Source organism: Phascolarctos cinereus, unplaced genomic scaffold (genome assembly GCF_003287225.1).
Source record: "Phascolarctos cinereus isolate Bilbo 61053 unplaced genomic scaffold, phaCin_HiC Scaffold_1;HRSCAF=81, whole genome shotgun sequence".
In the NCBI taxonomy this organism is placed as follows: domain Eukaryota; kingdom Metazoa; phylum Chordata; class Mammalia; order Diprotodontia; family Phascolarctidae; genus Phascolarctos; species Phascolarctos cinereus.
Genome location: NW_027555514.1, coordinates 243521335 through 243593423, shown reverse-complemented (window position 1 = coordinate 243593423; position 72089 = coordinate 243521335). Strand labels below are relative to the sequence as shown.

At 40.7% G+C, this 72089-nt stretch overlaps 1 protein-coding gene across 1 annotated transcript; it reads left to right on the top strand.

Annotated features, from left to right (window-relative positions):
- Positions 1 to 15355: 15355 nt before the first annotated feature.
- On the top strand, positions 15356 to 65860 carry E2F7 (E2F transcription factor 7). The gene is made up of 13 exons (XM_020993510.2): positions 15356 to 15531; positions 16078 to 16170; positions 24147 to 24422; positions 33072 to 33240; positions 41409 to 41699; positions 43992 to 44150; positions 47071 to 47208; positions 50775 to 50960; positions 51352 to 51424; positions 53142 to 53637; positions 55364 to 55598; positions 59413 to 59810; positions 62461 to 65860. The coding sequence occupies exons 1-13, from the start codon at positions 15436 to 15438 to the stop codon at positions 62629 to 62631; spliced, it is 2781 nt and encodes a 926-aa protein (XP_020849169.1). The 5' UTR covers positions 15356 to 15435; the 3' UTR covers positions 62632 to 65860.
- Positions 65861 to 72089: the final 6229 nt, after the last annotated feature.

Below are 72089 nucleotides of genomic sequence, written 5' to 3'. Positions count from 1 at the left end.
CAGAATCAGGAGAAAATAGTATAAAAATGAAACAGTCAAAAGAAAATAGTCAAAAAAAAGTCATAAAGACTTAAAGAGGAAAGTCGTCCAGGAGGGGATGGTGGGGTGGTGATTCCTGCCCCCTTCCCCAACCTTGCTTCTTTAAACAGTGACAAAGATTTTAGAAAAATCCGAAGAATGAAGATTGGGGAAAGATCAGTAGATTTTGCAGTTAAGCGATCATTAGTAATGGGAGGGGGGCATTTTTTTAGGGCATTTTCAGTAGAATGTGAGGTTGGAAGCCAAAATGCAGAGGATCTAGAAGAGTAACAAGAGGAAGTAGAGGTCCTTCATGTAGTCATTTTTACAATGAGTTTAAATAAAAAGGGGAACAGAATATATGATGATAGCTAAAGGCAATGCTAAAAACCAAATCAGGGTTTTTTAAAATTGTTTGTAGGCAGCAGAGAATGAAGCAGTCAATACGGAGAGATTAAAGACTAAAGAGAAAGTGAGGATTTTAGTGGTGGGACAATCTGGCAGAAAATATTGGAGGGTGTAAGAATAAGGGTGCATGTAGACAGAGGGCTTGGTCCAGGCAAAGAGAAGAGCCACCTCTTCATCAGAGACAGGAGTGAAGGAAGAGTTAGGTAGAGGAAGATATCTTAGTGATATGAGATGGAGAGAAGAGGAAGTTCTTGGTGAATGGCCTCAATTTTTTCCATAAAATATGAGGGGACATCCTCAGCTGAGAGGGTAGGAAGAAGGGTGTCATGGGGGGCCTGAGGAGAGTCAAAAAAACGTTTAGAATAGAACAAAAATATACTTAGATTCCATCAGCTTCCCTAAGAAGTGAATTAAATTAGGGTTGTAATCAGGGCAAATATTAAGGTGAGTCCTCTTTCTCATCTGGTCTATTAAAAAAGAAGAAGAAGAAGAAGAAGAAGCACACATATACAGAGAGAGAGGGTTGGGTACAGAAATACATTTCACTCAACAGAGAAATAAGATGGAAAGGGGAAAGGGGGAAGGGAGAAGTACAGGGAGGGTATATTAAGGTAACAATTAGTTCTAAGTAAGACAAGCCCTAAAGATATACAAAAATATTTATAGCTCTTTTTGAAATGGCAAAGAATGAGAATCTGAGGGAGTGTGCATAAATTGGGGAATAGATTACTACATTATAGTATATAAATATGATGAAACACTATTATGCTGAATTTGTTTTTAATTTTTAAAGTATTTTATTTTTCCCCAGTTACATGTAAAAACAATTTTTAACATTCATTTTAAAAACTTTGAGTTCCAAAATCTCTCTCTTCCTCCCTTCCCTCCCCTCCCCATTGAGAAGGCAAGAAATTCGAAATAGGCTATATATGTGTGGTCTTGCAAAACATTTCCATGCTAATCACATTGTGAAATTAAACATAGACAAAAAAAAACTCAAGAAAAATAAAGAAAGTAAAAAAAGTATACTTAAATCTGTATTCAGACTCTATCAGTTCTTTCTTTGGGGATGGATAGCATTTTTCGTCATGGATCCTTCAGAGTCATCTTGGAGCATTGTATTGCTAAAAATAGCTAAGTCATTCACAACTGATCATCTTACAATAAATACTGTTACTTTGTACACAGTACATTTCACTTTGCATCAGCTCATGTAAGTCTTGCTAGGTTTTTCTGAGAGCATCCTGCACACCATTTCTTATATATGCAGAGCTTTCATCAGAATAACCAATTAAGATTCCAGAGAGGAATGATGAAACATTCCTCCTAATAGAGATGTGAAGGACTCAGAATACTGAATCAAAGGAATATATATATATATATATATATATATATATATATATATATATAGGGCATGACCAATATGGAAAGTTGTTTTGATTGACTATACATCTTTGTAATGGGTTTTATTTTTCCTGTGTTCTCAGTTGGAGTGGAGGTCGAGATAAGAAGGCAGATTTTGTCTGATTTAATAGAAATAAAATGAAGGGGGAAAAAAAGATGAGTCCCTCTTTCCCACAGAATCCTTCTAAGATTGATGTTAACACCTTGCATCTTAAACTTCCTATGACCATGGAACAAATAACACCCATCTCCTCGGGCCAATACTGTCTGAATAATTTACTGCAATAGTTGGAGTGGCAAGATTCAAATCTCTTGCTTCCCCAAGTCACCACTTTACTCTCTAAGAAACATGTTACTACGGAACTCTGCGTGAGCTTCTTCTGTCTCTAGATTTAATACCCAGCTCATCAAACTGACACCTTCTCTGGCAAGAATGACAGATCCTGGACTCATATTGCCTAGATGATCAAAATCCTTCCTTCTCTACAAAGGAGGTTGGGGTTCAGGAAACATTAACCGTGAGCCCCATTCTTGAACCAAACAGGCATATACATATCAGCCTCTGCCATGTCTTCTGCAAGAAATCTACCAGCATCCAGATGCTACCAACTCACAAGCTGGGAAAGATCACTTTCAGGATGATTCTGATAAAACCACATACAAACACATGCAATTCCCATGTACTTCTGTAACAAGGCAGCCAATCCTAGTGCCTGGGTTTTCCTTTCCCTGAGACCAGGTCTGCCCTGCTGTGTGTTGGTCTGTCTTCTAAATAGAGAAAATTAAAAAAGCTAACCCAAGAGAGAAAGTTGGCCTGTCAGTTTGTTTTTATAGACTACAGAGAGAGGCATTTCCTCCAAAAATAGTCCATCCTCCTAAGTCCCAGGCACTTAATGGTCTTGGAAGCAACCCCAGTCACTGAAAAACCAACCAGGAGTTTTCTTTGTCCTCTAAGCAAGTCACCAATGAGCATACTCTGATTCTTCACGGAAAGGCACCTTTCAGATGTCCTCAAATAAAGGGTTTTTTAATTGATTAGAGAACTCATCAAACTAATCACCTTCTGATCAGCCCTGCTTATATAATCTTAGTTGCCTGGGTCACTGACAGATTAAATGTCTTGACCTTGGTTTTACAGCCAAGAGGTGTCAGAGACAGACACTGAACCCATGCTCTCTTAACTCCAAGACCAGTGTGAGTGCTCGATCTCTCTCTCTCTCTCTTTCTCTCTCTCTCTCTCTCTCTCTCTCTCTCTCTCTCTCTCTCTCTCTCTCTCTCTCTCTCTCTCTCTCTCTCTCTCCCTTCACTGTGCCATTTCTGAGCTAAGTTCTCTTTATAACTTGCTCTAATTTCCACCCTACCATCAATACTTTTTAGAGCCTTATTCTCCTACAGTTTCTTTTAAAGACAAATACAATGGGGGTGGGGCACTAAAATAATCATTAACATTCTAATAAATTAGAGCAGACTATAAGAAGTCTTTATTTCCCTGGGACCTGTGACTATAATTAATTGGATAATATTTGCAAGCCTGAGAAGAGCTGGCAGTTAATAAATTTGGTCAGGAGAGTTGGTATATTTGGAAACCCTACATAGAGAAAAATTTCAGTTTAGTCTAATTTTAATGTGGGGTTTAAGACTAAGACCCTATGCTTAACCAAAATGAAATGAAAGGTTCATTATGTGAAGTGGTGCCTTCAAGTATTTATATGTCTTTAATGGGGGAGGTGCCCACCTCCTCTATTTGTCCTGTGGTGGGTCTGTTCTGTTTATAACTGCGAAAATGATATTATTCCTAAAGCAAATGTCAGACCAGGTTACCCCCTGCACAAAAATCTTCAATGCCTCCCTATGGCCTCTAGGCAAAAAAAAAAAAAAAGTAAACTCTTCAGCTACTTATTTAAGCCCTCCACAATCTGGCTTCCACTTACCTTTCCAGAATTATTTTACTTGCCGCCCGGTCAGGCACTCTACATCCCAGACAAAGTGGTCTAGTGATATTCCCCAAATCTGTCATTTTCCCCCACCTACATATTCTTATACACATAGGCTATCCTCTTGCTTTCAATGCACTTTCCCTCCCTATAATTCTCCCTCTCTTCTCCCCTTTCCATCTTATTTCTCTGTTGAATGAAATGTATATCTGTACTCAACTCTCTGTGTATGTGTGCTTCCTCCTTTTTCACTAGATAAGAGAAAGAGGACTCAATATTTGCCCTGATTGCATCCCCAACTTAGTTCACTTAAGTATATTTTTATTCTATTCTAAACTATTTTTTGGACTCAACTCCAACTCTTGAAATCATTAGCTCCCTTCAAGGACCAGCCCAAAGGCCACCTTCTAATACAAAGCCATTGCGTGACTCCATCAGAGATTCTGAACCCCTGCAGTTCCTGTTGTCCAAACCTGACCTCCACTGACTGCTCCCTTATTCTTATCTCCTTCAACCCTACTCCCCTAACCTCCCACTCTAAACCCACCCAACTCTTCCACTGTCCTCTCTGCTTAGAATTCATCTTAAACCATTTCCTTTCCCACCCACCCCTCACCTTCTTAAACTCACTGAAACCTGGATCCTTCCTGATGACACAGCTTCCCTGACCACCCTTTCCATCATTAGCTACACTTTCACTCATATCTCATGACTCACTGGTCATGGAAGGGGAGCTGAAATACTCTTTACCCCCCTTTACCATTTCTAGGCTCTATTTATACCACCATTACTCAGTAACTTTTCCTCCTCTGAGGGTCATTCAGTCCATATTTATCACCCAATCAAGATTCTAGTAGCTGTATCTGCAGACCTCTAGCACAATCACCTTCCTTCCTCAATGAGCTCATTCTTTCCTCCTCAACTCCTGCACTCTTGCTAGGGGACTTCAACACACATATTAATCTGTCCCCCCCCCCAAATACTCTAACTTTCCAATTTCTCAACCTATTCATTTCTCATGACTGACTCCTCCACTCCCCAGAGCTACAGAGGTGGTCACACCCTTGATCTAGCCTTCACCCAAAAGTGTTCCATACTTGTTCATGAATGCTGAAATTCCTTTATCTGACCATAATCTGTTGTCATTCCCCTCTCCTTCTGCCCTGCAATTCTGAATCCTGTTCTTTGGCCTTTCTACGACCTCCAATCCTTCAACCCCTCAGTTCTTTCCCAGGCCATTGCCCTTGTACTGGCTACACTCTTCTGCTTTCCCCACCTTAACCTCTTGATGAACCAGTTCAACTCAACACTTTCCTGTGTTCTAGAGTCCCTTGCTGCTTTATCCTGCTGGAGATCTTGCCCCTACCAAACCCCAGCCTCAGATGATTCTCACTATTCACCGTCTTTGATCCTACTCACATACTGCCAAACAAAGCTGGAGAAATGTCACAAAACCATGCTGACTGAGGCCACCATAAATTGATGTTACTTAATCTGAACTGGGCCTTCACTGCAGCAAGGCAGCATTTTATATCTCCCTAATCAATTCACTAGCCCATTCAAATGTTTTCATTCCTCCTCAAATCTCCCCCAACTCCCCTTATCTCTACCCTCCCAGGTAAGGACTTTGCCTTGTATTTTTTTTATTAATTAATTAATTTTTAGTTTTCAACATTCATTTCCACAAGATTTTGAGTTCCAAATTTTCTCCCCATCTTGCCCCTCCTCCCACCCCAAGATGGTGTGCATTTTGAATACCCCTTCCCCTAATCTACCCTCCCTTCTATCACCCCCCCACCCCTTCTGTTATCATCTTCCCCTCCTATTTTCCTGTAGGGCAGGATAGATTTCTATACTCTATTGCCTGTATATCTTATTTCCCAGTTGCATGTAAAAGCAATTTTTAACATTTGTTTTTAAAGCTTCGAGTTCCAAATTCTCTCCCTTCTTCCCTCCCTACCCACCCTCATTCAAAGAGAGATCCCTCTTCCACACTTCTCTTAAGACAGGCCCTTTGACTGGGGTGGCACTTGAGGACCTAGAGGGCCCATGTGGCCTTGAGGCTGCAAGTTCCTCACCCCTGACCTTTCTCATTGTCATTTTAGTGAGAATTATTTTTGGCAATAGGTATTCTTTATCCACTTGATTTTCCTGTACGGATAGTTGGACCAAACTCTTTTTTGAGTGATTATAGGCCTCATTTTGGGAGGCTGTACCATATCCTGGGACTTGATGTGATTAGAACATTGTCATTCACAAACAGGATCATCTGGAGAACTTTACTATCTGTGAAGGATCTTCTTCAACTTGTATTCTGAGATGACTCTCCAACATAGGGTTGAACATTTTTGGCAGCACGTCTCCTTGTTTTGCTGTTGTTCGGTCATGTCCAAGTCTTTGTGATCCCATGGACCATAGCACACCAGGCCTTTTTATCCTCCACCACCTCCTGAAGTCTGTCCAAGCTCTTATTATTGCTTCCATGCCACTCATCCTCTGCCATCCCCTTCTCCTTTTGCCTTCAATCTTTCACAACATCAGAGTCTTTTCCAATGAGTCCTGTCTTCTAATTATGGACTTTGATATTAATAATCAGAAGGTCATCAAACAAGATCATCTATTGTTATGGCTTATAATTTTGACATATGTGTGAGAGACACCTTTGGCATAATAGCTTAATAGCAACTAGGTGGCTCAGTGGATAGAACCCAGAGCCCGGAATCAGGAAGACCTGAGTTAAAAATCTAGCCTCCAACCCTTACTAGCTGTGTGATCCTGAGCAAGTCATTTAACCTCCTTTCCTCAGCTGAAAAATGAGTGTAATAATAGCATTCACCTCCCAGAGTTGTGAGGATTGAATGAGATAACATTTGTAAAGTGCTTAACACAATCCCTGGCATATGGTAAGTGCCAAATAGATGTTTGTTTACTTCCTTCCTTTATACCCTGTAAGGTTTATAAAACAATTTATATGTGAAGGGAAATAATATGAAAGAAGTCTGGAAAGATAGGTTCAGGTCAGTCTGTGAAGGCTTTGCATGTCAAACTAACATGTTATCCTAGAGGCAACAGGGAGCCACTGAAGATTCTTGAGCTAGGAAATGACATGGTCAGGCCTATGCTTTAGGAAGAGTGTTTTGGTAGCATACATTCTCTCATTTCTGAGAGATTAAGTGCTTGTTATTACCATTTCACAGATGAGGAAACAGGCTCAAAGGGGTTAAATGACTTGTCTAGTGTTGCGTAGCTAATGTTTTTCTGAGGCAGGATTTGAACCTACTTCTTTGTTGCTTCAAATTGAGCATTCTACCTAAGATACCATGTTGTCTGTCAAGGGAGACTGAGTTGCACAGTCACAAAGATGGAGCAGTGTCACTACAGTAGGGAAGAAAGAGTATTTAGGAAAAAGAATAAAAAATGGTGAAAACTGTTAAGAGGACAAGAAGGTTGAGAACTGAGAAAATAATGTTAGATTTAGAAGTTGTGAGTTCAATGGTAACCTGATGAGAGCTATTTTAATCATGTGATGAAGTCTGAAGCCAGATTACAGATGCAGGCAGCTTTTTCCAATATGTATCTTTATCTATATTTTTGTCCATATCCATCAATATCTCTATCTCCAATGCATTTAAGAAACAGCAAATATGAACTTTTCAATACACAAAAAAGGAACAAGAAGAATATTGTATATGAAGCTTTGAACTCCTGTTACATAGTTTTTAAAAAGTATATTTGAAGTTTAACACAGTAGTAACAAAACTGCCCCCTTCTTATCTGTTTGCCCTTTTGAACTTTCTTCTGCTTTGTTTTGTGCATTAAGAGACAGTTTCATTGACTTTCTTTCTTCCTTCCTTCCTTCCTTCCTTCTCCTCTCTCTCTCTTCCTCTCTCCCTTCCTTCTTTCCTTCTTTCTTCCTTTCTTTCCTTTTTTTTGCATCATTATCACTACCTAGCTATTTCCTTTGCCTCCCTTCCCTGCCCCCAAATAAAAGACTTCTCTTGTAACAAATACGAATACATAAGCAGAACCATTTTCCACATTGCCCATGTCTAAAAATGTATGTCTCGCTTCACATCTCTTCTTCATCACCTCTCTGCCAAGAGTGGGGAGGCAGGCTGCCTCTTCACAAGGCAAGCCGCCTTGGACCAGATGACTTCTGAGACCCTTTCTGAAGTCGTGGTTGGCCACTGGATTCATTGGTCAGAGTTCTGAAATCTTTCAAAGTTGTTTTCCTTTACGTGATTATGATCATTGTAGGCAGTAGTTATAATGATGGCTGGAGCACTAGACTTAGAGTCATCAAGACCTGAGTTCAAATCCAACCTCAGAAACTTACCAGCTCTGTGAGCTTCGGCAAGTCACTAAACTTCTGTATCTCAGGTTGTTGTTGTCTTTTTAATCTGTAGAACAGAGCTAATAATATCATCTTCCCCACAGAGCTGTTGAGAGGCTCAAATGAGATAACATATGTAAAGTGCTTTTCAAGCCTTTTGTTGTTGTTCAGTCCTGTCCAACTCTTCATGACCTCATTTGGGGTTTTCTGGGCAAGGATACAAGAGTGGTTTGCCATTTCCTTCTTTAGCTCATTTTACAGGTGAAGAAACTGAGGCAAACAGCATTAAATGACTTGCCCAAGATCACATAGCCAGTAAGTGTCTGAGGCCAGATTTCAACTCAGGTCTTTGCTGACTCCAAGCCCAGTGCTTTATCTACTGTGCCGCCTAGTTACCCTTTAAAATACTCTATAAAAGCTACCTATTATCATTATCACTATGTAAATTGTTCTCCTGGTTCTCACTTTACTCTGCATCAGTTCACGTATGTCTTTTCAGCTTTCTTTGAATCTATCACTGTCATCATTTCTAAAGGTACAATAATATTTCCTTACATTTCTGTACTATAATTTGCATAGCAATTCCCCAAATCAGTAGCAGCACTTTTAGTTTCCAGTTCTTTGCTATGACGAAAAGTGATGCATTAAACATTTCTAGGTATATGGGTCATTCTTCTCTGTCTTTGACCTCTTTGGAGGAATATAGCTAGTAACAGCATCTAGCTGGCTCAATGGATATTCCCAGTTTAATGACCTTTTGGATCTAGTTTGTAGGAAGCCTTATTTTTTTTTAAGGAAACTGGCTATGAAAGATGATTATACTGTGCTTGAGAAGGCATCATGTCCAAGTAATGATTTTTTTAAGGATAGAAGAAGCTTGCATATATCTGTAAGAACTGGTGGAAGAGCCAGCAGATAAGGAGGGAGGGAAGGAGGAAGAGAGAGATTGAGAGAGAGAGAGAGAGAGAGAGAGAGAGAGAGAGAGAGAGAGAGAGAGAGAGACAGACAGAGAGAAGGAGGGGCAGCTAGGTAGCACAGTGGGTAGAGCACCAGCCCCAGAGTCAGGAGTATCTGAGTCCAAATCCAGCCTCAGACACATAACACTCACTAGCTGTGTGACTCTGGGCAAGTCACTTAACCCCAATTGCCTCATATAAAAAAAATGGAAGAGAGGGAAGGCAATGGAAGGCCTCATTTTTTTTAAAGTAAGTTGGTACATGAGACTCTCTGCTGAGAAGGAAGTTGGGGGGGGTAGTTATAGGAGGCTGGAGGAAAGATCAGAAAGTTTGGAATATCTGTTGTGAGCATTGTTAATAGTGAATCAATTAGTCCTAGAGAAGATAAATGGTATTGTCAGGATATATAGCTAGTAAGTGTTGAAGCTAGGATTTATACCCAGTTTAAACTCCATTGTTATCTTAACTACTCTCAGTGCCTAATAGTTTGGACATTTGTGGGGGGGGAACTGAGAAAGATGTGCCCTATATTTAATTTAATTCAACCAACATAGTTAACTAAGTGCCAACTACGTACTCAAGGCTTTATGCTAGTACTGTAGAGACAAAAACACAATCCTTGCCCTCAAGAAGTTTAGATTCTACTGTGAGATACAACATCTACATCTACAAATGGCTAAGCCATTTACTAGAGGGCAGCTAGGTGGCGCATGAATAGAGAATTGAGCCTGGAGTTAGAAAGACCTGAGTTCAAATGTGAGCTCAGACACTTACTAGCTGTGTGACTTATGGCAAGCCACTTAACTCTGCCTCAGTTTTCTCATCTGTAAAATGAGCTAGAGAAGGAAATGGCAAACCATTCTAGTATCTTTACCAAGAAAACCCCAAAGGGGGTCACAAAGAGTCAGACATGAATGAAATGACTGAACAATAAGAACAAAGACTTGGAAATTGGGAGGATGCTCATGAATCAGAGAATGTCTGAACAACAACAACAAAAGCCATTAACTATCTGTGAAATCTTACTAAAGCCACCAAATATCTCTGGGTCTCAGTTCCCTCATGTGGAAAATAAGGAGATTGGAGTAAATGACCTCTGAGGGCCCCTTCAGCTTTAGAGCTGTGATCCTACTATTCTTTGACCTCTAAGCTTCCTTGCTGCTTTAAATTCATGAGCACATGAAGTAAATACAACATAATAAAGAAGTGAGAGCAACTTAAGTCAACTAGCAGTTAATTGCCTACTACATGCCAAGCACATGTGCTTGGGGGGGGTACAAAGAAAGGCAAAAGTCAGTCCTACTCTTAAGGAGACAGTCTAATGGGGAGAGACAACATACAAATACCTGAACACAAACAAGGCATAGGCAGGATAAAATGGGGGTATGGGTAATCACAAAAGGAAGGCACTATGATTAAGATGGAATGTGAAAGGATTCTTAAGAAGATGGACTTTAGCTGAGACTTGAAGGAATCCAGGGAAAATGGAACTGAAGAGAGAGAATGTTTTAGACATGAGGGGACAGCCAATGAAAATAGCTGGAGTCAGGAGATAAGAGCGTCTTGTGTAGGAATAGCAAGGGGGTTGTGTCACCAGAGAGCAAACTGTGTAGAGGGGAGTGATCTGGTTTAAGAGAAGTGTGGAAGAGGGAGCTGTATTTGAAAAACCTGAAATATGAGGCCAAGTATGACTACACATGTATAACCTGTATCGAGTTGCTTGCCATCTGAATGAAGGGGGTGGGGGAGGAAGGAAGGGAGAGAATTTGGAACCTAAAGCTTTAAAAAACAAATGTTAAAAATTGCTTTTATATGCAACTGGGAAATAAGACATACAGGCAATGGAGTATAGAAATCTATCTTGCCCTACAGGAAAATAGGAGGGGAAGATGATAAGAGAAGGAGTGGGGGGGGGTGATAGAAGGGAAGGCAGATTAGGGGAAGGGGTATTCGGAATGCATGCCTGCCGTCTTGGGGTGGGAGGAGGGGCGGGATGGGGAGAAAATTTGGAACTCAAAATCTTATGGAAATGAACGTTGGAAACTAAAAATTAATTAATTAGTTAGTTAGTTTTTAAAAAGATGAAGCAAAGTCCATACCTGGGAACCTAGAGATAAGGGGAGCTGGGGGAGATTTAAGGAGGAATGAAAACATTTGAATGGAATAGTGAATTGATTAGAGAGATATAAAATGTTGCCTTGCTGCAGTGAGGGCCCAGATCAGATTAAGTAACATCAATTTATGGTGGCCTCAGTCAGCATGGTTTTGTGACTTTTCTCCAGCTTTGTTTGGCAGCATGTAAGTAGGATCAAAGACAGTGAACAATAAGAATCATCTGAGGCTGGAGTTTGGTGGCGGCAAGATCTCCAATATACTCCTGTATAGAGGAACCCAGTTCTCCCCAGGAATACCCCAACAAGGCTCTAGAAGGGTTCTAACAAGGTCTAAAACTTTTAAATTAGCAAAGATCTGGAAAGAGAATAGGAGCCCTTCAAATAGGAAATGGTTGACTAAATTATGGTATATGGATGTAATGAAATACAGAGTCAGAAAAACCTGGAGAAACTTGTATGAACTAACATGAAGTATAATGAGTACAGTCAGGAAAGCAATTTATATGATGACTACAGCATTGCAAAGGAAAACAATTTTGAAAGATTTAAGAACTCTGATCAATGCTATGAGCAATCATGACTTCGCAAGAGGGATGGTGAATCATGTTTCCCATCCACAGACAGAGAAGGATGGATTTTATAGGTACAGAATGAGACATTCATGTTCAGACACTGCCAATGGCCTCAAAGCACCAGAAGCATCTTCCGTGTATATACTTCTGCCGATGACGTGCTAGAGCCAGCTCATACCAAATTCAGGAGAACCAATTACTGAATTTTTAGTGTGAGCATCTATACATCAGAAATTGGCAAATATTAAATCAGGGTTTGATTTATTGTTTTGTTGATTTCTAGATTTAAGAAACTGGTAGGAAAAATATTAATAACATAGATAAAAATCATGTGTGTTACGGTTACTTTTTTTAGAGAGCTAGTTGTTAAGCATGTACCAGCATTCCTCTATTCCATACATACATATCCCATCAAATGTGTATCCCAGCTGCGTGTTTGCTACCCTGGCCACATGTTTTCTCTATTAGTCTTCCTTCTTATGTATGTTCCCTACGTATGTCCATTCTAGAGTTCCCACTTGATAGCATGTATATATTTATGGGATAATATGCCACAACCATACAGGAAAAAATATTTTAATTCCAATTTTCTTATTATGTGATTTCATTAAGTGCTTTTGTTTTGAACCAATTGAGGCAGCTAGTTGGCGCAGTGGAAAGAGTACCAGACTTGGAGTCCGGAGTATCTGAGTTCAAATCCTACTTCACTTACTAGCTAGGTGGCCCTAGGCAAGTCATTTAATCTCTTTGCCTCAGTTGTACCTGATGGCCTCCAAAGTCCCTTTCAGTTCTAAATCTATGATCCTATGATCCAATTAGGCAATGCAGCATAGTGGATAGAGAAATGACCCTGAGGCCAAGAGACTTCTTTCTCTAGAAGGTCCAATCACCAAGCTCTCAAACCTAAGAACTCAAAAACTTGAAGTTACCTGTGAGGCAACTCTTTTCTCTGTATATGCTCCCACTTGGAGGTCTCATCAGCTTCTATGGATTTAACTACCACCTCTATGCAGACACCTTTCATATTTATATATTCAGCCCCAGGCCATCACCAAGAGACTCAGACCTTTCCTGCTAGATATGCCATATGCATGTCCAATACAGAACTTGTTTTCTTTACCCCCCCTCCCCAAAACCCATCCCTCTTCTGAACTTGTCTTTTTCTATTATGGGCAGCAGCAGCTTTCCAGTCACCCAGTTTCATCACCTCTCATTTTCAAGTCTACTCTCCCTCACCATCCCCACATATTATATCACCATATTATCTATTCTACTTCCACAATATTCCTTGCATCAGTCCCCTTCCCTTAATTCACACCAAATCATCCTACAAGGCCCTCATCACCTCTCCCATGATAATAGCTTCCTAACAGCTCCCTCTGCCTTGAGTTTCTCCTCTGTCCAATGCATTCCTCAAAATAATATTCCTAAAACACCAGTTTGACGACATCACTCCACTACTCAAGAATTTCTAACGCTTCCCTATTAATTACCTTTAGGATCAAATGGAAACTCCTGTATTAGGTCCTTCACAATCTGGCTTGGCTACTTTTCCAGACATATCATTCCCTTTCTACTTTCTTGCTGTTCTTCACATAGGGACATTCCATATCCCTGACTCAGTCAGTGCTGTCCAGCCCCTACCCCACCATGCATAGAATGAACACTCTCCACACCTATGCATCTTAGCATCTCTAGCTCCTTTTGAAGCTCAATAAAAGTGATATATCCTTCCTTCCTATACAAAGATGTCCCTGATCACTAGAATGGAATTTATTTTAAATTTTATTTTCATTTTAAATTTATTTTTAAATTTTAAATTTAAATAAATATCTCAGATATTTATATTTAAATTTTATTAATCATTTAATAAATACCAAGTACCATGCTGAGGGCTGGAGATACAAATAAAACAGCAGGAGAGGTACTGCTCTGAAGTTAATTTTCTGATTAGTGGAGAAAACATATACAGGAGGGTTCACACTTGCGGAGCAATCCTGAACCAGATTAAAATGTGATTGAGAAATGTATAACAAAATAAATAAAAATATAATACAATATAGATAATGTTAATTTGTATTTTTCTAAGCCAATATGCTGCCCATAGGGATCAGTTTCTGCTTAAATTTGAGACTACTGGGCCAAGGACTCCAATGGAGCAGTACAGAGGGATGGGGAAAGGTAAGGAGGTTAAGCATACAGATAGAAGATGTCCTGCCATTGGCACAAATTGGGAAAGAGGATAGAGAATGGATGACGAAAGTCCTCTGTGAGAGAGGCCTGCCTCTATTGGCACCTTAGCACTATTGGCATTTGGCTCCAAGGTTGATTTGGGGTTAGGGAGGTGGAAGGGAAGATTCCCCCATTCACCTTTTGTCTACTTTATGCATCTTTTGTACGTCCCTATCTGTGTATATGTGGTTTCCAAACAGAATGTAAGCTCTTTGAGGGAATGGATTTTCTCTCCAACATACACAGTGCCTGCTACATAGTATAGCCTTAATTAGTACTTAATTGACTGTTTACTTTTCAAATAGGTTACAGGTTTTGTATCCTTTTTAAGCTTTCTTTTCCTTTGGATTTCATTAACCTAACAGTATCTACGGAGGATCATATGCCTCACCAATGGAAATACAGTACCAAGTCAAGAACCCTCTTCTATGCATCCAGGCTCTGTCCCCCAAACTCTCTCATGACACAGATCAGTCGTTTGCCCCAAGGTGTCCCGGCTTCTCAGTAAGTGTCAGCAAAAAAAAAGAAAATGACTCCCAGTGTTCACGTTTTGAAAGGCACATGAGGATTTGGGGACAGAAGAGTTTCTAACAGAGATAATATACCATGGATGTCTATTTTTCTGAATTGTAGCCCACCATTTAAGTTCCATGAAAACTTGTTACACAGGTACAGGGGGCTGGGGGGGCGGCGTTAATAAGCGCCGAAATTAGAGCCAAGCCATTTCCCGCGGTTGAGTGCGGTGCAGCATGAATCCCACCCCCTCCCACCCCTCAACTTCCCCGTGGGTCTCCTTTATCCCCTAACTGCCTAGCCATCTGCTACCAGCCCAAGGTGGCAACCTGAGACTCGTGCCTCCTCGAGCCGGGCTCGGACCGTGCCCAAACAAGCCCGGGCGCCTCGGCTTTCCAAGCAGGTGGTTGTTTGCAGGGAGGAGACCCGCCTTTAGCATCCCGGGCACTAGTGGATCGTTTTTCGCGGCTCCATCTGCTCCGCTGCCCGTTAATTGGCTGGCCCGGGAGCCGCCTTTTATGCATGACAAAAGAAGAGCTTGCCCTCCGCTCCCCCTCCCCTCCTCGCCCCCTCCCCACGCCCCTGGGGCGCTTCTCGAGGCGGTCCCGCCCGGCCGGGCAGAAATTGACTCGGCGCGCGGCCCCGCCCCCTCCCGCCGCCTGACGTCTCGCAGGTACCCGGAAGGGGGAGGGGAGCGAATGGGCAACAATTGGGCGGGACCGGAGCCGGGACGCGCCGAGCCGAGCGCCAACACTCCGGACGCTCGGGATTGGCGGGCTCTCCCGCGGGGCTCCCCCTCCGGCCGCAGCCCATTGGCTGGAGCCTCGCATTCCGTCTCAAGGCGCCAGAACCCGGCGCTTTAGCGGGGCCAGGGCAGCTCGGAGCTACAGTCGGGATCGGCGGGTCTGGGCTTGGTGCGGGCGCGGGGGCTTGGCTCGCCCTCCTGTGCCCATGGTCAAGGTCGATGCGCCGCCGCTGAGCAGCCCCACTCCCCGCGCCCCGGCGTCTCCGCCGAGGCAGGAGGGAGCCTCCTTCGGAAGGAGGGCGGTAAGCGGGGCGCCGGGGCTTGGCGGGGATCGGGGGGCGCGAGGCAGCCCGCACCCCCCGTGGCGGGGAAGAGACCGTGGCCGGGGGCTGAGGCGCCCCGACTGAGCCCCGTCCCGCGCTCCCCGCGGTTTGGGGTGGGGGCTCCCCTTAGAGACCTCATCTTTGGGGGGCTACCCTCCAGAAGCCCCGAAAGGCACCGGGCTCGTAGCCGAAGGCACCCGCTGTGCCCGAAAAGTTCTGTGCCCCTCAGCAGTACTTTGCGCCAAAATTAACTGACCGGGAAGACCCCGGGGCTCTCTGACAGATTTGCCCCCCTCCCCCTGCCCCGGCTCTACTGCTGCTTTTTCCTTCTTGTATTCGAGTTGCTCTGGGTTCGTTTCCCTCGCGCGTTTTCTGAGATATTTGAGCGCTCTTTAGACGTTTGCACGGGCGAACCTGAGATGGAAGAGGAGGGAAGGTAGTCAGCTGGGAGGAATGCTTGCAAAAGAACGTGATTATTTTCCCAAATTCTAAAATTTCTTTTTCTTGCGTAATTGCAACTTACAGATGGAGGTCAACTGTTTAACACTACAAGACCTGATCAGCCCCAGGCAGCCCCGGCTAGAATTTGTGATTGAAGATGGGGAAAATGCACAAAAGGTAAGTGTGCAGAAATATTTTAAGTTTAATAACCAGTGCCTTTAATACCACTGTGGTCAGCAAATCCAGGCTGGGCCACTTAACTCTCTCCCTTTGTGACTTTGGACAAGTCACTAAACTTTTCTAACACCTGAGTTTCCATGTCTGTAAAAATGAGAGGTTGTACTGGATGGACCTGTAAGATCCCCTTCTAGCTCCTTCTGTAATCATATGGTGTGACTTGCGTTTCAAGTAAATCCAGCTTGGCTTTAGTGTTTTTCTTACAATCATACCTCACTTGAAGGTCGGTGTTAGTAAATTCCTGGCAAATGAGGAAACTCACATGCTTTTGATATCCAGTATTGCTATGAATACAATATCAGTAGTCTCTGAAAAGTTGCAATTATAGTCATTTTTAAAAGCAAAACCTACCAACCACCATAGATATACTTTTCTCCACCATCATTGAATATTTAGGACCACGTACCAGCTAAACTAGGCTGATTTGAGCAGCAAATACAGGTCACTGGATTTCTAATTAGGGAACTAAAGTATGGTCCAGTCCAGCCACTTCCTTTTGTAGATAGGGAAGCAGAGGCCCCGTGAGGTTAAGTGTCATGCCCAAGGTCACACAGGTAATAATCATCAGAGGTAAGATTTGAACTTAGATAACTGTATTGTATCATACTGGAATGCTGTTTCAGTTACTACCAGCTAAGTTATGTCTCATTGGTGTTTGGATATTTGAAATGTAAGCTGTTCTTATAACAACCAATAAACACACCTCAAACAGACATTTTCCATTCTACCCATACTTATACCGGTACTGTCAACAGAAGAATATATGTTAGTGGACTGTAGCAGGCAACTTGAATTCTTACAGTGGTGATGATAGATTTGCATTGAGCCAGCTATATCCTATACCAAGAGGTGAGGTGGTGGATTAAGTATAGGCAGGAAGACCCAGGTTCAAATATCACTTCAGGCACTAGCTGTGTTGCCCTTAATAAGTAACTTAATTTTTCAGAGCTTCGATTTCCTCCGCTGTAAAAATAGGGATAATATTAACCTCACAAGGCTGTTGTGAGGATTAACTGAGATGTATAAAGTGCTTTGCAAACTTTAAATCAATATATAAATATGAGCTATTACTGCTTTTTCTTATGCAGTGACCAGCTGGGCTTAACGATGCTCTATGTATCCATGAAGCAAGATAAAGGTAATTGGCCCTTGTGGTAATAGCATCCGAGACCTTGATCTCAATAGCACTGTCCTCTGGCTAGTAACTGCACTAATAGCTAGCATTTATAAAGCTTTGTAAGTTCTACAGAACACTTTACAAATAGCATCTTATTGGATCTTTGCAACCACCCTAGGAGGTGAGTGCTTTTATTACCCTCATTTTACAGATAAGGAAACTGAGGCAGGCTTAAATGACTTGCCCAGGGTCATACAGCTAGTAAGTAACTGAGGTTGGATTCTTACTCCTCAGGTCTTTTTGACACCAGGTCCAGTGCTCTATCCACTGTCTCTGAACAACCAGAGATGCTACAAGCCATGAATTACACCTGGTTACTTGATGAATTGCTGTGCGTTTTAGGCAAAAGCAAGCAAACAGTCCTAGTTCATAGGATTTTTATAGTAAGAATTAGCTTAGAAGTCATCTAACCCTACCTGTTTTTGGTGCTAAATCAAATTTTAAAAACTGAATTTTAAGCTAGGCTTAGCCATTTCTTTAATTGTGGTTAAGTCACTTAGCTTCTCATGGCTTATTTGACCTTATTTAGATTTGGCATGAAAGTGACTTAATAGGTTTTTAAGAAGCACTTTCTCCTCCAGTAACAACACGTTGGCAGGTGTAGCACCCATTGGTGAGAGAGGTGTGGCATAGGGATAGAGTGCTGGGCTTGGACTCAGGAAAACTTGGGTTCGGGCCTTCTTCTAACACTTCCTCACTCTATGTCTATGGGGCAGTCACTTAACCTGAGTCTCAGTTTCTTCATCTATAAAATGAGGAAATTGGACTAAACTGGCTTCTGAGGTCTTCCAGCTCAAACTCTGTGCTCATGGAAAGCCCACTGGATTTGGAACAGTGACCTGAGTTCCAGTATTGGTTCTTGGCACTTACTACCTGGGTCATAGTGGACAAAATAACTTTCCATTCCAAAGGCTCAGTTTTCTTGTTTGTAAAATGAGGGTATTAAACTAGATTTCTTGTTAAGGTCCTTTCCAGCTATTGATCTTATAAATGAGTAAGGTTTTTTAAGAAAAGCACATGATATTCTGCCATTATTTTGAAGTTTATAAGATCATAAATTTAATTCTTTTGCATGTTATTTCTTCATACCCCTTGACTAGTTTTTGTAAGGAAGGAGGATAATTAGAATACATTATATTTACGTAAAGCTTAGAGTTGACAGTGTACTTTCACATTTATTATCTCATTTTCTCTTCCAAACATCCCTGGGAAAGAAGGCAAATATTCTGTCCATTTTAGAGATAAGAAAACAGGCATAGAAAAGGGATGACTTACCGCAGTCACAGCACAAAGCTGGCACTAAACCAAGACCATTGTTTTTAAGGGCACCCTCTTTTCTCAAGGAAGGAAATTATCCCAAAATTGTATTCCTCAAGGGAGCATTTTTTTTATTACCTAAACTGTATGCAGAGAGAAATGAAATAAAAGAAAATATTTGAGTTCAAAGTCTTTGAGGATATCTAAATAAGTTGATGCTAAAGTGTCTCCTCTCTCCGATCCATCTACAGCTGCCAAATTATATTCCTAAAGCACTGGTCTGACCATGGCACACTCCCTGCTCAAAACACTTCAGTGGCTCTCAGCCGGGCCTCCAAGTTAAAATATAAATTTCATTGTTTTGGAAGGAAGGAAACAATCGTTTGTTAAGTGCCTACAAGTGCTAAGTACTTTATGGTTTAACCCACCCTGGGAAGTAGGTGCTAATATCCCTGTTTTACAGATGAGGGAACTGAGGCAGACAGGTTAAGTGAGTTATCTAGGTTCACAAAGCTAGTTATCTGAGGTGGAATTTGAACTCCAGTCTTCTGACTCCAGGCCCAGTCCAATCTGAGTCCAACCTACTTTTCCAAATTGATTCATTCACAAACTCTACATTCAGCCAAACTGGCCAGTTACTGACCCCACACATGATATTTCACATCCTACCCCTTTGTCATTGTCCTCCAAAGCTCTCTTGCCTAGAATCCTTTCCTGCCCCCCTCCCCCTTACCTCTGCCTGTCAGAATCTGTAGCCCCCTTCCAGGGTCTGTTCAAGGGCATCCTCCTCCAGGAGACCTTTCCTGATTCAATTGTTAGTACTTCCCGCTCCCCCCCCCCTCCACTGAAATTACTTTGTATATATTTTTCTATCCGCTTAACTTTGTAGTTGTTGTTCTACCCACCTCTACCCCCACCAAAATAGGTAAACTCTTTAAGGTCAGAGATCATTTAGGTTTCTGTCTTTGTATCTCACTTCTGGGCAAGGCCTGTAATAGACACTTAATAAATGTTTGTTCAATTGAATTGTGGGAAGGTAGGTTTCTAAAAACTGGAAAGGATCTGTTGATTTCCTTGGAAAAGCCTGAGACTCTAAATCAGTACCCAAGTTTGCTTGCTTGCTTTCTTGCTCAGTAACTTTTTGTCAAATGATTAGAAAAAGGCATTTCTCCCTATGTTCAATCTTGATAAAGATCCCTCCTTACTGGTGCTATGTCAGATTGAACTTGCATATTTTAACCAGTCAGTCACTAAGCATTTTGGTAAGTGCCTACTATATGTCAGGCACTATGCTAAGCACTGCAGTTACAAAAAGAGGCAAAAGACAGCCCCTGCCCTAAAGGAAGTCACAGTGTAATGGAACCAAAAGAGAAGGACCCAAAACAGTGCTGTGAAAATGCTAGAAAATAGAATGCATGAGTTGGGATTATTCAACCTCAAGAAGAAAGGATTGAGGGATGAGTTAATAATCAGCTACAAGCTGATTATTATCATGAAGAGAGAAAACAATCAGGTATTATATGTCTGGTTAAAGTTAGGTGAAAGAAACAGTACGGAGTAGGGGATAGAGAATCGATATAAAGTAAGGAAGACCTGGGTTCAAATTCTCTGATACATAAAGACTGTGGGCAAGTCCCCTCACCTCTCAGTACTCCAGGCAACTCTTAAGAACTCCAAAGTTGCAGAACAAATATCGATCTGTAACAGAAGAAGAAGTTTCTTCCTAGAAAGTTCCCACTCCTAATACTATGGATCTGGGCTTTAAAAAAAACAAGGAATAAATGAAAAAAAATATTTTTTAATCACTGTCTGCAAAGCAATATGCTAAGCACTGGGGATTTGGGGTTAAAAATAAAATGCAAAATGATCCCTGCTCACCTTCTAATAGGGAAGGGATTCTTAACCTGAGATTCAGGGCCCCCTTGATAGATTTCAAGGAGTCTTTGAACTGGGATTAGAAAAAATTTCAGCTTTATTTCCACAAATCTGTAGCTGAAATTTAGCATTTCTTTCCATTGTTTAACATGGGCAACAGAGCATTATTCTGAGAAGGGGTCTATGGGCTTTACCAGACTGCCAGAGGTCCCATGACATAAAAAGATGAAGAACCCTTATAATAATAGGTAACAAAACATATAAGAGGTTTCAGCTATAAGTTGGATGGAAAGACCTTAGGGTACAGTAGCAAAACAGGTGGTAATGCATCTTTTTGAACGTGACTTCCACTGGGGGAAAATATCCATTTCTACTGTTGAATCATTTGACAATGTCAAGGACATTGGTGGTGATAATGAAGAAATAGACAAAAACAAGAAAAATTTGGGGTAGACGTAACAGGACTTCAGTCTTCTCCATTTTTCAGGACCATTCTAGATAAACTTTTATTCAAAAAACAAATGTATGATAATGTAGTGGAAAGAGCAGTGGCCTTGGATAGAAGGTTTGTATCGGAATTCTAGTACTCTTAATTTGGACGCATCACGTAACCTTTAAGCCTCTGTTTTCTCCTCTATATGATGGGAATATCAATATGTCTTGGATAAAGGAAGATAAGGTTGTTAGCCACCGAGCTCCATATAAGTGTGAGTTTTATTCTCATTACTGTAACTATTAATGTCTAGGCATAAAGAGATGGACAGTAACAGGGGTTAGCAATCTCCAGTCCAAGTAATGTCATCAGCTGAAGAGATCACTTGCCAGCCCCCCCAAAACAACAAAGGCAGCTGCTGACTTTGTTCTGATCATGTCTCAGAAGAAAAAGAAAAGACTGGACCCCTGTCCTCCTTAAGCACCTTTGTACTTAAAAAACTGGCATCGTCTCAGTTTTTCACCTATGATAAGTTCATTTCAGGGAGAACAGGTTGTACAGCTTCAGAAATGGTTTGACATTTATACTCTTCCCCCTCATTTTGATGATATTTAGAGATCTCATGATCTTGTCCTCACTGTATAACATCACTGGTACTGACTTGGGAGGCAGCATGGACCAATGGGAAGAATACTGAATTTGGAGTCCCAGGACCTAGGTTCAGATCTCTGCCACCTGTGTGACCTTGGGCAGGTCACTTAACTTGTTTGGGCCTCAGTTTCCTCATATGTCAAACAACAAGGGGATGAAGTTCCCTCCTAGTTGTAAATACATGATCTTAATATTTGGGAATTGCCTACTGTTGTCTCTTTTCAGTCATTTCCAACCCTGTGACCCCATTTGGGTTTTCTTGGAAAAGATGCTGGAGTAGTTTCCTATTTCCTTCTCCAGCTCATTTTTTAAAACAACAAAATATTTGGAAATTGCCTACTAGATCATTTGTGTTTGACTATATTGGGTTAGCACATTGGCAGAGACTCATTTACAAAGAGATAATACCACGCAGTGGTTCCTGGTCCTATGATGACTTCTGCTGCCATAGGAGAAGTTCCCACCTTCAGTTCACTACCCTCCTGTTGTTGTTTGGGTCTAGAGGGATGGTAAGAGGCACACCTCTAGCAACAACTACTGTCAGAAGCAGGATGAAGCCCCAAGTTCTCCAAACAAATCATCTTCTGCACCTTCAAATGGTGTTCTTATTAATATAATATGATATAATAAGATATGTTATCTTAATTTTTTTCAGTTGCTATGGTTGCTGCAGCTCTATCAGCCCAAACCAATGTACACGGTATGTGTAGGCTGAAACACAGGGCTGCAGAAGATGCTAAATACCACTTAGTTTATCCACTTCCTTAATTATTTGAGAGCACAGCTGACTAGAAGTGAACTTAACTGTAGACTAGTCCAAATGCTTGGCAGGCTTTATTTGGATGGCAAAAACTGTTTTACAGAAAGCATATTTAACAATTATTCAGCATTTCTAAACACACAGGATAAGAGAGAGCATGGTATGGTGGTTCAGGGGCCAACCTTGGTGTTAGGAAGACCTGACTTCAAGTACTTCATCTGACATTTGTATGAGCCTGGTTAAGCCACATAGCCCCTAAGGGCCCTCTCTATAAATTATAAGTTAAAGTTGAGTTGCCAGTCTCCATTGGTGGAAGGAGTTGCCATACCAGGAATTTCCCACACCAATGAAATCACAAGGCCAAACTCCCACCTCCCACCCAAAAACTTCAAAGGTACTAGGTTAGATGGTAGAGGGAAGGAGCCCTGTGAAGTCATCAAAAGAGCCTTGTGCTTAGAGTCAGGAGGGACCTAATTTCAAATCCTGTCCTTGACTCTTACTAGCTTTGTGACTATGATCAACTCCAATTTCCTTAGCCTGTAAAATGGATATAATGAGATTTTCGCTACCTGACTCACTGTGTAGGAGAGCACTTTGTAAATCTTAAACCACTGTCTGATGGAGAGGTAGTTTGGTACAATGGAGAGAATACTGGATTTGAGGTCAGAGGCCCTGGGTTCAAATCCTGGCTCTGCCATTTATGGCTTCTTCACCCTTGGATAATTTACTTACTTATTTTCCTCATCTATAAAATGAAGAGATTGGACAAAATTATAATAATAGTAATAACTAGCTCTTATATAGCATTTTAAGGTTGCAAAGCACTTTACATGTTATCTCATTTGGTAGGTACTATTATTATCTCCATTTTACAAATAAGAAAACTGAGGTACTGACAATTAAATGACTTGCCCAGATTTACGCAGCTAGTAGATGTCAGAGGCAGGATTTGAACTCATCTTCTTGACTCCTAAGTCCAAAGTCTGCCCCCTAGCTCTCTGACTTTTCAGACACCTCAAGCCCCAGATTTATGGCCCTGCTGTACATTATTATGCAAAGACGTGGTCCTCCAGCAGTTTACTGTCTGATGGGAAGGTAGATGAGATATATGTGCACAGATAATAGAATGCAAATCAGGATAACCAGTGTTTGAAATCTTCTTTGTTAACCAAGGCCCATAGGTCTTTTTTTTCCCTTTCTAGACAACTCTCTGAAGAGTTGACATGAGCTGACATGTCAAAAGACTTGAAATTTGGTGTGTCCTTGGGCTCAGTTCTCTTCAACCAGAGACACTCCATCAGCACTAGTGCACACTTGGAACACAAAGGCGTGCACCTCAGAGCTTCCCCCCACGCCGACAAATAACATTGTTTTTAAAAAAACACGTGACCCATAGAAATTGTATTGACTCCTCCCACATTAACTCTGATTGTCTCCATGTCCTACCTCCTGCCCTATTATAAGCATCTATCAGTAGCAAATACACAGAGGGGTTCCCTCACACATGGAAGTCCCATGAAAATCAAATTAAATAAGAATTAGGAAGAGCAACTGGTCAGGCGGAATTTCTCACCTGACCCAATGTTTAACTCCCATTAACCCTTCTCACTAATTTTTGTTCAATTTGTTTGGCCTCTGGACCGGTTTTTATTTTCATGTCTGTGTTAATGAGGGACATCTTAAATAACCTGTTTATAACCACAGCTGGTCAACCGTTCTCCTCACTTGGCCTATCACCACTAAACAATCTCTCTCTTTAATAGGAAAATATATTTGTTGATCGATCCAGGATGGCCCCAAAGACGCCAATGAAAAATGAACCGATTGATTTATCGAAGCAAAAAACCTACACACCCGAAAGAAATCCAATTACACCGGTTAAACTTGCTGACAGAACTCAGGCTGAACCCTGGACCCCTACAGCAAACCTGAAGATGCTCATTAGCGCTGCTAGTCCTGACATGAGGGACCGGGAAAAGAAGAAGGAACTGTTCAGACCAATTGAAAACAAGGATGATGCATTCTCAGACTCTCCACAGGTAACATTAATAATAATCGCCAATATTTATTTAGTGCTTTAAGGTTTGCAGAGTACTTTGCAAACATCTCATTTCACTGGGAAGTAGGTGCTATTATTATCCCCATTTTTATATATGGGGAAACTGAGGCAGATAGGTTAAGTGATTTGCCCAAGGTCAGACAGATAGTAAGTGTACAAGGCTGGATTTGAAATTGATTGTGAAATAATTGGGATAAAGCATTTATCATAAACTTAGAACGTAATCATAGGCAGTACATGCCTACTGTGTGCCTCTATGGCTTAGATGTCACCTGGCCACAGGCTCATAGATCTGAGTCCAATCTTCGTTTTATTGTTCAGTTGTGTCTGACTCTTCATGACCCTACTTGGGGTTTTCTTGGCAAAGATACTGGAGTGGTTTGCCATTTCCTTCTCCAGCTCATTTGATAGATGAGGAAACTGAGGCAAACAGGGCTAAGTGACTTGCCCAGGGTCACAAAGCTGGTGAGTGTCTGGGGCAAGATTTGAACTCAGGAAGAGGAGTCTTCCTGATTCCAGGCCTGATGCTCTCTCCACTGTGCCACCTAACTGAGGAAACTCCAGTGAGTTGCCTGTGGTCGCAAAGGTGACATAGGTGGAAATTGAGCTTAGGTCCTCAGACTTAAGAGGACTTGATTGACCCAGTGTACCACTTGGCTGCCATAGGTAAGCAGACAGAAGTGCACCAACTTAGAGAGCATAAGGTTTTCCTCCTTTTTTTAACCATTGGCCCATTGAGAGAATTTGAAAAGCAGTCATGCCTTCATAAATAAAAGTTGTCCTCACAGTCATGAGGGTCTGAGTTCAAATCTCATCTCTACTGTACACTGGTTTTGTGACCTAGGCAAGTCTCTTAACCTCTCAGTGCCCTGAGGCAACCATCTCAGACTTTTAGCACGGTGCCTGGCACGTAGTAAGCTCTTAATAAACGCTTTATCTCTCTACTACAAGTTGCGTGATCATAGTTGATCTGCATCTGATGAAGAACTCTTTACGCCAATGAAATCAAGAGATAGAGAAATAAATGAATAAATAAATTTGAATGATTTTTCATTACCAGTATTCTTTAGTCCATCAGTAGACAGTAAACTGCATAATATTCTTAAGGAGATAGGCATTGATTTCATTGGAATAGGGAACTCCCGGGTGAGGAAGCCCTCTCTATCACAGCAGATCAGCACCTTCTCTGCAACATACAGATTTTGCCTAGAGCCTTGAGAGGTTAACAGACTTGGCAGAGGGAGTCATAGAGAAAAAAAATAAGAGTCTTCATTCTGAAAATTACTTTTCATTATAAATTCCTTTTTTTTTAAACTGATTGATGCTGCCTTGAAGAACCCAAATAGTATCAACTTTTTAAGGCCAAATGTTTAATCCTGTTATTTTGTGAAGAAACTCCTGTAATCAATAAAATCCATTTGCATTTTTTAAATGTTCAGTTCAGCAAAGGCACTCAGGCTCTATTTTCAGTTAATCTTGACCTGAAATGTTTTTCTTTCTTACAAATTAATAACCTGGCTTTTATTCTAGTCATGACAGATTATTTTCAGTTAAGTGATTTTTGTTCTTGGTTGAAGTATAGCCATCCTCTCAGTTGTCTTGTCTCCTGAGTGCACTAGGAGGAGCAGAGATACATGAAATAGACCAGGCAGTGATCAGAAATCTCATCAGTCACCTGTTTCTCTTTCCTTCCCATCAAGGTGCTTACAAGTGCTACAAATAAGGACAAGACCGTCTTATAGATTACAATTTCTTTTTGTTCCTAATTCTTGATTTATTAACCATCAATAAAAGCTTTCAGATACACAAACAAAAATGCTAAATGTTGAACATTGAAATTATGAACTTTTGTTGTTGTTTTAAGATGTGTATTTGAGGAGATGGAATAGAGAGTCAGGAAGACCTGGATTCAAATGTTGCCTCTGTCATATACTGACTGTGGGGTCACTTAACCTGTCAGTGCCCTCGGTCAAGCCTAGTACTGTTAGTTGCAGAGCGAGTGAAGAGCTATTTCAGTGGAGGAAGGTAGCTCACTGGGAACCCCTATATGAATGAAATCAGAAGTCCTATCAAAAAATACATGTTATATTTAACAAAATACAGCAAAAATTCTCTGGTGTTTTTCTTCCTCCCTTTCTGAAGCTTGTTTTCTTTGTATTTACCCAGATCTTGTTGTTATTTCTCACTGTTTACATATTTGTGGTTGAAGGAACATAGATCTTGAGCTGGAAGGGACCTCTGAGACTAAATTCTCCAAGTCCCTCATTTTACAGGCCAGGGGAGGCAGAGTGATTTCCTTGCAAGGTCATGCAGTTAGTAAGCATCAACCTCAGGATTTGAACCCTGGACCCCTGACTCCAGTGCCTGGCTTGTAATAGACACTTAATCAATGTTTCTCGATTAACAGATTATTTTTTGGGGAGGGCTTTTTCTATACTGTTCTAATATTCTTTCTTCCTAAGTACCCTTTTCTCAGCATTTTTCTCCAAACTCTTGTTCTATCATGGAATTATTCTGTCGTTGAATAATCAAAAATTGAATAGATATAGAGCAACTTGGGATTGCTGATTTGTCTGTTTGGGAGCATCACAGGTAATGGATTTCCAGAAAGGATATAGATAAGTGGGTGTTATACAACCTTGGAAGCAGTTACCTCTGTGCCTAAAGCCAGAACAAGTTCTACAACTCCCCAGATACATTCGGTTCTATTCCTGTCTTTTGTCATCTCTGTCATTTTTCATTTGGAAAGAAATTTTTCAGAGCAGAAGGTAGCCGGTTCATAGTGAATGTATGTGAAACAATTAGGCTAACAGCATTTATTATAAATTTAGAAGATAAGCATAGGCAGTGAGCACCTACTATGTGCCTCTATGATTTATAGTCATCTAGTCACAGGCTTATAGATCTAAAGTGCAGTACCCATTTTGTTGTTCAGTTGTTTTCAGTTGCATCTGACTCTTCATAACCCCAGGTGGGATTTTCTTGGCAAAGATACTGCATGGTTTGCAATTTCCTTCTCCAGCTCATTTTAAAGATGAGGACACTGAGGCAAATAGAGTTAAGGGACTTGCCCAGGAGCACACAGCTAATAAGTTTCTGAGGCCAGTTTTGAACTCATGAAGATGAGTCTTCCTGATTCCAGGGCTGGTGCTCTCTCTACTGTACCACCTAGTTGAGGAAACTGAGTCCAAGGAGGTAGAGTGACTTGTATATGGTCACACAGGTAACAAGGGAGAGTTGAGCTAGGGTCCTCAGATTTAAGAATCACTGTTCTTCTCACTGTCCCACACTTCCACTTCCTCTAAGGGCTAGCCAGACTTCTCAGATCCTTGAAGCCCTCAGTGCAAAGTACTGCACTCATCCAGATAACAGATACCATCTCTCTGTGCTTTAGTAGAGTTAATGTGACAAAGGGAAAATCAATCACCTGGCATCTAACTTTGTGCTGAGGAGCTCTCCCAAATTTAGCTAGGCCAACCTTGATCAAAAGATACAGATGGCCTCTTTCTGCCCCGTGCTTTTAGAACTGAGGATCAGTTCATGCCACAGTGAGGCAAAAGACCAGAACTTTCCAGGAGACTGGCTAGCCAAAATTAAAATAACTGATTTTTATATAGCACTTTAAAGTTCCTTTACGTATATAATCTCATTTGATCCTTACAACAACCCTGTGAGGTGGATGTTACTGAGAAGAGAGAAAGGTTTGGAACAGCTTCTGTGGAAAGTGAAAGAGAATCAGTTAGGGAGGAGTAGAAGGATTCACTTTGGTACAATGAGAGCCCAGCTAAGATTAGATGTCATGTAAATTTGTGGTGGAGGGTGGAGCTGGTGAACCCCATTTTGTAACTTCCTTCAGTTCCATTCAGTGTCACATATGACTAGGAGCAAAGGAAAAAAATGGTGGGAAGTAATCCAGGGTTGGGCTTTGGCCATGTGTGCCATAGAAGAAGGGGGCAAGAAATTGGAAATAAGAAAGTGGAACTGGTTCGCCAAGGGGTCAGGAGAGGAAAGGGGAAAGAGCATAGCCAATGCAGTACAGTGTAGCCATCACGCCTGGGAAAGAACTGAGGGCTGGCGAATCTGGAGGTCATGGTGAGGACAGAGAACAGGTTAAGGAGGAATGAATCATGAAAGAGATGGAAAGATAAAAATTGTGATCAAAAAGGAATTTCAGAGTTCACGCGTGTGTTAATAGAACACAAAATCAAGGGTGTGCCTCCAGGGATATAAGAAACATTTTTCAACGTATAAAATTAATGAACCCTAGTTATGATCATCCAGCACTATTCCTAAAATCAAAAGAACTGCATTATTCAAGACAGTTTCTAAAGTTACTACGTATCTAGCACTAGCAAATGAAATAATACTAACCTTTTTTTGGAGGGGGATGTGTTCCAGACCTGTGATTTCATCAGTGTAGGGCACTTCAGGTGAGGGAATTCTCTCCACCATAGGCAGCTGTTCTGCCATTTGCAGTCATCGCAAATTACCTAATATTACTGAGTTAAATGACTTGCCCAGGCTCATACAACCAGTATATGTCAAAGGTTGGACTTAAAACTAGGACATCCTGACTCCAGAACCAGCCCTTCATCCACCACACTACCTGCTTATGACCACAGTTGCAGAGCCAGAAGGGCTTTACAGACTACTTTGTCCAACTCTCCCATCTTACAGATGAGGAAACTGAGACCCAGAGAAAATAAATGACCTGCCTAGGGTCACACAGGTGAGAGAGAGAGCTGGGAGTTGTACCTAGATCTGCTAACTCCAAATCCAGCCAGTTTTCTACTGCCCCACACTGAAGTTACCTGAGACTGCCAGTGAGAATCTACATCTAACTGACTCACCATTATTCCCCTGATCCTCAGGATAAAATGCTCTATATAACAATAATGAGAGATAGGGAATAGCCTGCTAATCTCATTAGTATAGGGAACTCTCAGAAGGGAAACTCTTATTAGTGTAGGTCTATACCTTCTCTAGAACTTAGTCTTCTTTCTTAATAAGTTTTAATTGATATCTCTTATTTTTTACACCACCTAAGTTTTCCCTTCCCAGACAGCCCATCCCATATGATACTCATTTTTTAAAAATTTTTTCATTAATTTATTTTGAGTTGTCGGCAATCAATTCCATAAGCTTTCGAGTTTTAAATTTTTCTCCACCTCCCTCCCCAAGACAGCCCACAATCTGATATAGGCTATACATATATTGTTGGGTGTTTTTTTTTAAGATTAAAAAAAAAGAAGAAATAAGCATAATTGATCCACATATCAAAAAAAATCTGAAAATATGTACACTAACTAACATACATATATATGTTAGACTTATGGATCTTCCATCTCTGCAAAGGACTTAGGTGGGAGTGTCTTCTTTTGGCTCTTCTTTCAAGCCATGCTTGTTCCTTATAATTTTGCAACATTCATTGTGTGTGTGTTGTAGTCATTGTGTATATTGTTTTCTTGACTCTGCTTACTTCATTCTGCATCAGTTCGTTTAGATCTTTCCATGCTTCTCTGTAATCATCACATCCATCATTTCTACAGCACAGTAATGTTGCATTGCGTTCTTGTACCCCAGTTTGTTTAGCCATTCCCCTATCAGTGGGTATCTGCTTTGTTTCCAAATCTTTGCAATCACAAAGTCCTGCTACAAATATTTTGGTATCCGTGAGCACTTTCTTCTTATTGGGGGCCTCCTTATAATGGAATCTCTGGGTCAAAGCTTATGGACATTTTAATCACTTTATTTGTTTAATTCCAAATTGCTTTCCAAAAAGTTCATAGCTGCACCAATAATACATCAGAATGCCTACCTTCCTACAACCTCTCTAACTCTATTATCATATTTTGTGATCCTTGGCAATTTGTAGGGTGGGAGGTAAAACCTTAGTTATTTTGATGTTCATTTCTGTAATTATTAGTGACTTGGAACATTCATGTGGTTATTAATAATCTGCAGTTCTTCTGAGAACTGTTTGTTTATATCCTTTGACCCTTTATGCATTGAGGAATGACTTTGGGGGGAGGGGGCAGGGTGTGTGTATGCACATACATATATGTATGTGTGTGTGTGTGTGTGTGTGTGTGTGTGTGTGTGTGTGTGTGTGTTTGTATAGCTGTTATTTGTTTCTGTATCTTGGAAACCAAACCTTTCTGAGAAAAATTTGGTGTGAAGATTGTTTTTCCCATTTAACTGCTTCCCATCTTATCCTAGGTGCATTAATTTTGTCAGGACAGAAGCATTTCAATTTCACATAATCAATTTATCTATTTTATTTTTTGTAAAAGTCTCTATTTGTTGTTTGGTTAAGAATACATTGCCAACCCATAGCTATGAGAGGTATATGGTATCTTCTAAATTGTAGAATGTGGTGTAAGATGTTGGTGTAAGCCTGATTTCTGCCACACTGCTTTCCAGTTTTCCCTGCAGTTTTTATCAAAATAGGGAGGTTTTTTCTTAAGTAATTTGTGTTTTCCATTTTATCAAACACTGGGCTCTTCAGTTCTGATTCTCCCTTGTCTGGTCTGTGAAACTTAGTCTTAAAGAGTTGTCCTAAGTGCTGAAAGGTTTAAATGACCTTCCTGGGTCACACAGCCAGGATACATCAGAGGCAGGACTTCCTGGCTCCAAGGTCAGCTTTCTATCAACAAGGCTGTGGCTATCTCTCCTGTTGTTATAATAATAATCTTGCATAAAAATGCAACATGTTTTGGTGACGAGACCCTTTAAATGCATTAACCAATTACGAGCATTCTAAAGTTGTTAGCTTTCTAAGAACAATGATAAAAAGGAGCATTTATATAGCACTTTTAGGTTTGCAGAGTACTTCATATGTGTTATCTCATTTGAATCTCACACTAGCCCAAGGAGGCAGGTGCTGTTGTTATCTCCATCTTACAGCTTTGTGTTTCTTAGTGCAGTCAGATAGAAAAAGGGCAGCTAAACATGAGAATTCATTTTGATAAAGGGAAAAGGTTGTATCAATATCTACAGACTTATTCCTCCAGGAGCAAAAACCTAAGCAAAGCTTTCTTTCAAGGCTAAACTAAAATCCCACCTTCTACAAGAAGCTTTTCCTGATCCCCCTTAATTCTAGTGCCTCCCTGCTGTTTTTTCCAATTTGGCCTGTCTCTAGCTCATTTGTACATAGTTGTTTGTGTGTTATCTTCCCCATTAGACTGAGCTCCTGGAGAGCACGCACCCACTTTCTGTGCATTCCTGCTGCTTAGCACAGTGCCTGGCTCATAGTAGGCATTTAGTAAATGTGTATTGACTGACTGGCTGACAGAGGAGTTCTTCTGTTCCACCTCACAGCCTTTGTGGGGCTGTACTATGAAGAAGACAAGCGTAGAGGAAGATGGAGCATGCTCAGGACCTGGCTTTCATACTTAGGCTGCTTGACTGGGCTGACTTGCCAGAATTTGGGTCATAGGGAGAGAAGAAACCTGGGCTTGGAAATTGGGCAAACTAGTCCAGACATCGCACAGGCTGAACCACCTATTAGGTGATTAAAATTGTTCTTTTAAAAAAAAAAAGCCAGCTGTGTTAGGCTCACTCAGCCTCACGATGCAAAGGAGCATCACTTTAATTTGCTTAAGATAGAGGTCAAAGGGCAGTGTGTACCAGTGGATAGAGAGCTAGCATGGAGTCAGGAAGACCTGAGGTCAAGTCCTGCTTCAGCCACTTACTAGCTGTGTGACCCTGGCCAAGTCACTTAACTACTGTTTGCCTCAGTTTCCTCATCTGTAAAATGGAGAAAGTAACAGTACCTGCTTCCCAGGGTTTTTGTGAGGGTCAAATGAGATATTATTTGTAAACTTAAAACAATGCCTGGCACACAGAAGGCATTGTATAAACTTATTCTTACTTCCTCTCTGATATCTGCTGACTGTGTCGTTACTGGCAAGTCACTTTAACATCTCGTCAACTGGGTTTCCGCAACTGTAAAATGAGGAGAATGAAAGCACCTCCCTTGCAGGGTTGTTATGATCCTTGCAGGATCAGATGAGATAATATTTGTAAAAGTACTTGGCACAGTGCCTGGCACACAGTAGGTGCTATGTAAATGCTTATTCTCATCCTCTCTGACATTTGCTGGCTGTTACCCTGGGCATAAAATGGGTCTAATAACAGCATCTATTTGCAGGGTTGTTTTGAGAATCAAATGAGGTAGTATTTGTAAAGGTGTTTAGCACAATGCCTGGCCCATAGTGGGCATTATAGATAAGTATATAATAAACATATATATAGAGAGAGAATTAAAATAGATAGAATCATGTATCAATGCCACATAAATACTTATTCCCTTCCCCTCTGACACTCGCTGGCTAGTAACTTTTAACGCCTTGGATCCATAACTTTCCAAGGCTCTGTGTTTCAGGTCTGCATAGAAGGAGTTTTCTCATTAGGAGTTGCCCATACCAATGAAACCACAAGTCCGGTCCAAAAAAGATAATAAATATAAGTCAAAAAAGGTTAGAAAAAGAAAACTATTTTAGCTGGAAAACGTTCTGATTGGCTTTGTCCCTTGTAGATTCCTGTTTGCCCCGTTATGGTTCCACTTCTTACGTGTTAATGGATTGTTTTTCCTCCCTCTTCTCCCCTCCCCTCACGCCCACGGTAGCTTGATGCTGTTGGGGACGGCCCTGTGGATGACTTGGAAAAGCAGCCACTAAGCAGAAAGCAGAAGAGTTTAGGACTTCTGTGCCAAAAGTTTCTGGCTCGCTATCCTAGTTACCCCTTATCCACGGAGAAGACGACAATCTCCCTGGATGAAGTGGCCACCAGTCTGGGTATGTATGCTCTGGACCAGAGAGTCTTTGGGAAGCTGGTCAGAAAAATGGGGTCCGTCTAAACCGAGACCTCTGCAAAGATTGCAAACAATGAATGAGATGCATGGAGATGGGGCTTTTCTTCGACTGCCACCAAGTTTTGTGTGGCGCCTCTTTAATTATGGAAAGAGTCTTTGGGGGGGGATGCTGTCTTGGAAGAGCCCCTAGCACGGTGTTGGGCACACAGCAGATGTTTGATAATGTTTATTGACTATTGAGGTGGAAGGAGGCCACCAGTGTTAACTACAATTCTTTATACACATGTGCTTTTCACATCTTTGAAATCTGAAGGTTCGTTTTTTTCTTTTTCAACTTTGATAACAATGTTCTCATTTGTAACTATAGTATTGTAAGTAGAAAGGTTAGATTAAACATATATAAAATATAAATGTTAAGCACTTATATGAGCTAAGCACTGGGGATACTAATTTAATGGAAAGACAGTCTCTGCCTACCTTCGAGGAGCTTCATTCTTGGGGAACACAATACATAAAAGGGAGTTGAAGAGGGGGGAAAGGGTAAGCAAGGTACCCGTATAGGGTGTAAAAGTCCAGAACATCAGGAACTGAGCTGTATTAGAAGTGGCTGGGCTGAGCTTCAGATCATAGAAAGTGTGGTGAGGCCCATCCTTGTCATTTACTGTGGGTGCAATCTCAGGCTTCTCAGAGCCTCTGTTTCTTCATCTGCAAAATAACCTTCAGACTAGAGGGCCTCTAAGAACCCTGCCAGATCTGAAGTCTGTGATCCTGGAGACTTAGAGATCAAGTTCTGGCTCCTACTGTTAGGTGTCTGGCCATGAATAAGTTGGTTTTACCTCTCTGGAACTTAGTTTCCCCATATTTAAGATAAGGATGCTGTACTATCTGCCCACAGACCTATTATGAGGCAGGGGCTTTAGAAATAACATTAGAGTTTAGAGCTAGAAAGGAACCTGAGAGATCAGGTCATCCAACCTTCTCATTTTACAGCTAACAAAACTTACTGAAACCCAGAGAGGTCAAAAAAACAGATTTAGATCCGGAAGGGATATCAGAAGCCATCTAGTCTAACCATCCCATCACTTAACAGATGAAGACTGAAACCCAGTGACTTACCTAAGGTCATTTAATGTCCAAGGAAGGATATGAACTCAGGACCTCTGACTTCAGAGTCAGAGTTCATTCTTTCCACTATGCCTCAGCTAAATGACTTACCCAAAGGTACACAGGTGGTAAAAGAGCAGGGTCACTAAGATTTGAACCCAGATCCTCTTAATTCAAAACCCATTACATCACTGAAAGGCTCACATTTCAGAAACACCTTTTTGCTTTAAGCTTTGAAGAGAAAGCGACTTAGGAGCTCTCTCTTTTCTATTGTTTCTCGTCCCTCCTATGACACAAAAGTTGTTCTTATTTTCTTTTTAAGGCAGGCAACAAGCATTGATTAAGCACTTAACATATACCAGGTACTGTGCTGGGGCTAAAAATATGAGCAAAAAGAAAAGAATTCCTGCCCTCGAGGCCCTTACGCTCTAATAGGGAAAGGCAGCACTTAAAAGGGAATTGAGAAGGGGGCGAGGAAGGGAAGAAGGTACCCACACAGGTGTTTGGGAAGTGAAGATGTTACGTCTGAAACTTTTCTCATAATTCCCAAAGCAGGTGTAACAAACTAGAAAGGCAGGGTGGGAAGTAGGAGATATCAAATTCAAAAGAGGAAAAACAAATGACATTGTTCTTTCTGTGGGACCTGTATGCATAATGTAAGCACAGTATATATGGGTCTTTCTGCTTTAAAATAGAGACCCCTGGTGGACACGTACTATCACAGGGTCTTCATAGCACCAACATATTGCAGACATGCAATAAATGTTAAACTGTAATAGCAGTGGCCAGAAAATGAATTTGCATGTTTCCTGTAGCAGTACTGACTATTAAGGGCACAGACCAGTGAAGAAAAGAATTCTTTAAAAATCAGCTAAACAAACTTTTCAGATTGAGTCAGTGAAGCTATAAACCTTGCAACCTGCTGACCAGCCCTTCCAAGATTTAGCAGCCTTTATCAGTTCTTGTGCTGTGAATTATATTTCCAGTTGAATTTAATTTCAACAAGCATTAATTAGTCACCTACTCTAGGCTTGGCAAAGACAAAAGATGAAAGCTGTCCTTGCCCTTAAGGAGCTTATATTCTGTGGGAGGGAAATAACATGAACACAGATAAATAAATATGAAATAAAGTAGCTTTGGGTTGGTGGAGTAGGGAGACTACTAACAACTAGAAAACAGAAAAGGTTTCCTATAGGACATGATCCCTGAGATCAGCTTTGAAGATCTTGTCACCTTTTCCTGGTTTCTGTTATTTAAGCTGATCCAGTTTTTCTAGGACAATCCATGCTATTTCTGAATTGCAGAAACTATTGGGTAAGGACCATGTGGGACAATTAATTTTAAGTTCTGTTGGTGACATTTCCCAGAACTAGCCAGCAGGAGAAAGCAAGATGCTCCAGTAACTGGGTTTGAGAATGGACCATTGTCAAGACTGGAAACATAATGGTGCATTAGGGGCAGGGTTTGAGAAAGGAAAGTGCTTGGATTTCTAAAGCTGAAAGGAACCCCAGCCATCTAGGTCACCTGAGCCCAGAGGTTAAATGACTATATGTCCCACTGAGGGGAAAAAAATGCAGGGAGACACTCCTACAGTGGGGCCAGTGGGACCCTTTGCAGATTCCTGTCATTTTCTGTCTCAGTCTATCCATTGCTGAGTTCCAGCTGTGGGGAAAACATCTGATGAACAACTTATTACCACTTAGACCTGACTCCAAAGCTGCTGGTGCAATTACAACAGATGACACCTCTGTCCAGCTGACAAGGTTGTCACGGCTGACAGAAGGGCCTCAAAGCTGGGGAAGCCAGGTGGGCCAGGAAGTCCCAGTCTGCTAAAGTGCTGTCCCCAACGTACAGGTAGTGTAGGGGTGACAAGGTGGGGTGCTGTGACTGTTCTAGGAGCTACTTCAAGGTCAACCAGGCCCTTGGCAGAGGGATCAAATAGTCATGTCTTCATAGTGCTTTCCCCATTACAAAAGCCCCTTTCCTCACAGTAACCCTATGAGTACAAATATCTCCCGTTTTACAGACGAGGACATTAAAGAAGTTAAATACCTTACCCATCCTTAGCTATATAGCCAATATCAGAGTCTGGTTTTGAGCCCAGGTCTTGTGACTCCAAGCTCATCCCAGTTAGGGGCCTTCAGGATTAATTAGAAGTAATAGCATGGGCAATAGAGGATGCAAATAGAGACCCAAGTTTTTAACTAGAGCCTAGCTCTGCTACTCAGTACTTGTTTGACCTTGAACAAATCACTCAGAACTTTTAGGATTTAATTTCCTCATCTGTAAAATCTAAATTGATGGTACCATAAACCAAATCAGTAGAATGAGCATCATTTTCCTGAGATTTTACTGTAACAGATTCGAGATGGAAATGATGGGTAGCAAAATAAAAGAATAAGATTTTGCTTTGACTGATGTTAAAACACACACACACACAGAGAAAAGGAGATGTAATTAATCTATTGGGATGAGGGAGGTTCTTGAAAAGCTTAATCAGTGACTAACGGGAGGTAACGTGTGCAAATCCTCAATGGCGGAACTAATGTCATGACCAGGATTAGAAGGATTACTTGGATCCAAAAGAAAATGCCTGGCTACCAGGAGAAAAGCTTTCTGCCTTCAGGCTCCCCTAGAGGGTACGAAAACAGAAGGCAAAGGGTAGCTATTTGACCTTTGAAACTGAACCCTTCATGAAATAGCAAGCAAATAGTTAAAAACAGTACTACTTGGTAAGGTCACCAGATGTGGACAAAATGTTTCAGGGTTTTCCTTCATACAATGATACAGCAGTTACCATTTTTTAGCCTCGCATTATTTTCCAAGTTGTGGAATTCATCTTTTTGTGAAATGGACCCTTTAGACAGTCTGAAGCCTATGGAGACCCCTTCTCAGAATGATGTTTGTAAATGCCTAAAGTAAATTCCATAAGATTACAAAGGAAACCAATTCTATTGAAATGAAGTTATCAGAATATTAAGAAAACAAATTCACAGACCCCAAGTTAGGAAGCCTCACTGAGGCTCTTTGTCTATCAGAGCTAAAAGTGATCTTGAAAATTATCTCCAAATCCCCTGTTTTACAGATGAAGAAACTGAGGGCCACAGGTATAAAGTGACTTTCCCGAAGTTGCAGCTGGACCCAGAAGCTAAATTTCCTAAATCTGCATCTAGTGTTTTATCTTTAGAACTATAAAGGACTGGCAACTGGATTTGGAGTCAAGAAGATCTGAGTTCAAATCCTGCTTCACATACTTACTAGTTTTCTGACTCTGGGCAAATTGCTTAATCTCTCTGCCTCAGTTTCCTCATTTGTAAAATGAAAGAGGTTCAACTCAATGGTTCCTTCTAGCTCCAAAACTTTTTTTCTAGATTAGCGTCCCACCTAATGTGGGAGTTCTTTCTATAACAGCCCTAACAGGTGGCCAGACTCTTGTCTTCACTTTCCAGGTTGATGTGTTTATGCAAACTTAGGAGTTTACACTGAATGTATACAAATATGTAACAGTGGAATGTATGCATTCCCTGTGTACCATCACTTTTCTTTGACTTTGCTGGTGGAGATCATTTATGTTCTTTGGTACCCTCTAGGCAAAGTATGTGATCTAATCTAAGCCAACAAGCAGCATTAATTAAGCTCTTATTGTGTGCCAAGCACAAGACAGATAAAGAAAGGGAAAAATGCAGTCCCTGCCCTCAAGGAGGCAAGGAGACCAAGCAGAGAATTGTAATTCCTATTACAGTAGTCTAGGTGTGAGGCGATAAGGTCTTGCACTAAGCTGGCAGCTATCTAAACCTTATTTTCAAAGTGGATATGTGAAAACATTGGAATGGCTTGCCCTGGACATATGGTCTGATCAGTCTTGATGCCAGGGATATTCCACTGTGGACCATGACAGCTTTTGGAAAGAAAAACCTCCCTTTGGGTTCATCAACCAAAACCTTAGAATTGAACCCTCAGTTCTTTTGAGTGCATGTGACCAGAAAATACCTTGTAGCAACCAACATTTTTGTTGCATGATTTGTTTGATTGAAAAAGTATACCTCCCATGATAAATTTTTGAAGGGCAACTGTTCTTTATTAATTTTAGTCCACTCTAGTTACACAAACTAGGCAGAGAGCCAACCAGACAGAAGGAGACACTCTGTAGTTGGTATGGTTTTCTGAGAGATGTCAGAATTCTTTTGTTGAGGATACCTGTATCAAAACAAATGGAACAAATGAATTCAGAAAGGGTAGAGTGCTTGTTGCTAGATCTAACAATTCACAGATGGGGAAGAATTCTTTCTATGTTGGTATCTCATGCTAGCCAGGATTGTAGAGTCAGTGACTGTTTATTGAGATGAGACTTCCTAAAAGGGGGAATGCTATGGGATGGGATGATAAGCCAGGGCTATCCCCCAGTATTCTACTCGTGCCTCCCCACACTCCCATGTGTGTTGGGTTAATTCCTTTCCCAAGAGCCAAGGAAACTGTCCCTAAGATTTGGTTGGCCCCAAGTGCTGAAGATAGAGACTCTTAGTAGTTTCCTAGGGGGCTCAGTCCATGATGACATGTCTTCCTGTTCACTTAAAACATAAAAAGGCCCATCTATGGTAATTCAAGTTCCCTCAGATCTGTTAGATGTACCAATGCATTCAGAATTCCCATCCCCTATCCTCATGACCTCATGTTTTCTTAGGGGAGCAAGGAAGCCATCTGTCCCTGAGCTAAGTGTTGTATCATTGTATAGTCTCCTCCTATACTATGGCTAGGTAAACCTTTGGTTAACTGTTTAATGACCTACATGTCACTCCTTTCATTCAAATATCTATCCTGAACTACCAAGGGCCAGCCTGATCCAGGCCTAGAATTCATCAGTGAGGCACCTCTTTCAATCACTTGATCCAACTGATTAAAATAGCTTTTATTTTTCTTGGTCAAGTGACCAGGAAGGTTAGAGGGTGTTGATTAAGTAACAAGAAAGTTTTGGGTGCTTTAGAATTAGACAGTTAAAATCCTTTTTTTTTTTCCTAGTACAATTCTGGTTAGGGAAATAGTGCATTGGAAAATCTGTGACAGTGACCAGCTGTAGGTCTGGTTTACAAGTTTACCCAGTCTCCTAAGGGACAAGTTTGCACATTGTCATGGCTCATTGTCCCAGATTACATTCAGATCATCAAGGGCACATGGCAGGCACCGACAGGATCATGGATTTAGAGCTAGAAGAGACTTTAGAAGTTACCAAGTGCAACCATTTTATTTTATAGAAGAGGGAACTGAGGGCCAGAGAATTTAGGTGATTTACCCAGAGTCACCTACCTAATAAATGTCTGAAGCACGATTCAAACCCACATCCCTGACTCAAGCATAGCACTCTCTACTCTCAAATACCTAATAAATTTGAGTCCTTAATGCTTCCAATGTATAAGTTGAATATTTACCAACTATCTATTCCATGTGGGTTCTTAGAAGGATGTAAAAGCTGTTTTTGCATGACCAATGTGTCAAGAAAGGGAGATATTTGAAGAATTAATTCTTAGATTTTTTTTCCTTTGGTCCAGACCAGGCCTATGATCTCACAGGTATAGGAATCTCTCTCTGCTAATGTGGTTCAGTACCTGCACGTAGTAACTTAAGAGTCTTTGAGAATTTCCTGGGATACTGAGAGGTGAGCTTGACACATGCAGTAGGAATTAGGCCCTGCTGTCCTGCCTCAGAGGCCAGCTCTCAATTAGACACAGATTATTTTGTAGTTGGCATTCTTAGCAACACATTATAAAATCAGCTGGGCATGTCAATCCAGTGAGGACTTTATCAGTTCCTTCCATGTACAAGGTACTGTGATAGGATGCTGTGGCCAGGGGGAAGAAAAAGGAATTTTGTAGTCCTTGCCCTCAGGAAGCTTGTAGTTTAATGGGGAAGCTAAGCCGTGCACATGATTAACTATAATATAACAGTTGATATAAAAGGCATTGCATAATGGATAGAGGTCTGATCTAGGTTCAGCTCCTGCCTCTGACTAGCTGTGTGACTGTGGGCAAATCACTTAATCCCTCAGTAACCCCAAGCAACTCCCTAAGATTATAATTAGAGACGAGTGGCCAATACGCATCGGTAGAGAGAGCTTCCATAAGTGTTCCCACATACAGATGGCGTCACATTTTTGGATCAAATAAGATAACGTTTGTGAAACATTTAGTGCACTGTCTGTCACAGAGGAGGTGCTTAATAAATGCTCGTCCTCTCCCTTTCCTTCCCCCCATTCAAAAAATAAACATCTTATTGAATATACACAGAATATATTGGGTAAATCTGGAGTAAGTCACCAAATGCTTTTAAATTTGATTCACCTCAACACTTCAACTGAACATTTATTAAGCATCTACTGTGTGCTTGGTTCTGGGGACACAAATACAAATAATAAAACAACCCTTATTTTCAAAGAGCTTACAGTCTAACAAACTACTTTCCCAAGTCTTGTTGAGCAAAATTCTTTCTATCATTTATATATCACAGACAAAACCAACCAGCCTGTATGTCTTGAAGTTCTGCTCTTTTGCCAAGCACTGTGCTAGATGACAAAGATAAGGCAAGCATGAAATAGACCTGCCTTCAAAGAGCTTACGGTCTAACCAATGGAGATGCCACGCATATGTAAACACACACATCGTGTATGTATGTGTTTATATAGAAGTGTAATATACGTATTTTATGTATATGGGGTGTGTGTTATACATACATACATACATACAAAACCGATGCAAGATGATTGGGGGAGGGGGTTAGGGAAAGATTTTGTGGAGAAAGTGGCATAGGAGCTGATCTTTGAAGGAAATCAGAGCCATCATTGAATTAAGCCTAGATTTTAGCCACACCTTTCTAGTAAGGATCATCCCAAGAAATAAGAGAAATAATTGCATTTTTATTAAATTATTATCTAGCCACTGTTTGCTAAATTCTGCACTAGAATCTGTATAAAACCTCTTCCAGGTCGGGTCTGTGCCATGCAGGAGTTTGCTCTCTGAAGTGTTTGTCCAATGCCATGGCGCTTTTTTTTTTCAATAGGTGTTGAACGGAGACGCATCTATGACATCGTGAATGTGTTGGAGTCCCTGCATATGGTTAGCCGAGTGGCCAAAAATCAATATGGCTGGCATGGACGGCATGGCCTCCAGAAAACCTTGAAGAACCTCCAGAGACTAGGAGAGGAACAGAAATATGAAGAACAGATGGCCTATTTTCACCAAAAGGAGCTCGACCTAGTGGAGTATAAATTTGGAGAGCGGAAAAGGGAGGGCTTCCTAGATTCCCAAGACCAACAGTTATTGTATTTCTCTGAGCCTGATTGTACCTCTGGTGAGTTTGCTGACCACCTAGGGAACAGAGAGAGCTGTGCTCCCCAAAGAGTTTCAGCACTAGGGTGAACAGTGTTAAATCTTTAGCTTTAGAGAGTTCCTCCAATTCCCATTTTCTGTCCCAGAATTCTCTCCCATCCAATCCAATAAGCATTTATCACATAATTAATAATAAGGGTGGATGATAGAGGACTGACCTGTGACTTCATTCATATAGGGAGCTATCAGATGAGGAAACTCCTCCTGCCAATGCAAGTTGTCACCTTCTCTTCAACTTAGAAAGCTGCCTAGAGCCCTGAGAGGTTAAGAGGTTTACCCTGGAGATGGCATCTTAAGGTTTGCAGAGCAAACCTACATTTTACAATTATTATCTTATTTAATCCTCAGTTTGTTTCAATACACATTTATTAAGCACCTGCTATGTCCCAGGCACTAATCCTGTGGGCAAGTGCTGCTGTTATCCCCCTTTTACAGATGAGGAAACTGAGGCAACCGAGGTTAAGTGACTTGCCCACGGTCACACAGCTATTGAGTATCCGAGGTGGGATTTGAACTTGGGTCTTCCTGTGAGTTCAGTACTCTGTCCATCATGCCACCTAAGGTGTTTACTGCATGCTAGGTGCTGGGGAATTCAAAGACGGAAAGGAAAATATTCTGTGACTTAGCACAATACTTTGCTTATAGTAGATGATAAATGTTCATTGAATTGGATTTTCCTTAAGCTTTCATGGTGACTCCTCCAAGATTTAGTGATTCATCTCTGATGTTAGACCAATATTTCAGTACACTCTTCTTATTAATTTTGGAGTGTTTTTTTGTTTTTGTTTTTTGTCCAGAGCTGTGATTTTTATGGCAAATAATTCAGATCGACAAGTATTCTTAGAGAGTTGCCTGAGGCATTAAGTGTCTGAGAGACTTGCCCGGAGTCACACAGCTAGTAAGTGTTTGAGGTCCAATTTGAACTCAGGTCTTCCTGACTCCTTGCCCAGCACTTCCATGCATCCTCCATAGACAATACTCATTTGACTAGGCCTTTTTTTTTAAGCACACACAGGCACAGTGCAACAGTCTTGCTACTTTTGCATTTTGTTTTGCTGTTGCTGTTTTCCATAATAGCCTTGCTTTGATGACTACTTGAAAGGTTACATGTTAATTCCAGTAACAGTTTCACTTGCTTGAAACATTTTGATACTCTCTTTGATACTATCTTCAGCTTGCAGAGGTTGATGCAAACTTAAATCAGCAAAAACAAGAGAACACTATATAACACTACCCACAGTAATTGAAAGACAAACACTGTTAAAGGCACTGGTATTCGGTCCAATTCCGTAGCCCATCTTGAGTAGCTAAGGGCCTGGACTTGCAATTAAGAAATTGAACTAGCTATGTAACCCTGGACAAGTCAGTGAAGCTCTCTCTGTGTGTCTCAACTACTCATCTGTGAATGGGGGGCCCAGGGGATGGGAAGGATTCAGTTGCTTCTCAAAGGCCCTTCTTGGAAGAGAGGTGGAGTAGACTGCAGATACACAATGAGGCATGTGTGGTCAGATTTGGTCAATGTGTTGAGTTTTTTTTACAAAACTATTCTTCTTTGTCACATGAAAGGACATTGTTAAACAGGATGGAAGGTAATGGGAAATGAGTTTTGTTTCTGAAAAAAATGCATATCAGTAAAACATTTGCCTGTAAGCTCCTTGAGGTCAGTGACTGTCTTCTTTATATCCTCAGGGCTTAGCACAGTGCCTGGCACCAAGTAGGCACTTAATAAATGTTTATTGAATTGAAAAGACCAAGTAATTGTCCCCAGAACCAGTTTTAAGCTACCCAAGAAAATAATTGCTTTGTAATTATGATCTTGCCTCATTCTATAGGTCAAATTATATCCCCATCTGGCATGGTGTGAGGGATACAGAGATGACCTTGGAGTCAAAATCTGTGACCCTGGCTTCCAATGTAATCACGTTTCTGTTTAAATGGGAAATGGTCAGGAAAGATCCTGCTGCTGTAAGGAGGTAGAAGAAGATCTCTAAGATCCTGGGTGATGCCCCAGGTAACTCCTTTAGGACTATAAACTGCAGAAAAGGTGTTTGTCCACATTAGTAAAGAGCATTCGCTACTCCAATGAAATCCTGCACCTGGACCAAAAACAGACTCTCTTGACGGGCATAATCCTTGTTCAGTTTCAGAACCGTCCTTTGAATGGGCTGCCTTGTAGGGACTGTTGACCCATGACTTGGTGCAGCCTTTGCCTGAAGAGGTTCCTGTTGACTCACGTGTTTTCTTCTCTTTGTAGCATCTGCAAACAGCAGGAAGGACAAATCTTTGCGAATTATGAGCCAGAAGTTCGTCATGCTGTTCCTTGTTTCCAAGACTAAGATAGTCACCCTAGACGTCGCCGCCAAGATCCTGATTGAAGAGAGTCAGGATGTGGCTGATCATAGCAAGTTTAAAAGTAAGAATCTGGTCACTTAACCCCAATTGCCTCATATAATTTAAAAAAAAAAAGAATCTGACCACAAACACTGTCTGATGCTAAGTAAAGAACTCCATACAGTTTTCTCCTAATTTTCTCCTATTCTGTTTCTGAGCAAAGGCAGATGATTGTAATTTTAGACAACTGAAAAGGGGGGGGTCTCAACAGTATTAGAGAAATCGTTTAGTCCCACTCTCTTGTTTTACAGTTGAGGAAACTGAGGCCCAGGCAGAAGAGTAAAGAAATAAAATGATAAGAAATAGCAGGACCAAGAATAGAACTTGGGTCTACTCCCCTTTCCTCCAGCAGTTCAGATGAAGCCACTGAGACAGCTAGGTGGTACAGTGAATAGAGAATGGACTTAGAATCATGAAGTCCTTAGATAAGTCTTAGCTCTGTGACCTGGGAAAGTCATCCAACATCTCTGAGACTCAGCATCCTCTTCTATCAAACGGGGATAATAATCCTGCCTACCTTGAAGAATTGTTGCAAGGTTCCAATGAGGTAGCACACGCAGGGCGCTCTGTACACCTTAAAGCACCATATAGATGCCTTGTTCAGGACCATGAAGCTTCCCAGTCTCATGCTCCTTGCTCCTTGCCCCCTCTACAGCAGCCTAGCTAATCACTAAAACACTGCTTCCTGCCCTCCCATAAACTTCTCGGAGAAAGAGGTAGCAAGTGTTCTCCTCGCAGTGGCCAGTGGAAAGGGGAAGACAATACTGGTGCTGCAAATGCCAATCTGTATGTAAGGGCGAGAGGGCCACCGGTGTTCCTGTTTTGTCCTTGTGTCTGAGACTGAGTGTCTGGGTTCTCTTCCTTTTCCTCCCACTCTCTGCATAGTCTTGTGAAGACTGGGAACACAGAACATTGTTAGGAATGCTTAGGCTAGTGAGGATTTGAACGGATGATATTAATTGTTATTATTATTATTATTGTAAAAATGATGACAATATTATTTATATAGCATTTTCCATGTGTTATAATTATAATGATGATGACGATGACAATAATATCATTTACATAGCACTTTACATGTAATTATTATAATGATGGTGATGGTAGTAATAGTATCCTTTATGTAGCACTTTACCTATGTTAAAATAATTATTATAATGATGATGACAACAATACTATCATTTACATATGTTATCTCATTTGATCCTTACAAAAACCCTGGGAAGTGGATGCTAATGTAATCCCCATTTTATAAATGAGGAAACTGAGGCTGGGAGAGGTTAAGTAACTTCCCCAGAGTCCCATAGCCCGGGAAATGTCTAAGCAAGTGTTTGAACTCAGGTCTTCATTACATAGAGACCAGTACTCTCTCCATTATGTCCATAACACTACCATGCTGCCACACATTACCTAGTTAGGTCATGGCACCTTGACGATGAAATTTGCAGAGTACTCATTATTCAGAATATAAGCTCCTGGAAGGCAGGGACTATTTTTGTTTTTTCTCTGTATCCTCAGTGCCTGTCACATAGCAAGCATTTAATAAAGACTTGTTGATTAAGTGATCATTTGAAATAAGTGACAGGCTATAGATTTAGAACTGGAAGGGTCCTTGAAGGCCCTTTATTTCAAACCCATTGTTTAACAGGTGAGGAAACAGGTCCAAAGGTAGGAGTCCTTGCCCACAGTTACACAGGTAGTAAGTGGCTCAGCCAGCATTCAAACCCAAGCCCTCCGACTCTAGACTTAGCACTTCCCACTGCACCATCCTGCTGATTTAGTTTGACCCTGTAGGTAAAGACAATAGCAGTTAGCTCACTGAGGCCCTGGGATTGGTTTACCCAGCTCCTTTCTTTGGTATAGCATCTAGTTTCTACTGTACCTTTGCAGCCATCTTAGGCAAGGGAAGAAAATCTCAAGGGCTCGTAAATGAGGCTTCCAGACAGTGGTAGAAAGATCCCTTTCACTCTATCTTCTCTCTTGAAGGAGAGTGGAATTACTACCTTTCCCATTTAGATGGAGCTCTTCCTAGAAACCATCAACTGCCTAAAAAGAAATTGTCACAGCCTTATTTATCTTCCGAGTTTTGTGTGTTTTCTACTCTGAGCTGAATATAACTTCCTGAAATGTTCTCTGGAAATTGAGTTTTTTAATCTCTTTCTGGAAACGTGGGAAATTTGAAGGAATACTTTGTCTCACCGAGGCAGTGGCTGGCATGTGTTATAGTGAAAAGCATAGCTGAACTTGGAGTGCTCGGACCTGTAAACCTATGATCTTGTGATCCGAGTTCAAACCCTGGTTCTACTTCCTACCTAGGCCTCAACTTCCTAAAATGAGGAAATTGGATTAAGTAGTCTCCGAGGTTCCAACCAACTGTAGGTCTATACTCCTCTGATCCAAATTCCAGGCGTTTTAGATGAAGAAGCCACGATCCAAGTCACATTGCCAATTACAGCAATACCTCAGGGACCATAAGCCTTTCATAGGACCTTGGGAGTCCCAGCCATCTCTACAGAGGTGCTGTTTAGAAATTCCCTTCTTCTCTATTAGAACTAACATGGCAGCCTACGGGTGACCTCCTTCAGAGACCACAGGGCCCGCTTTTGACAGCGCCATAAATTATAATTCCTATTTACCAGCACTTTCTTTAAAGAATTAATTTTCCTAGTTGGTGTTTTCACCTTTGATTCCTGTCCCTCCACTCTCTCCACTGCCAAGGTGCATCATAGAGGAAGTGGGGAGCTATTGGAATAAAGGATACTACAAATATTGTCCACTGAGTCCCATGCAATTTAACACAAAGAAAGCTGACAAGTGTGTACTTAAGTCCTCCTCCTCACTGCCTAGGTTTATATGGTGCTACAGAAACCTTCCCTAGGCCCTGAACCCAGCAGTCCTGGGGACCTCGAACCATGTAACCATCACTGGGTTTTATCTCTCAGCAAAGGTACGAAGGCTGTATGACATTGCCAACGTTCTGACCAGCCTGGTGCTAATTAAGAAAGTCCATGTGACAGAAGAGCGAGGTCGGAAGCCAGCATTCAAATGGATTGGTCCTGTGGATTTCAGCACAGAAAATGGTAGGTTGGGGGCATGCCTAGAGGCTTGTTTTATTTGCTATTCCAAATCAAACAGGATTCTTGTATTTTATAACTGTCAAGGCTGATTTTTCTCTCTTTGCACCCAATCACATGCAAAACTGTTAAGTTTCAGTATAGCTTGGAAACTAGATTCTTTTAAAAAATAATATTTTGTTGATGCTTTTCTTTTGGAACAAACTGATTCATTCACTATGCCTGACAGAAAATGCCTAATTCTGTACCTGTAATCCGTCACCCCTCTTCCAGGAGAAGGGATATATTTCATCATCTGCCCTCTGGATCAAGGGTTCTTAACTATGTTAGTGTCATGGACTGGACCCCTATGTCACTGTAGTGAGTGAAGCCTGACTGACCCTTTTTCACCATAATGTTTTTAAATGCATCAAGTAAAATACATAGGATCATAAAGAAAACCAGTTGTGTTGAAATGCAATTATCAAAAAAAAAAATTTTTTTTTTAAGTTCACAGACCCAAAATTAAGAATGCATGCTCTGGAGTCAAGATGAGTCAATTACATTCATTTATTTCTATCACTGTCATTTCCCAGTATCATTCTCCACCCCTGCTACTTCTCCATTGAACCCTCTTTTAGGACAAAAAAAGTAGAGTTAAGCGAGCCTACCTGACACACTGACCAGGTCTGACAGTGCATGCCTTGTTCTGTATCAGTAGTGCACCACCTCTTTATCAAGAAGAAAGAGCTGTTTCATTTCATCATCTGCCCTCTAGAGTCAGGATTGGTCATTGCATCGAGCTGATTCTGGTGCCTTAGTGTTGTTTTTCCTTTACATTCTTATGGGGTTTGTATCTTATTGTTCTCTCCAAATACACAGACTGAGACTCAACAGTGCCTTCAGACATTTACTAGCTTTGTGACCTTGGCCAAGTCACCTAACCCCAATTGCCCTCCCTCCCTTCCAAAAAAAAAAAAAGACTCAACAAAGGAAGGAAGGAATAAAATTCTGAGATCCCAGATCTGACATTGTCAGTCAGCAGAATCTTGGATTTCATTTCTAAGTTTTGTCAGATGTTTGGACCCTTAGCAATTGCAAAAGAAACATTATTTTCAAGTCTGATTCTAAATCTTACAGTAGCAGAATAAAGCATTTTATTTGTGTTAAAAAGAAATAAAAGCTACTAGATAAGGTGAAAATTGCATTAACTGCTGTATCATAACTGAAAATGGAAAAGATTGACATTGTAGGAACTATTTCCTTTGAAAATCAATTTTAAAAGGTATTACACAGCATCATCTTGCCACACTGTAAAATATAAGAACACAATCTTGAACTTAGGCTGGTATTAATGTAAGGGATCAGAGCCTGACTCTCATTATGATTGATATTGTAGATGGTAGCTCTTCTGCTCAGAAAAATACATGCTGTTTGCAGGTTTGGGTTTTTTCTTTTTCTTTTTTTTAGTAGTTCAGCTAATTTTGATGCTAACAATGTAAACTCAACCAAGCTTTTTTTTTTCTTTTAATTGTGTTTGTTTACTCGTCTATCTATCTTAACTTTTTGGGTATCCTGGGTCCCTTTAGCAGACCAGTGAAGGTTATGTACCCTTTCTCTGAATAATGTTTTTAAATCCACAAATTAAAATATGTAGGATTACAAAGGAAGCCAATTATAATGAAATACAGATATCAAACTATTTTTTAAAAAATAAAATAAGTTCACAGAACCCTACTTAAGGGAAGGGGAAAATAATAAGCCAGGTGTGTATATGTTGAGGGAAAAAAAGTGGGAAATAAGATTAGAACAGAGCCAGGTTATAGAAGGCCTTGAAAAGGCCAACGAGTTTGAGATGAATGTGGTAGGCAGTAGGGAGCCATAGTAGGTTCATGAATAGGAGTGTTACCTGATGAAGTCAGTTTTTAAGAACAATATGTTCTAATGATGTAATTTTCAAGTTGGAAGAAGATTGAAGTAAGGAGACCAGCAAAGAGGGTGTTCTTTAAGGCAGTCTGAAGAGGAGATACTTGAGTTGGACTACAAAGGATAGGAAGGAGTTAGACTGACAAGGAGAGAAAAAACTATATCGGTAAAAATATAAGCTACCCATTTTTTTCTTAAATCTCGTTTGTACAAACCTAAGAAGGACCTATAGGTGATTTTATTTTTAGTGAATACCCATTCTTTTTTTTATTGTTTCAAAAATATTATTTCATCATTATTATTAATGATAATATTTATATAGAACTTTAAGATTTGCAAAGCACTTTACAAATGTCTCATTTGACCCTTATAACAAGTCTGGGAAGTAGGAGCTTTTCTTCTTCCCATTTTACAGTTGAGGAATCTAAGGCTTAAGAGCTTAAGTTACTTGCCCAGGATCACAAAAGCTAGTAAGTGTCTAAGGCTGGATTTGAATTTGGGTCTTCCCAATTCCAGATCCAGTGCTTTATTCACAGTGCCCCCATTCAGAACAAGACTCTGTGTGTGTGTGTGTGTGTGTGTGTGTGTGTGTGTGTTTGTGTGTACAGATACATACATATATATGTATGTGTGTATGTATATATATATATATGCATGCATGCATGTACATGTGAGTATGAATGTGTATTTCAGTTAAAGCTGAGGCAGTTATTATAGCTCCATAGCAAACTAAATGTAAAAAGAGTCTAACTATAGGAAATCAATCATTTGCAATATTATGTAAATTCCTCATCAACCCATCTTCCCTGATTTTTATGTTTTCTACAAAGGGATAAATTAAAGTTCTGTGAAGAAAACAATTGCATTCTTTATCAAATTTACCTTTTTCCAAGGCACAAATCACCATATTCTCATTGTGCTTTGTATCCAGAAATCTTAATTAAAGTATTATCATTTTTATTTTATAATTTCATAAGGAAATGGAGTATTTTGCAAACACTGTAATTTGGGGCACCAAAGTTTTAGCAAGAGATAGTTATTTTATATTTTTCTAGACGTCATCCATCTATAGATAAATTCAGGAGTCAGAATTATAAGGCTGTGATTAAATTGAGAAGACCAGTCTTACTTAACCTCTCCTGTAGAAGAACAAATGTTCTTTAGACTTGTTCTAGACTTGTTCGACTTGTTCTGCTCCCCCTCAGGCACCATCTAGTTCAGCCCCCCTCATTTTACATATGAGGAAACTAAGGCCCAGCAAAATCAAGCATTTGGCCCCACACAGGTTGTGAGCCTCAGACCAAGTCTGTTGACTGCAGAGCTTGCCTTAAAATGTCATTTTGTGCCTTGGGGGACAGCAAGTTCCCCATCAATCTGAGTTGTTAAGCAGAGGCTGGGCAGCTGTTAGGAATAATGTAGAAGGGATTCATGTTTAGGATAAGGGTTAATATCTGTGTGTGTATGCACATGTGTAATATATGCACGTATACATACAAACATGTACACATGTGTATACACACACACATTCGAGTTTATCTCCATGGTCAGCAAATTCCTGTGTTTATACTATTTTTTGATTCCTGGTTTTGTTCCGACTCAAGCCTTGTTGCTCTAACTGCAGTGAGTGTCGTCGTGATACAACATTCTAAATGAATTCCTTTATGCAGGTGAACAACTTGTAGATGTCTCAACATCTGCTCTACCAGAACTGAAAACAGAGCCTCGCTCCCCTTTTCAGCCCCGTGTGAAGCAGAGACTCGCCCGCCATAGCTCCTTCCACATGATCCCCACTTCAGATGGGATCAAAAGGAAAGTGAGCTCAGAACCCAACAGCCCTCGCCGAAGAGAGCAAGGTAATTAAGAAGAGCCACACTAGGTACAGTCTCTGGCATTGGTGCTTAATAATGTTGATTGATATAAAATCTGGTCAATAATAATAACAGTAATTATTTTCTTCTGCTGCTAAAGACTTTTTCTGCTACTTTATTGTGGCTTGAAAGTGACAACAGGTTCTTAATAGTTGTACCAGTGGAGAGCAAATGTGCAGCCACCTACCATCAAGATGGGGGTGAACTTAATGGCCTTTGACCCATCCCTTCCAGCTCTAGAGCCACAGTGCTCCTGTGATACAATTTTGGACTGTAATCATTCAGTGGTGAATGTGGATTTTTGCTGTGTCTCATCGGTGTTGTATAAGGAGACTTTTTCAGTCCTTAATAATAAGCCTCCCACTTTGCTTTGCAGGTTCAGATGAATATTGCTCAAAAATAGTCAACCTGGCAGCTGCCTGCAGGCAGAAAATAGATAAAGATTCACAGTAAGTAGTCTTGAAAATGCATTTTATCAGGAAGACGAATTCAGATTCTGACTCTGGCAATGAATAGCTCTCTGACCATCAGCAAGTCATTAAATATTTTTGACCCTCAGTGTTCTCATGTGTAAAATGGAACTGGTAATACCTACCTCCCAAAGGGGTTGGGAGGTTCAAGTGAGATAATATTTTCAAAACACTTTGAAAACTTCAGATCACTCTGTAAATGCCAGTTGTCATTTTGTTATGGACCTGGGATGAGCCTTCTGAACCCAGCTCATGAGATCATAGATTTGGCGGTCACCTAGTCCAAAGCTCCCCATTTTACGTGTGAAGAATCAGACCCAGAGAAATTAAGTAAACTCACCCACATTCACAAAGTAGCAAAGCCAGAGTTCAAACCCAGATCCCCAGATCCCAAATCTAGCATGAGTTCCATCATGCCAGCTCACATCTGGGCCATTTTCTCTGCCTTTAGTTTTTGGTGTGATGGCTTCACAGGAGAAAGTGAGGCAGGTGACCTTGCACGGCCCTCCCTCACTGAAATCCAATTCACTCGCAAGCCATGGCATCACCTTCCCGATGCCATGTCCTCTTCGAGAGCCAAGGACGAACAATGACAACATGTCTTGGGTATTGGCAAAGTGATTTTAATTTTTTTGTTAGTAGACGTTTGATTTTCACTGGTCCTAATGAAGAACTCCCTCTGATTTGGATGAGTACATGCAGAGCAATTTATGGTCTTGGAGAGCTGGGGCACTGAAAGATGGTGATGCATTATCCAGGGTCACACGGCCATAATGTATCACAGGCAGGACTTAAACTCGGGTCTTCTCGACTCCCAGGCAAGCTCTATATTCATTACACCATGCTCCCTCCCGCATTTAATATTGTTGTTGTTCAGTCGTTTTCAGTTGTGTGTAACTCTTTGTGACCCCATTTGGGATTTTCTTGGCAAAGATACTGGAGTGGTTTGCCATTTCCTTCTCCAGCCCATTTTACAGATGAGGAAAGCAAGGTAAACAGGATGAAGTGACTTGCCCAGGGTCACACAGCTAGTTCAGATTTGAACTCAGGAAGTTGAGTCTTCTGACTCTAGGCCCAGCATTCTATCCACTGCTCTACCTAGCTGCCTGCTTTTAATATTAGCCAGAGCAAAACTTCAAGATAAATCATTGAAGACACCTCTCTCTTTGCAAAGATGTGGAATTATGTGTGTGGAATATTGCATATAAAGTGAGTTTTTAGATTTGTTGGTTAGTTTTACAAAGCTTTTTCTTCCTCTTTTTCTTCATTTTAGATTATTTGTCAGGAGTTCTTGACCTTTTTTATGTGTCCTATACCTGTGTGGCAGTCTGGTGAAACTTAAGGAACCCTTCCCAGGGTTTTTTAAATGCATAAAATAAAATACAAAGGAAACTAATTATATTGAAATACAGTTATCAAGTTTTTTTTTAAAAATCACATTCACACGTGTTGAATGTGATGGCTGCAGTGGGAAATGTAGGTGACATCAAAACAAAAAATATAAATAAAATTTATTTTTCAAAAATGATAAATTATCATTCCCCCCCAGAAATTGCAATCCAAAATTTAATTTCTTTTTGGATTTACCATGCACTGGGGGGCATGTCATGACCATGTCATTACACTCTTCTAGAACACAGAATTCTCAAGGTGACCTGTATGTACATTAAAATAATCATTTTCCTCTCTATTTCAGGAATCGGGGATGTATCAGTAAAAAGATGTTACGCTCATCAGGCAAGCTCCACCCTGTTCCTCCTTTCCCAGGTCATCCTCAGGACTCGGAATATTGCTTTCATCCATTATCCCATCAAGTATTTTCTGTTGCCCCAGCAGACCTGTCACCAGTTCATCTGCAGAATGGTCTCAATGGACATGTAGCTCTCGTACCCACTCCCACAGCCTCCAGAGCAGAGAGCTTGAAGCCCACTGCGCTCCCCAATCAACCTTTGGTCTATGTTCCCTCTACTTCTCTCTTCATGCTATATGGAAGCCTCCAGGAAGGCCACCCCAAACCAGAAAAGGGCCGTGATACCCCTGAAGTGGCACAGACCTCCTGCTCCTCCGCAGAACTGTCAGCTCTGCCCTTTGTGAGCTCCCACAAGCGCAGGCCTCAGCAAGCTCAGGAGCCAGCTGCTAAGAGACAGAGCACAGAGATTGAGGATGGCCCACTCTCGTTGGTGTTGCCCAAGGTAAAGGAAAGAGGGGGCCCCTGTCTGCATCTGATTAACCCAGAAGGTTTTTCTTAACAGCCAAAGAAATGAATAAGCTACTGCTTTCCATTGGAAAGGGGCCGAGGGGAGGCAGAGGGGAGGGAAGGAGTCATTAGGCATATCTGCCTTGAAGTTATTACATGTCCCTGGTATATTTGGAGCTTAAATACACTTCCTTAAAAACCTATTTTTAAAACATTCCTTTCCTAAAAACTAAGTTTGGTCCTTAGATGACCCACTATTTAAGAGGCTACCATAGAGTACATCTTAAGAAATACCTTTAGAGAAAACTTTAGAGCTGTAAGAGGGATTCAGTTTGTGCTGCCCCTGGGGCAGAGCCAGCAACAAAGGGCGAATGTTACAAAGGAGCCAATACAGGCTTGAGATGGGGGGGACACCCCAATACTGAGAGCCAGACCACGACATTGGGCTGCGTCCGGAGAGGCTGGACTCCCCCTCTTGGTAGCTAGGGGCTTCAAGAAGCGGTATGACACCTGGTCAGATGTGTTGTAGACCAGGTTTGTTTTAATGTAGGCAGCCTTTGAGATCTATTCTAAATCTGTGATTCTGTGAAATTGGATCATGAATATTTGAAAGGAGAACTCTAATTCATCTTTTTTTTTTTTAATTTTCCGAGAATAATAAATGAAGGAACGATTTTGGAAATTGCAAGGTGACATCCAAGGATTAGATGTCATTCAGTGAACAGGCATTTATTAAGCACTTACTGTGTGCAAGCACTCAAGGACTATGTGAATAAGTGCTGAGGATAACAAAAAAGGCAAAAAAATGGTTTCTGCTCTCAAAGAGCTCATAGTCTAAAGTATATCTACATATGGGTATGTATGTAGTGAGTTTTATATATGCTTGCATACATATATGGGTATACATGTATATGTATACATACACATTCTATCCAAGTGGACATATATTCCCACATATATATATATATATATATATATATATATATATATATATAAAATCATATAATATAGGAGTGTGTGTGTGTTGCTTGAAAAAAAAATTCAAGATTTAGGACAATCTCTTAGAGCTATAGCTAAACGGTAACATATAGCATAAGATGGATTATATATGTTATTAAAATTATTTTCTTATTATGTAAGAGCAGTTATCGTGGCCTACTGGATAGAGAATTGGCCTCAGAACTAGAAGGATTTGGGATCAAGTCCCTCCTCTGAAACATACTGGCTGTGTGGCCCTGGGCTTAATCCTCTGTTTTCTAGGAACTCTTAAATCTATAAGTGTAAGAGAAGGTGCTGGCCTACGTTGGTAGAGGAAGTTTCCTATACCAAAGAAATCACCAGTTCAGTCCCTAACCCTATTATAAAAAATATACTGTATCATCATTAAAAAAGCATAGCCAATTTGAACATTATTATTAAGAAGAGTAGAGATGGAGTGAAGACTTGAACCTGTTTGTTTGGGGATCCAAAGTCAGCTCTCTGTTCACCACACCACGCCGCCTCTCATTTTTGCTACATTTTGGTAAATGGTCTCATCAAACTACTGAGTTGACCCACAGCTGAGTTAGCACAGAGTGTGAATGGCTGCAAAAGTGTTTTCACTTTCAATGCTGTGTTTTGAGAAGGCTAGGCCTAGTAATGGAGGTAGACCGACTGTTTTTTGTTTTGTTTTGTTTTGGTTTTTAACTTTCTTATTTGTTCTTCAATTTGGTTTTACTTAGAAGCTCACAGACCTCACCGATGTTGCCTCTCCTGGGAGTGTTGCTAGTGTAGACACCATGCCCTTAGAAGCTTTTCAGGAGTACCCAGAAATGCCCCTTGCTCAGGAGGCAGCAAGAAAAACTACAATGCAGTACCTAGCTACCCCTAAGAGGAAGAATTCTTTGAGAAATGCAGACATCGAAAACAGCAAAGATCTGCCTCAGCCACAATATCTTTACGTGCAGCCTGCGCCTGGTAAGAAACAGGAAAACGTTCTAGAAACCCTTATGTCTCTTATGTTCATATCTCTTAAGCTGGTGGGTTGATTCTTTTTTTTAAATTTCATTTATGTCACCAAAGGATTGTTAGTCTCTTGGTCAATCTGTGACCCGAGATGCACATCGTCTCTTGGCCTCTTTCTCACCCCAAGTCATGTGTGGCAACCTCTTGAGGCCACGTTTCCTCTACCTGTAAAATTAAGATAAAGGCATCTTGTACTTCAAAGACACTGAACAGATCAGTAATATGAGATGTGAAAAGTCAGTTGGCTAACAAGCATTTATTAAGCACTAATTATGTGGCAGGCACTTTCTGCAGGGAGCTTAACTGAATCTGGTATTAGCTAATCCAGGAAGGGGGAACCTGTAGCCTCAAGGCCACATGTGGTCCTCTAGGTCCTCAAGTGTGGCCCTTTGACTGAATCCAAACTTCACAGAAGAAGGTTCCCCACTCCTGATAGTCCTAGCAATGATCATTACTCTGGTGAATAATGCTAGCTGATCATTAGGATTCCTGGTAGACCCTCTTGGCCCAGGACACATCCTTGAAACAACCTGGTAAGATAGTTTAACACTGCCCTGTGCTAACATTAAAGCCCAGACTTGCTAGAAACCTGTTTCTGAAAGACAAACAGGTAATGAACATGAAACTATTCCAGTTGCCAAGATATGTCATTGAGATTCTTTAGTTTCCACATCTGTGACTTAGGTATTTGTTATTTTTCATGGCTTTTAAGCAGTTTGAGGTTTGCCTGCCATTGGCATTTCTTCTACCAAGCAGGGTATCGACCCTCTTAGCCTTGGTGCATGATCCTTTAATTTTTTAATTTATTATTTATTATTAGCATTCTTTTCTTTTTAAATTTTGATTTCCAAATCCTCTCCTTCATCTCCTCCCCCATCCCTCGAGAAGGCAAGCAATATGATATCAATTATACGTGTGAAATCATGCAAAAGATATTTCCTTATTAGCCACCTTTCCAAAAAAAGCAAGAAGAATAAAGTGAGATAAGTATACTTCAGTTTGCACTCACACAGTTCATCAGTTCTCTCTAGAGGGAGATAACTTTTTCATCATGAGTCTTTTGGAATTGTCTTGGATCATTGTATTGATCAGAGTAGCCTAGTCTTTCTCATTAGAGCATTTCTATCACTGTGCACAGTGATCCCTCAGTTCTTCTCACTTCACTTTGCATCAGTTCGTATAGCACTTGCCATATTTTTCTGAAACCATCCCCCTCGTAATAGTACTCCCATCATAATCATATGGCACAATTTGTTCAGCCATTCCCCAACTGAAAAGCATCCCTTCGATTTCCAGTTCTGTGTTCTTGTTCGTTCATGTCCAATTCTTGGTGATCCCACTTGGGGTTTTCTTGGCAGAGGTACTGGAGCGGTTTGTCATTTCCTTCTCCAGCCTATTTTATGAATAAGGAAACTGAGGCAAGCAGGGTTAGTAACTTGCCTGGGATCACACAGTTAGTGTCTGAGACCAGATTTGAACTCAGGTCTTCCTGACTCTAGGCCCAGTTCTCTATCCACTGTACCACCTTGCTGCCCAGTTCCAATTCTTAGCCACCACAAAAATTGTTGCTATAAATATTTTTGTAAATATAGTTCCTTTTCCTTTTGGATTCAGACCTAGTAGTAGTAGTAGTATTGCTGGGTCAAAGGATATTAATGATTTTATAGACTTTGGGGCCTAATTCCAGCTTATTCTCCAGAACAGTTGGACCAGTTCACTACTCCACCCATAGTTCATTAGTGTACCTATTTTTCCCTCATCCCCTCCAGCATTTGTCATTTTTGATAGGTGTGAGGTGGTACCTCAGAGTTGTTTTAATTTGCCTTTCTTTATCAGTAGTGATTTAGAGCATTTTTCATATGACTATCAATAGTTTTAATTTTTTCTTCTGAAAACTTCCTGTTCATATCCTTTTGTCCATTTATCAATTTGGGGAATGGCTCTTATTTTTATAAATTTGACTTAGTTTTATACTCATTATATAGTTGAGAAATGAAGCCTTTATCAGAGAAATTTGCTGTAAAAATTTTTTTACATTACTTCATTGTCTATGGATCTTTTAGCAAAACGTAGTTTCCCTGATTATCCTTTTTAGTTAGATCAATTTTTGGTTTTGCTTTGTCTGAGATCGTGATTGCTACCCCTACCTTTTTTACTTCCACTGAAGCATAATAAATTCTGCTCCAGCCCTTTATTTTAACTGTGTGTGTGTGTGTGTGTCTTTCTGTTTCAAGTGTATTTCTTGTAAACAACATATTGTTGGATTCTGGTTTCAACTCAGGGATGACTGTCTCCAAATTTGTCTGGGCTGTTCCTTTGGATATCAGACACACATTCTTGCTGAATTCTACTTAGAAGTAATTAGGTGGCCCAGTGGTAAAGTACTCAACCTGGAATCACAAAGACCTGAGTTCAGACCTGGCCTCACAAGCTGTGTGACCCTGGGGAAATCACTTTAACCACTGTCTGACTCAGTTTCCTCATCTATACAATAGGGATAATAGTAGCACCTACCTCCCAGGGGTTGTTGTGAGGATCAGATGACATTTGTTCAGTGCTTTATAAGCAAAATGCTGTCTAAATGCAGCTGTTGTTGTTGTTGCTTTCCATAATGGTGGTACCACTTCCCAGCTACACCAGCAGTGCATTTGTGTACCTGTCTTCCCACAGCCCCTCCAGCAATTGTCCATTTTCCTTTTTTAATCATCTCCGCTTCTCTACTGAGCATAAGCAGATGGTCCTTGTCGAGCCTCTTCTGAAAGCCCTTCCAGCTTGATAAGACCTTCTATTTCACTGTCATAGCCCCCAAGAACTGAGATTCACCTCTATGCTTCTGTAATCTATCAAAGTAAGACTGGAGTGGAGATCTGTAGTATTTGCTAACGTTTTTACTTAGAAATTCTTCACTAGTTCATTCAATTTCCCATCCCTAAGAGCTAAAAGGGAAATGAGTTTAGGATCGTAGAGGAAGATCAGCAAGGGACCTTATAGGCCAGCAGTCAAATGCCCTCCCACTGTAAGTCTTTTGGGAGTTTGGTGAGGGTTTTTTTGTTTGTTTGTTTAGAAAAAAGAAAAGTGAGCCTTAAAACGGAAAGAGACAATTAAGATCACGCTGCTAGTAAGGAATTGGAATGCAAGTCTGTTTTGATATGGGATGCTCAAATAGGGAGGGAGGAAAGAAGGAAGCATTTATTGAGCACCTGCTATGCGCCAGGTACTGTGTTAAAGGCTGTCTTTATATTATCTCATTTAATTCTCACAGCGCCCTTGGTGCTATCATTATCCACATTTTGTAGTTGAAACTGAGGCACAGAGAGGTTAAGTGACTTACCTAGGGCCACAGAGCTAGTAATTGTCTAAGGCCAGATCTGAAGTCAAATCTTCCTGACTCAGGTACAGCGCTCTATCCACTGAGCCACCTAGCTGCCTCTAGACAGATCTATGATGTTACCAGCTTGGGACTTCATACCAACAGTGCAGATTTCTGCCCATTTTATACAGATCTTATCCACATTCTCCCATAAGTTTACTACAAGGGGTCCACCCAAAGGGCTGGAAGCCTTCCTCAGTTTCTCCTAAAATCACAAAAAGTACAAGTTGGGAATCCTGGCTGCCTATCTGTCCTTGTCCTTGAACTGTAATCAGCCCAACTTTCCTTCCTATGACATCTCTCCTTGGTGAAGTCCCTTCCTCCTGTTCTCCTTTAGAGTGCTTCATTGTGCCTCTCTGAATACTAGGTAGCACTAATTCTCCTGTGTTGTTTTAGGATTAAATGGTTTTAATTTCCTGCTGCCTGCCCACCAGGCTGCTAATGCTGTTGGACTATCTCCAAGTCAGTTGACTTCCCTCCACGTTCCATGCATGGTTGTGCCATCTACAGCCCTGGCCCCAGTGCCTTTTTTCTATTCTCCGGCAATCAACAGTCCAGTGCCTTCTTCTGGCCCAGTGAATTTTGGCTTACCAGGCCTCAGATCATCAAATCAGCTTCTCATTGGCTCCAACATGGTTAATCCAAAGACATCAAAAGCCCCTTCCGTGGAACCACAACATCCAGGCCAGTCTCCGGTTAACCTAAGCCCTGGGGTGTCCAGGTCCCGTAATACAATCACGCCTGATTCCCCTATTTGCATGGGTCACCCAGTAACAATTATGAAATTACCCCAGGTGAGTCCTAATAACACTTTTACGTTAATTAACAATTAACGGTTTTAATTACAGAAAGGCTATTGTTTTCTGAGATTCAAGATGAGGGGGAAACAGTGTTATCATCCTGTGGACCTTCTGGAGGGAGGTTGTCGGGAATGGGGCTGGGGTCAGCCACACCAACAAATATTGTTTATGGAATCATAGATTTGGGGCCATAAGGCCATCCAGACCGATACCCTTATTTTACAGATAGATCAATTGAAGCTTAGAGAGGCTGAGTTGTTTGTCCATGGCCATACAGCAAGTGAGTCTCTTGAATAAGATTCGAACCTAGGTTTTCCTAAATCCAAGTACAGCTGTTGATCTAATACACACTCCCCCCTCCCTCCTACACATGTAGCTTTCCTCTCTGGCTTTTATGTACTTTATATGTTGCTATTCATAGATTGTAGCTTTAGAGACAGAAGGGACATAAGAATTATAGTCCAGCCCCTTCGTTTTATAGAAGAAGGAACTGAGACCCAGACAGATGAAGAAGTTTGTTCAAGGTCATACAGGGAGTAAACGACAAAGCCTCGATTTGAACCCACTTTCTCTGATTCCAAAGTCCGACAGCCTTTGTGCATCCACCACCTCACCAATATAGATCCCGTCTTTTGCGTGTTCTCTCTGCATAGAATTCTCAGGCACATCTTTCTCAGAATCTAAATCAGGCACAGGAAAGTCACTTTGTGGGGCAGAGGCCTCCTGGTGGGTTGTTTCAAGTATTTCAGGGGTACAACAATTATATCATTTGGGCATCTGTCATCTTGATGGATATTGGGTGCATTGTAAGTCTACGTGCATATAAAGTGAGAAGAGTTTACAGGAGGTACAGGGGACCAAATAAGCTTTATACTATAATCCTGAAAAAACATGGCCACTTTAAAGAAGTGGTGGATTTGGAGTCCTAAGACCCAGATTCAAGTTTTGGCCCTGCCACTTATCTTGATATTAGATCACTGCAATTGTGGTAACAGTGATAATGGCTGAGATGTATATAGCATTTATTCTGTGCCAGGCACTATGCTAAACACATAATTATTATCTCTTTTGGTCCTCAAAACAACCCTGTTGCTATTATGTATAAGCCTGGATTTGAACCCAGGTCTTCAGGATTCCTTCAATAGTATGGGAGCTCATTCGTCACTGCACAAAACTTCTATGTTAAGAGTATCGGTGTTTAAAATAATAATAACAAATAACGAAATAATTCCTAGTCTCAGAATTGTGTGATTCTTAGCCCCTTCTAAGGGCTTTTTTCCACCATCCTAGCACCACCATCATGATCAAAGCAGAAGGCAACGGCCCACGACTAAGGGTTGATTTGTTAATCTGTAGCATAGATCACCATGTCCAAAACACATTATCTATTGGCCAGCTTTCTAGTGATGAAAGTCTAGCTAAGTCAGTCTTGGACTGGAGACATTAAGTTAAGTCTGTCCCTAGGCCCACACTTGGATTACAGCTGTTGTTGCCTTGAAGAACCAGGGTAGGAGGATCTATATACCACTCACCCTAATCGTATGGAGTAAAGGACAGAAAACTGGACTTGGGTTCAGTACTTAAGAATTGTATGAACCTCTTCAGGTCACTTCTCTCTGGACTTTCGTTTCCTCATCTGTCAAATGGAGATGACAGCAGTGCCTATCCTTATAGGTTTATTGTGAGGAAAAATGAAGTGACATTTTGCCAAGCTTAAAAAGCTATATAAATGGGAGTAACCATTGCTACACACTACTGGTTCCAAGATACTATATTGTGGAGGCACTCTGTTTAAAGTAAAAAATTTTAAAAAGTGCACCCTTTCCCCCATCTCCCATGTAATTCCTTGGTCTCTGTGCTTTTAAGAAAATTTTAATGATTGCAGCTCCCACACACAGACATACATGTCACATTAAGGTTTGCAAAATGCTTCAGGTACATTACCTACAAAACCACCATGAGATAGATCCTTCACATCTTATCCGCATTTTACAGGTGGGGAAACTGAGGTTGAGGTCACTTGCCTCATCACACCCTAGTAAATGGCAGGGCCAAAATTTGAACCTTGGGTCTTAGGACTCCAAATCCACTGCTTCTTTAAAGTGGCCACGTTTTGGGGGGATTATACTCTTCTCAGTCTATATGCACATAGATTTGCAGTGCACCCAATATTTTCAGACTTGTTTCTTCCTAATTCTCACCAGTAAAGGGCCAACCCCAATCTTCAGTCATACCAACCATAGGAAGGTACAAAAGCAAACTAATATAGTTAAAGAGTAGAAGTTGCCCCAGAGATTTTAGGGTCTATACACAGCCTAAAAGTTAGGGTTGAAGAGGAGGCAACATAAGTGTATGAGAAATGAAACTGGGAGCAAGCTTATGTCCTAGCTATCCCTTTATTCAGGTTAATTCTAATTCTAGTGGTGGGGGAGGGGTGGCTTTCTTTTCTTCTTAGTATTATTATTATTATTGTTATTATTAGGAGCAAAACTTTTAAGCAAGTATCCAGAGGCTTTGAAGCCTGCTTCGTATTAAGAAAATGTCTCAGTTTTATAGGAGACTGGTTTAACATTCTGATTCATAGGTCATGTTGTACCATGATGATTATGATCTGACTTGACTTCTTTTTCTCATTTCTAAATAGTCACCAGGTCCAATGACGCCCAAGAGCATCCGGCCACCATACTGCGAGACCTTCTTCAAAACTCCTGGCAGCCTTGGAGAACCTGTGACTTGGAGAAGAATTGAAGGGAGTCAAAGAAATTTAAGCTCTGCCCAGAGGAGACTACAGATACCCAGTGGCAGTACTGACTAACTGTAGCGTGGCCATGTGGAATGGGGAAACCCACCAGGAATCTTAAACACTTGTTACAAGGGGTGTGCTAGTCCCTAATGGGCTGTTTATACTACAGAGCTTAAGAGTGTCTTTTCCATTCTCCTCCACTAGTCCTGTTAACTCTCCCTCCTTCCAAGTCATCCATATTCCTGAAAGTAATTTTTTACTAATTGCTCATTTAACAGCCATGAGGTTACAAACACTCTACAGCAGTGAAAACATTGACTCACAGTTGTGGTTTCAACGTTGTCTTGCTCTTAAGTCGACTGAAGAAGCTACCAGTCTTGTGGTTTGGGAAAAGGTGAGCTGTCTAGCACTTAACTAGGGTAATCATTCCTTACTTTACATAGACTCAACTTACCCTGAGTAAATCTGTGGTAAAACCAATTACTTTCTGCAGTTTTAAAAACTTAACTGCTCTCTGAGTCTCTCTCGGTTAAAGACAGCATCATCTACACATTCTATTTTATTTATTTTGTTCCTGAAATGGGACTTAGTGGGAAGAAAAAATAAGTTTACAACTACAGAAAAACAGATTTTCTCAGGGCATGACTACTTGAATGTTAATACTATTTCCTCTGTAATTTGCCCTATACTTAAAAATCCTAATCACCTATGGATGAATGTATACATGTGAAAAAAAAATGTTAAGACCAGAATAACTGTGAAGAACAACATGCTATGATGTATGTAGTATAAATGAATTGTACTAACATTATTTATGCAGGTAAGAAATGAGGTGAAAGATAGGGGGACAATAGTTAGTGCTCAAGTATCCAAGTGAAAAGTTAGTTTTTGGTGCTACGTTTTCAAATCTCATACTTTCAGTTTCCTTCCCTCCTCCCACCAATCCCATCCCACCCACACCCCATCACCACCACCACATTCTTTTTCACAATGTGAAATTTAGTGAAACAATTGGGTGCAAATTCTTTTTAGCACTTTCTGTTGAGTTCAAATGAGAAAAGTAGAGATTCTCCTTGTAGAGTATGTCTGAGGTGAAGAAACTTGGGATGTTTTGCCAGGTATCCAAGTTAGGAAAGTGACTTAAGATGGATAAATTAGTATAGGAAAAACCAGCACTCTTTTCTTTGACTCATTTCTTTATTCTTGCAAGGGACAAAGGAGAGAATAGGTACATTGTAATTAAGCATCTAAGAGTACTCGAACAAGAATTATTTGATATTCTGAAGGAATAAGAATGGTTAGTTTACAGGTATTGAATATATTGTCATAAACAGTAGTCCAAGTGCCTTTCTACTGTATCCCTCTGATCAACCACATGACTTTGTTGTAACAAGTACAAAGATACCCACAATGGTGCTGCTGATTCCTAGATGTGCTGGCATTTATCTCATTCTCTCTTTAGAATAGATTTATCTTTTTTTCCCTCCTATATTATATTTAGAGTACCCTAACCTGGTCCCAATAAAATGTTATCCAAAAAAAGGAATTAAAATATTAATTTAAGTGACTCTGGGAGTCTGATTAGCTTTTTATTAACCAATCCAATTCAACAAGCATTTATTAAGCATCTGCCCTGTGCCAGGTACTATGTTAGGTGCTAGAGATACAGAGGCAAAAATCAAATAATCCTCCTCCTCGAGAAATTACAGTCTACTGAATGAAACAGGAAAGTAATAATAATCTTAAAGCCTTCGAGGTAGATAGGCTTCATTAAATAAAAATGCCAGGTGTTTTTTTTTACTTAAAGTTTTATAGACACTACACTTTTAAAGTTTACATGATTCTTTTTTTCTTTTTTATTCCCTCTTCTGAATAACTCTTAGAAGCTAAACAAATAAATAGAAGGCAACAGTTCTGTTGCTATGTGAAAAATGAGATGACCGATTAGAGGCCAACAGTTAGCGCCCGGGTGATTGAGAGAAAGAACAATGTGGTGTAGCCGACAGAGGGACGACCTTGGAGCCAAGGTGTGTGACACCTGAGCGAATCATTTCATTTCCCCATGCTCCAGACAGCTCTCTAAAATGGCAAGTTACAGAGGTGGCAGCCTGCCTTGGTAGAAGGAATTTCCTCCTCCCACGAGCTCCCTCTCTATGACATCACAGGTTCAGTCCCTGTCCTATCAATGATTGAAGATAGAGATGAACCTGAGCTAATAGAGATAGATATTGATTTGACTATTAGGTAGATAATGTGATATACAGGCTTTAATCTGTACAGGGTACAAGTTTGTTTTTTATCATAGGCCAAGTATAAGATTTTCTCCTTAACATTTTCACTAAGATGGCCTATATCTTATATTAAAACTGTTTCCTTCTCTCTGTCCCCACCCCACCCCACCCCACCCCAATCTTCCTACTCTACCTGAAAACTCACCACTTAATATCTTCTCCTGATTCCTTTCCTATCTCACTTTATACCTCTTTCCTGCATGGTGTGCCTTTTACCACAAGGGGGACAACACGTAAGAAGGATGACTGGATCTTGGGGGATCCCGAGAACCTCCTATCCCATATCTCTCACTTCTGCAGGACTGGTGATGGGACAGCCATACTTGGCGACCTAAGACCAGAACCTGGTTCCTAACGTATCCAACATCCACTTCTAAATGTGTGGCCTTGGTAAAAGAGACCACAAAGATCATCACTTTTGGGGACAGTGCCTCCGACAGAATACCTTTCAGTACTTGAGCTGCTGAACTCAATTTGGGGGAGGTTTTTTTTTTTTAGTAGTAAAGAAGCAATGGCAATCTAGACTCTATCACTGTATAAAGTAAAAGGAAAAAAAATGTCAGCGACGCTGCTAGGACAATGCAGTCTTTGTATTTGCACTGGGGAAGGTGCACACACAGCCCAGGGTTTGTGAAACCCTTCCGTCCTGGTACAAGTGTTGGGGACATAACTTATATACTTGAATCTACCAACCAAGTTTACATTTCTCCATTTCTTTTTAAAAAGGTGCTATTTCTAGATTTAAAAGAGCTGGATTTTTTTTCCTCCATGTAAAGCTGCTGCTTGTTGTTTATATTATTGCACTGCTAGTTTTCTGTAGTTATTAATGTTATTACTGCTTGTAGCTTTCTTCCTATCATTTCCACCTTTCCTTCCTTCTCCTTAGCTGTGTTCTCTATAACTGTCTGCATATAACTTTATTTACTGCAAGCACACTGATTTTTTTTTAATTCTTCTAGAAAAATATTAAACTTTGTGAAATAGCAATAAAAAAATTTTTGAAGTAAGAAGTGTTTTGTTACTGGGTGTTTATTTTTGTTGGCTGTTTTGTGCTCTTTTTCCTAATATGATGGCAAATTGGTTACCATTCCCTTTTATGTATCCAGATCTTATTGTAGAGGAGTAAAATAAGACTAGCTTTTAATAATAGGACCCCGGGTTAGACTCCCTGCTCTGCCACTTACTGTGTGACCTTAAGTAATTCACTTCAATCGGCTGGCCCTTCATTTCTTCATGTGTAAAATAAGGGGATTGAATGAGATTACTAATTCTTAAGAAGCACACTAGTAAGTTCTCTCTGTAAGTGTGCTTATTTGATTTTTTAAATCTTTTTTCTCTTTAGCTCTTCCAGGGATTCGTGTTGGGCTTGTGTCCAATCTGCATTTTCCTTCAAGGCTTTGCTTGTATTTATTTTCATGTTGTCTTCTGATTTTATGTCTTGATCTTCAATATTACCATAGTAGCTTTTAATGATCAGGTTCTTTTTTTTTTTTGGCCCATTTTTTCCAGTCTTTTTTTTTTACTTTGAATTTTGTGTTAAAGTTGGTTTCTCTTACCTGAGAAGTGGAAAGTCACTGTCCCAAGCTTCAGGCTTTTTCATGCTGCTATTTTCAGAGCTAGCCCTGGGGGTCTGATAGTTTTTGGTGCTTCCAAAGTGACATGTTCTAGAGAAATATATGGTGACCTCACTTTTGATCTGGGCCCTAGTACTGACCCAGGAAGGGCCTCTGCTCCCAACTGTAAGCATTCCTTTGCAACCTGGAACTAGGTAGTGGGCAATGGAATTGCCAGATGGGGTCCATTCCTGTGCCTAGTGCTAGGGGTCTCCTTTGGTCTCTGCCCAGGTGTCCAATCCACTTACTGAGCAGTCTGAGCCCCCAGTTCTGCTGATGCTGCCATCACTTCCTCCAAGGCCCACAGCTGGTCTTAGCCCTTGTGAACTCCAGGCCAGCCCCCACCTCAGTGTCACCGACCTCTCCCTCTGATCTCCTACGTTGTCCTGGACTGGAAAAATGTCTCCCCCTGACCTTTTGTTGGTTATGCTGCTTTAGAATTCGATTTTAAAGTTGTTTAGAGGGGAACGTTGAGGAGGGTTCTCATTTTGAAAGCCCTTCACCTTTACTCAAGTCCTGTAAAAGGTCTGTGATTTCATGGCTACATGTACTTCCACAGTCACTTTTACTGATCGTGAGTCCTAATGAATTTTTTTATTTAGCTAGACCTGTAATTTCATTGGAATGGAGACCTCCAGATGAGAAGATTCCTCTATCAGTGTACCTGCTCTGCAACTTAGAGAGTTAATTGCCTGATGCACTGAGAAACAGGACTTGAACTCGGGTCTTCTTGAATCAAGACCTTTCAGAAGTTAGCTAGGAGAGTCCTGGAGGAACACCGAGCCTACCAAAGGCAGAGGACCCCACAGTTGGCTACTCAGCAACCTTTTTGACCAATGCAACCTCTATTTATTTTTAGAAAAGATCAAAAAATTCTTAAAATGCTTCCAACTATGTCTTAAAACACCTTATTATTCCTTTAGTCTAACTGTCCTAGAGTATAGTTATTTGAAAGGAAAAAACAAGCAAAGGACTAGAATCAGGGCTACCGACAAGGCTTATTCTATATTCTAAAGGAAATGGTTCCTGAAGCAGGAGTTTCACTTTCTTACTGGAATTTCTTAGAGATTTATTTTTTTTTCTTTTGTGTGGGTTAAGGCCCATAACAGCTGCTCAATAAATAATTGATTGGAAAGCAAAGAGAAGAGGAAAAGAGAAAGGGAAGAATGGAACCAGAAAGAGATAGCCGAGGAGTTTATTTGAGCAGCAAGGTACAAAAATAGGTGTTGCCTTTACATCAAGCAAGGGCTGCACCTTAGAGACCAGTGGTATTATAGGGCTTCTTCAAGACAATCAAGTCTGGCTCATCAGCAAAGATGGAGCTAGAAGGGACTTTAGGGCCTATCTGGTCCAGTCCTTTCATTTTGTAGATGAGAAAACTAAGGTCCAGGAAGACCACTTAAAGTGACTTGCCCAAAGTCACACAAGTAAATGGTGAGCAGCAAAGGTGAGATTTGAACCGTGGTCCACTAATTAGAGAATCAAAATGCTTCCTCACCCATCCTAAAGCTCCAAAAAATTTGATGAGCTGCCATGATCAAAAGAGGAGAGGAAGTGAAACAAGCCTTGCATGCATTGAATGGACCCCCTGTGGCAAATCTCCCTGCACAGGCATTGGTGGGTTTTGATCTGCAACGTTGGAGGGAATCACATTGATTTAGATCTATTTAAGTCTTTGATTATGTATGCACAGAAGGGGCAGCCAGGTCTCACAGTGGATAGAGCACCAGGCCTGGAGTCAGGAAGATTCATCTTCCTGAGTTCAAATGTGACCTCAGACACTTACTAGCTATGTGACCATGGTAAAATCAATTAACCTTGTCTGAAAATGGCAAAACACTCCAGTATCAGTGCCAAGAAATCCCTAAGTGGGATCACAAAGAGTCAAACATGACTGAAAACCACTGAACAGCAATGACCAGAAGAATTTGCCAACTAGTGGCCAGTACTCTGTACTTTGCAAGGTGCACAGAGAGACACACAATCACTGAACTCAGACTTTAAAGGACCTACCAGAAGAGGATGAGTTTCAACAAAAACAGAAGGAAAAAAGGGTGTAAAAAAAGGTTTGCGCTTTCTGGTAGGAAATTTGGAACTATGCCCCAAAGGTCATTAAATTGAACCTTTGCCCTTCGACCCAGTTATATTTGGGGCATCAAGGTAGCTCAGTGGATAGACTGCTAGTCTTGAGTTAGGAAAACCTGAGTTTAAAACCTGGCCTCAGGCACATACTAGCTATATGACCCAGGGCAAGTCACTTAACCTCTGCCTCAGTTTCTTCAACTGTAAAATGGGGATAATAACAGCACCCACCTTCCAGAGTTGTTATGAAGATAAAATGAGGTTATATTGTTAAAGTGATTAGCACAGTGCCCAAAACATAGTAGGTGCTTAAGAAATGTTTACTTCCTTTTTTCCTTCCTATATTATTACTAGATGTATGTCACCAAAGAGATCAAAGATCCAAATGTACAGAAATATTTATAGCAGCTCTTTATAATAGGTAAAAACTAGAAACTAAGGGGTGCTAAGGGAATAGCTAAACAAATTGTGGTATATGGATGTATGCCATGAGAAATTATGAAAAATTTCAAAGAAAAAGGGGATCTTTGAAATTATACAGAGAAAAATGAACAGAACCAGGAGAACAATTTACAAGATGATAATATTACTTTTAAAAACTTAGAATTCTGATCAATGTGATGATAAATCACAAGTCCAAAGGACTGAAGATGAAACACGCTGTCCATCTCTTACCATAGCTATCTTGGACTTCAAATGGAGAATAAGATGTATACATTTTCGATTAGGGGTGTGGTAGATAAAGTGCTGGGCCTGGAGTCAGGAAGACTCATCTTCCCGAGTTTAAATCTGGACTCAGACACATGGTAGCTCTGTGACCCTGGGCAAATCACTTCACCCTGTTTTCCTTAGCTTTCTCATCTATAAAATGAGCTGGAGAAGGAAATGGCAAATTAGTATCTTTGCCAAAAAAAACTCCAAGTGGGTTCACAAAGAATCAGACATGATCGGAATAACTCAACAACAAAATTAGAGAACATATATAGGGATGTCTATTCATTTTTGAATTTCATGTATTTTCCCAATCACAAAACAAATTGAGAAGCAGCTTGGTATAGAGGAAAGAGACTCAAGAAGGGTCCCTGACCCTGAATCCAGGAAGATCTGGATTCAAGTCCTGATGATATATGATCTCAAAGACCAATTTTGAATATATGACTTTGAACCCATCAATAGAGGTCAAAATCTCTTAGCATTTATAGAACAGGTTTGCAGAGTGCCTTACACATATTTTCTCAGTTGATTTTCAGGACCCTGTGAGGTATATGTTATTATTCCCATTTTGCATACAGGTGAAGAAGCTAAGGCTAGGAATTTAATGGCCTTCCCAAGATCATACACCTTGGAAACATCCCAGGGAGGATTTGAACTCAGTCAATAAGCATTTATTACACACCTACTGTATGCCAGGCACTGTCCTAAGCATGGGCAAAAGACAATCCCTGCCTAAGTATTCCTGACTCTAAGTCCCATACTCTACTTTGTCACCTTATCCCTTGGAGAGGAAAATGCCAGATTTGGAACCAAAGAGCTCACATCTCAGCCTGACTTACTCTACAAGTAATGCTAGAACTAAATGTTTCCAGGCTCCAATTTCCTCATCTTTAAAATGGGGGCAGGAAGAGGTACACTAGATGGCTTCTGAGGGAGGCCCATTAGAGCTCTAAATCCTTGGTTTCATGATCATTAGAAGACATATTAGTAAAAGACCAAGTCCTAAAAGTTTCTCTTTGGATAATAACAGAAGACCCCATATACTATTTCCACACACCTGTCCTACCCTTTTAGTCGAAGATTCCAGCATTAGCCACACGATGGCAGCAATGTCTAACAACAGCATGTTCCAAAAGCTGCCGTTCATTGTATTTCAAATTATAAATGTCAGCAGTAATCAATGAGTTAAATAGGAAGGCTGCATTTCCCTTGCATTCAAAAACGTAAATGTGGAAATCTATTCATTATTGAATTTCATGTATTTTCCCAATCATAAAACAAATTGAGAGACAGCATGGTACAGTGAACAGAGAACTAGGAAGTTTCCTTACCCGGAGCCAAGAAGACCTGGTTTCAAGTCCTGCCTCTGATAAAATCTGGCTTTGTGACTCTGGGCAAACTAAATCTCACAATGATCTAGGTCAGAGGTGTCAAACACATGAGGGGACTCAACACTCTCGAGCGTTCAAAAGAGATGAAAATGTAATTGGGAAATATTTAACAAAATAAATAAAAATACAATAGAACATAGATCATATTAATATGTCATTTTCTGAGTCAATATGTGGCCTGCAGGGGTGCTCGTGCATGGTTTTGTTCTTCCCCCTACTTCTATGTGAATTTGACTCTGCTCCAGGTACCGTTTAAGATTACAAATTGCAGGGAATGTACAGATCTGCATTGGTAGGAGTTTCCTCACCTCGGAATTCCTTTAACCGATGAAATCAAAGGTGTAGTCCCTAGCCCTAGGAAACAAATGAACATGCTTGTTATATGAATCTAGGAGCTATTTAAATCCCTCTTTGCCCACCTGAGATAGAGCTAGATATTTTCATTGACTCACATCACCATCACTACTCCCACTCTCATACCTCATTATCAGTTCTGACTGAGCTTTGGTTGCTAAGCAACTAAAAAAGCATTGTTGGACATGAACATCAGCCCTTAGCTGCCCTCTTTTTCTTTAATGAGACCATGGCTGTAGCCCAAATTACCTTTTTTCACGTGGAGAGCTGAAGAGGTTACACAAGACTTATCTCCTTAGTGAAATGAATCACATCTTTGATTTGCTAATGGAGATGAAGGCTGGGTTGTGCTAAATAACAGATGGACATATTTCTCAAGCGTTTTAATTAAGTAGTACCTGCTTATGTTGTTTAAAATTCATCTGTTGGAATCACCATTTTTGTTTTACTCTTTTAAAAAGAGATTTCTTTATCTGAGATTAATATATATATAAAATGTGTGTGTGTGTTTAAATAAATGGGTAAGCTCTCTATGAATCTTAGATGTAGAAGAAAATAACAGAGGCTTCAGTTGAAGGCTTTAAATCTGGAAGTAACATGATATGATGGAAAGGATGCTGATTTTGGTTCAGCAACCGGGCAACTGGTGTGACTCTGGGCTGGTCACTTTGTAGGCCTTGGGACCCTGTCTCCTCATGTGTGAAATGAGGGGACTGGCCCCAGATGACCTCTTCAGTCTCTACCAACTTAGTGATCTTTGTATTTATGTGTATGCTGGTATAATCTGCACAGGTGGGATTTTAGTCCGTCAATAAACATTAATTAAGTGCCTTTTGTGCTAAATTCCAAATCTTAATTGTAATTAGCATTCTGTAGAGACATCATGGATTTCTTGCTAGAAGAGAGCTGAGCGATCATGCTAATAACTGGTTTTTAAAGTTATGGTCTCGGACTCCTAAAGGTCCCCAAGAGTCTTAGGGGGTCTGTGAGGTCCAAACTATTTTCGTAATAATTCTAACATGGTAGATATTAAAGTATGTAACCCACACAAAAAAATGCTCAGGATGAGGACGGAGTTGGGGGGA

Excerpts from the sequence above, each read along its gene's own strand:
- E2F7 (XM_020993510.2), top strand. The coding sequence starts at position 15,436 with ATGGTCAAGGTCGATGCGCCGCCGCTGAGCAGCCCCACTCCCCGCGCC. Across the intron at positions 41,700-43,991 it reads TGAGCCTGATTGTACCTCTG|CATCTGCAAACAGCAGGAAG; the intron begins GTGAGTTTGCTG and ends TTCTCTTTGTAG. Across the intron at positions 51,425-53,141 it reads AAAATAGATAAAGATTCACA|GAATCGGGGATGTATCAGTA; the intron begins GTAAGTAGTCTT and ends TCTCTATTTCAG.